Source organism: Vigna radiata, chromosome 2, assembly GCF_000741045.1.
Source record: "Vigna radiata var. radiata cultivar VC1973A chromosome 2, Vradiata_ver6, whole genome shotgun sequence".
NCBI lineage: Eukaryota > Viridiplantae > Streptophyta > Magnoliopsida > Fabales > Fabaceae > Vigna > Vigna radiata.
In genome coordinates, this window is record NC_028352.1 from 7,089,095 (window position 1) to 7,147,749 (window position 58,655).

At 31.8% G+C, this 58,655-nt stretch overlaps 4 protein-coding genes across 8 annotated transcripts in view; 2 read left to right on the forward strand and 2 right to left on the reverse strand.

Annotated features, from left to right (window-relative positions):
- Nucleotides 1-4,390: 4,390 nt before the first annotated feature.
- Nucleotides 4,391-6,181, reverse strand: LOC106755822. The gene is made up of 4 exons (XM_014638037.2): nt 5,992-6,181; nt 5,733-5,915; nt 5,199-5,438; nt 4,391-4,980 (listed from the first exon to the last, which is right to left on the reverse strand). Exons 1-4 carry the CDS (start codon nt 5,992-5,994, stop codon nt 4,732-4,734), a joined length of 675 nt encoding a protein of 224 aa, XP_014493523.1. The 5' UTR covers nt 5,995-6,181; the 3' UTR covers nt 4,391-4,731.
- Nucleotides 6,182-13,851: 7,670 nt separating this feature from the next.
- Nucleotides 13,852-19,717, forward strand: LOC106777015 (serine carboxypeptidase-like 51). The gene is made up of 13 exons (XM_014664516.2): nt 13,852-14,250; nt 14,460-14,554; nt 14,625-14,732; nt 14,830-15,070; nt 15,458-15,501; nt 15,590-15,657; nt 15,797-15,902; nt 16,012-16,220; nt 16,312-16,381; nt 16,765-16,815; nt 17,064-17,116; nt 17,235-17,370; nt 19,491-19,717. The coding sequence occupies exons 1-13, from the start codon at nt 14,124-14,126 to the stop codon at nt 19,557-19,559; spliced, it is 1,377 nt and encodes a 458-aa protein (XP_014520002.1). The 5' UTR covers nt 13,852-14,123; the 3' UTR covers nt 19,560-19,717.
- Nucleotides 19,718-22,423: 2,706 nt separating this feature from the next.
- Nucleotides 22,424-50,477, reverse strand: LOC106756091 (syndetin). Of its 5 annotated transcripts, none has more exons than XM_022778518.1 (26): nt 49,817-50,477; nt 48,998-49,165; nt 47,932-48,006; nt 45,642-45,720; nt 42,839-42,903; nt 42,673-42,762; nt 42,347-42,436; nt 41,375-41,461; nt 41,106-41,189; nt 39,946-40,065; nt 37,002-37,030; nt 36,770-36,902; nt 35,786-36,325; nt 34,562-35,103; nt 34,389-34,452; nt 34,148-34,250; nt 33,876-34,048; nt 31,562-31,687; nt 30,800-30,870; nt 30,148-30,210; nt 28,186-28,258; nt 27,882-28,001; nt 27,473-27,550; nt 27,229-27,279; nt 27,026-27,149; nt 22,424-23,570 (listed from the first exon to the last, which is right to left on the reverse strand). In XM_022778518.1, exons 1-25 carry the CDS (start codon nt 50,045-50,047, stop codon nt 27,048-27,050), a joined length of 3,357 nt encoding a protein of 1,118 aa, XP_022634239.1. In that variant the 5' UTR covers nt 50,048-50,477; the 3' UTR covers nt 22,424-23,570; nt 27,026-27,047. The 5 variants fall into 5 exon arrangements, with proteins under 5 accessions (XP_022634239.1, XP_022634240.1, XP_014493837.1 ...); XM_022778519.1 differs by lacking the exon at nt 22,424-23,570 and adding an exon at nt 24,050-24,261; XM_014638351.2 differs by lacking the exon at nt 22,424-23,570 and having other exon boundaries at nt 26,800-27,149; nt 49,817-50,476.
- A 2,936-nt stretch (nt 50,478-53,413) lies between these two features.
- Nucleotides 53,414-58,655, forward strand: part of LOC106756242 (vacuolar protein sorting-associated protein 41 homolog) — an 18,524-nt gene continuing 13,282 nt past the window's right edge. The window contains exons 1-6 of the mRNA XM_014638580.2: nt 53,414-53,900; nt 54,624-54,893; nt 54,996-55,175; nt 55,368-55,619; nt 57,265-57,397; nt 57,881-57,971. Coding sequence (XP_014494066.1) covers nt 53,643-53,900; nt 54,624-54,893; nt 54,996-55,175; nt 55,368-55,619; nt 57,265-57,397; nt 57,881-57,971 — 1,184 coding nt within the window. The 5' untranslated portion in view covers nt 53,414-53,642. The remainder of the gene's footprint in view (nt 53,901-54,623; nt 54,894-54,995; nt 55,176-55,367; nt 55,620-57,264; nt 57,398-57,880; nt 57,972-58,655) is intronic.

Genomic DNA, 58,655 nt, shown 5'->3' on the forward strand with positions numbered 1-58,655 from the left:
TATATATGTTACGTACATTAACTAAATTATATATACATGTCTATTTAAATTAATTTTGTTCATTTTAATTTATCTATTTATACTAATATTTAAACTAAAATATACATGTCTATTTACATCTTCAGTCAGCAAGCTATGACTACTGGACTAGTCATGAAATTCCACCCTTCATCCAATTTTACTTCATTATTCATGTTTACCTATACATGATAAACGTCACAGGCGACGTGGCCATGACCCATGGCCACGTTTACAGTTTTCAGAGGGCAGATCATCATTTTGTGTGTGTTGGTGTCGTCTTACATTCTCATGACTCCCGTTGAAGACAATTCTAATTCAGACATTCGTGACTCCCGGTGAAGACAATTCTAATTCAGACGTTCTCCGGTTAAAGATTCTGTCTTTTTCTTGTTTTCTTCTTTTCTGGTTCTTTTTACCTTGGGATTAATGCAAAGTATTGACATCTAACTTGGTTGATGAGGATTACATGGGGTTTGTTAATTGTACAATTCAAAATATTGTCATCTGAGCAGTTTTAGCACCCTTGTTCACAGACTTAACTGCACTGCACACCATGAGTTAATACAAAAATTGTCACATACTAGTTTAAAGGAAAAATTTTCTAGTGACCAAACAACCATAAAAGAAATTGGAGATTTAAATAGCATATCTACAGGGTGGAAGCAGTTATGAATGGTATGCAGTCATTGGTCATTAATTTTCATATAATAAATTTACGATTACAGGAATCCAGATGCAGGGAAATTAAAATGTGGAAATTCTAAGTCTCTCAAAATACATAAGTGTTCAAAGAGGCATAACAGCCCAGAAATTTCTAGAGGGTCTAGGCAACAGTATCTTCACTCTCCTCTAAGACGTTCTCTAGAGTGACCTCATTCACCTCTGCTCACATCCAAAAAGGATGATCATTGCAAAAGGAAAACATACAACATACACAAACACAAGCAAGCAAGGGTGAGCTAATTATATAAAATCATGCAACTCAATTTAGGCATGTAACATACAAGAAATAACTCACACCAAATAGTTTCAGAAATACAACCTAAGCATGTTAATTTCTAGACTTGACTCGTCCGGACATTAAAATGATAGTCGAGCTATGGCGAGTCTTGCACCCATGGTGACTTATGAAACTTGGGTTCCCCACCCTGCCACACTCATGAGGTTAGTCCGTTCCGGGTCTTGAGGCATTCTGGGAGCCCCCAAGACTAAGGACCTCCTGCTACTCCTCTCCACATGGTTCAACCTTTCTAAGTGAGTATGATTGACCATTGGAGCGTCAGAATGACTCTCAAGGCTGAGCCCCTACTTTCATTTTAAAACACTGAGGGCACCACCATGAATCCTCGCCTTGAGGATTATGGAATTACGTCCAAGAACCATGCTTGTTACACTTAACATCAATTCATAACCTTTATGATCACATACTTTCAATTTAACAACATCACCTCAGTCATAATTTACAATGCAATCATTCCACATTCTTTTCCAACCCATAACAGACCCAAAAGAACTAATAAACAACACAAACCCCACAAACTCATACTTAGACAATGAAAATGACTTGAAAACCATCACCAACAGTTTCAAAAGGGTCCAAAACCCCCCAAAACGATCTAAGGAACGTCTAGAAAAGATACCCGGAATCCCGAAAACCACTCAAAACTGTCCTGGATGATTTTTCGACGACAATAATCGATTATTACATATGATAATCGATTATATTACATATGATAATCGATTATTACATGTGATAATCGATTATTTGCGAGAACTTTGAAGAAAATATGAAGTTCTGACCAGAATAATCGATTATCAAGTGAGATAATTGATTATTCTCATCAGTTTTTTACAGCAACCTGATTTTTTTCTGGTTTTGGTACATCTTAGACATATCCAATTGTTCAATTTAAATTCTATAACACTAATATTGATATGAAACATGTTTAACCAATTTAAACTATTCCTATAGTAATTATAAGCTGACCTAGGTGTGAATTTAACTCTAACATATTCATACCTAAGACTTAGGGGCCCTGATTCAATTATGACACTGTTGATAGGTTTTGGTTCAATTTTATAGTCCAAACAAGTCTAAATTAAGTTACCTAAACTGCCTAGACAGACCGTACACACCCCACACCATAGATACCTAAATTTTTTTATCTCGCTTCCCTTTAACCAACCCAAAATCAACCCAATTCCTCTATTAATCCTCTAACTGTCCTAAGGGTTCTACTATCTCCCAACCTTCTTGTACCCCAATTGGTCACTAGAGTGGGAACAGATGTCCAACGCATCAGACTCACCTTCGGCACCAGCACATATGACTAGTCACAACTGACTGGACTAGGTGAGGGTTGCTCTATGATCAGTGATGTGTCGGCTCTGGTTTTTAGGTTCCCTCTATCCTACCAACAAAGAAGGAGGTTCTTAATCAGGTTCAACCGACTTATTAAAGTATCCTAGTTGCTCGGCGTTCTTAAACCTCAATTACCCTTAACCACTACCTCACTTCCACTCACAGACCCTAAATTCTACACAGCCCATGACCCTTCATCATATCACCAGTAAAAATCAAATTTCCAGTAAACACAACATTTTCAGCATGTCAATTTCCAACATCCCATCCATTTAAAACAAGTCAACCCATGCAATACCAAATCCACAGATTCATGCATAATATTCCATAACATATCATCTTACATTCACAAGAGCAGCATATTTTCAGATCAACCAATTCACAACAAGTTCAACATATATTTCCATCAACGAATACACAAACCAAGAAATAATATATTTATCTATATAGTTAGCTCCCCTTACCTCATAGCACCGGACTCACAAAACCTATGATCACCAAAATGGCGATAGAGTAATGTCCTCAGAGTTTGACTTAGCAGAGAATGCAAGGGGAAACATGCTAATAGCATGTGACCTGTAGAGTTGCATGCCCTATACATCAAAACAGTGAAGAGGAAAGGGAAAAGTAGCTTACCTAGTCGGAACAGAGAAATATTTGGTTTGAATGGAAGCTCTCCGCACCAAGAATGATTTGGCAGTCACAACTCAGAGATTGAACAGTTAAATTTTCTGAAATTGTAGAGAGAAGGCAGAGATATGTTAGGACATGAGGTTTCTAGAGAGAGAAAGGGGAAAGGCTGAAATGATTTTTGATCTTTGACTAAGTCTCCCAAAAGTTCAAATGCCTTGGTCTTATGGGCCTGGCTGCCCTTCCTTAGACCCAATGGCCTTATAAGTTATGGTGTCCTTACATAGTTCACTCTCGTCCACACTTCAAATTTAAACTGAATCAAATTTCAGTTCAACAATAATATATCATATATTTTATATTCTATCCATGACTCCAGTCAACGCTAACAAATTATAATAAATCAAATTTCAGTTCCAATTATCCATTACTGAATTAGTCTGGCACATGTTTTTATATAATTCTATTGTATAAAATTTTAAAAACAAAGTTTAACAAACATGTTTGTCTTGGTTAAACTTTTAAAAATGATAAGGTTTTATTCTCCAATAAGTTACCAATATTTTTCCTATATTATATTAAAAAGAGAAACCATAAACCCCTGCAAAATTATTCAGATTTATGAATAATGGCCTAAATAATGGAACGTGCAGTTATTAAATAGTTATATAGTTAATATCTTACTCGACACTGATTAATTAAATACCTAACATAATATTTTTGTTTTAAAATAAGTAAATTTATTAAGAATATAAGTATTCTTTTTATGTTACGATTCAAACATTGAGATAGATAAAGTTCTTTATTTTTGTGATAATTATTTTATAAATAATATTAAAAAATGTTTGTAAATAATTAAATAATAGTAATCCAAAAAAGGAAAACATCACAAACTTATTTTAATCTCAATCATCTTTAACCGATTTAATAATCCTTCTAATAATTTTAAAGTAACCTTGAGTTATTAGAAGCAATAATTTGGCTACGAACAAACATAAAGTAGGGACAGTAAAAAAAAGAAAAAACACTATAATTTCCTTAAGTCCATAAAAAAAAAAAGAAAATAAGCATCTCATAAAAAGTAAGAAAAATTATCCTTTGACACATGACTTTTTTTACATTTATTTGATACTATCATTATTTATTTTTTATTCTCTTTTTTCTTAAAAAAAAAGTTTTAAAATTATTTTATCTTTATAATTTGTGTCAAATAAATGTAAGAGTATGTTATGGAATTATTTCTTTCTTAGTTCTCTTAAAATCCATAAAATTGTACAGTTACAATTCCATTTTCTTGTATGTCTTACACTAATTATTAATGAAGTGAATTTATCTTGGAAGAACAGAAGAGAAGAAAAAAGAAAGCAATGGTTTTGTTGAAAGAAACCATTCATGTGTAGAAAGGAACATTTACAACTAGGATGTTTCATTCATGATATTAAAATGAATGCAAAGCATAGCATTATTGCAGCCAAAGCCAGCCTATCTTGAAAAGTAACATCAACATTGCTCTCTCTTTAGGTACTTAAAAAATTAATGCTCTCCATTAAGACAGCTTTGGTTTAAGGACACTCCAACCCACATGGGTTTGTGAGGAATGAGCTGGATAAAGAGCACAAATCCAGCTTGAAATTAGTTAATCATGAAACCATAAGAATAAAAATAAATGTCAAAACTAAAACTTGTTATTATTATTCTTAATTGTACTATAACTTCAATTATGGACCTAAAGGTGCCCTATGAGGTATCCCTTTTCTTCTCCTTGAATTTGAACAACCATGTTGTAGGGATGGCCTTAGATGTGAATTAGAAGACGTGCTTTGGTACACTTGTTTGTGGATTCCTTCACGCAATTCTTCCTTTGATGGCAACCTTCTTCTCATTCCTTCATGCATTCTCCCTATTTCTTCGTCTTTCTTTGCGCTTAAGACAAACCTCGCATTCCCATTCTTCTTTGTTCCTTCCACCTATTATTATTTATATACATACTCTTATTATATAAGTTTCTTAAGATATATAATTCTATCTAATCTTTATATATATTGTTATTCTTCTTCTGGGTATCATCACAAACATACAAAATGACACAGTTCGATATGTTTTAATAAACTAAACAATTGAAAAGGAACACAAATTAAGATATTGTGAAGAATAAGGAAAAAAGTTATAATGAGAGATAACCAACCTTGCATCCCAAAGAACAGAAACGAAAAGGATCCAAGAGATTCCTTCTGCAAATTTCACACAAATGAGAATTGCTTTTTCCACCACCAACCATGTTATTGGTTTTTGATTGATTCTGAGGCCTCTCATTCAGGAAAATAACTTTAGCACTGTTGATCACATAAGTCTGAACTCCACTGATATCCAAAACTTTCTGAATCTCTGCTACCCTCACAACATCATGATAAGACGATCTCCTTATCTGCATTACACTTACAGATAAAAATATTCAATTTTTCTCATTCTGTTAATTCCATCACCATTAAAACTCTCTTATAATATCTAATCAAACTTCATGCATGAATGTATATGCAAAAGATTGAAACTTGAGAAAAACTTTTTTTGCTGTACATGGTATTCCGATAAAACTGTTGCAGACAAAACATGGTTCATCACATTGTGAGCACTAATCCCTTCTGCTAGACTCAACCATTTGTGAAACTGTACTGAGATGTGTATATATAATGAAGAACAGAAAGTAAAGTACAATACCCACTTGAATTACTTGATGATCTTTGTGCCAAGATTGTTTGCAATAAAAACAAAATGAATGATCCTTGCAATCGAGGCAATACATGTTACATTCGTTTCTGGGTGTGTTGATGTGAGTTTCGCATATGGTGAAGAATGTGGTGGACAAGAGTTGTTCCAGCCATGGTGGAGGCACCAACATCAATTCCTGAGAAAGACAAACACAAACACTGTCATATGTAGTGGACAAAGAAAAAACATGTGTGTATATGTTTGAGCATTACCATTGTGGAGGATGATTGCTATGATGTGCAAGTAACTTAGGGTTGGAGATTATTTTAGCAGATAGTGAGGAAGACACAGAGAAGAGAAAGAGGGAGATTGAAAGGGTAACATAGGATTTGTCAACAAAACAATGAATGAAGTAAAGGACAAAGCAAGTGTGTCTTATTATATAAGGTGACACCAACGGTTCAAATGAAAGGATGGTAGGTCAAGTAGGTTTTGGAGCGTTGGATGATGAGAGATTATGCTCTTTCCAAGAGTTGGTCACGTTACAGCTACCACCATTTGATTTATTTTTCCAATTTAACTTTTTCTTAAATATGGGTATATTTTGAAATTTGAAAATATTTAATATTTATATATATTATATTTACAGTAAATGTTAGGGACACAAAATTAAAAGGAAAGTTTTCATAAACAAAATTGTATTTTTTTATCATTTTTTTAATATGCTTTAGGATAATTTCTAATGAAGAATTTCTTCTAGAACACTCTATTGTTTTTTCAATAAAAAATTATATAGAGACAATTTTATTTTGTGATACTCCATTCATTATGTTGTATATGTTTCCAGAAAAAAAAATGTTCTTTTTATCTTTCTTTTTAAAACTTCAAATTTATTATGTTTTTCCTATTTTACTTTATTTATTTTTAAATTTTTAAATAATTTAGATAAATGTTTAGTGTGAGGAGGAAACATGAGTATGAAATAAAATAAAGTACACAACTATTTTATCAAAATAAAGGAAAATCTTGAAAAATAAAAATTTCAATAAGAGGGTTTTGAGTGCATAATTCAGTTCAGTGCATTTAATATAGATTATATATTTATTGTAATTTTAATTTACTTCATCTGCACCTTATTAGAGTAAATACTTTTATATGTTAGTGTCAGATTACAACTACATTATTTTTTTTACCATATATTTTGCCTTTTTCTCTCAAATATGTAAATAAATAAAGTAACTCACACTAATTAAAAATTATAATTAATATTATTTAATCATACCATTTTAGTTTAAGCAATAATTTTTTTTCTTATAACATTAAAAAAATATCAATCAAATGAAAAATATTTTATATGGAAATTTTTTTAAGATCAAACACAGTAATTATTTTAATATTGGTTTAATAGTCAAGTTTGTCCTCAGTTTCGTTGATAAATCTCAATTTAGTCCCTTGTTTTAAAAGTGATTAAAATGAGTCCTTACTTTCAAAATTTTGAGTCAAATTAATCCCTTCGGTCAAACAGAAACAAACAACGTTAAGACTTGATATCTATAAAATAATACTTCTTCTGCTAAATCATTAAACCCTCAAGACCATTTGTCTATTTAACAAAAAAGACTAATTTGACTCAAAATTTTGAAAGTGAAGACCTATTTCATACACTTTTAAAAGGAGGAATTAAATTGAGATTTATTAAAGAAACTGAGACCAAAATTGACTATTAAACCTTTAATATTCCACATTAAAGAGATTTTTTTTATAGTTTATATAGTATTATTTTAATATATTTGGATTTCTTTTCACAGTTGTTCATTTCATTTCTCTAAGACAAAAATAACTGTGGCTATCATTTTAAAAATGATTTGAACTACCAAGGAATAACAATTGATTGATGATGATAATTTATAAGTTTTTTTTAAAACATCATTTAAAGTTATTGCATCATGGTGTGGTGCAAAAATAGCAAAAAGTAAAACAGTGTGGATATTAGTCTTTCTTGAAATTATGAGAGTTCGTGTGTTTTGGAGGGATGACGACAAATAAGATTGTTCATATAGGAAAATTTAAATAGTGTATACGACACAATCATATGATCTGACGGCAGTTTTTATGGCTACCTTTTGTGACAAAGTTGATAACTTTTGTAGACATTGCCTGTAGTACATATAATTATAAAATAGTTTTCCAATTGTGTTCTATTTCTTGTTTCATTAAATTATACACTTTTCTTCTTTAGTGGTTGAATATTTTGTGTTTGTCATAATGTCATATCAATGGTTCCTTACTACTGTTTCAGAATTCACTCTTTGCAAAGATCAGATTGAGACTTTTTTTACTCATATTATATATAATGCTACATCAAAGTTTGCTTTGAAAATGTCACCTACAAATGTGGCTTAGTAAAAATAAAATTGTGTTTTGTTTATTAAATATGTACATATAAACAGCACAAACATTATAGGATACACTATTAATTGATTAGTAGAAACTAATAAAGAAAACACAAAAATTACGTCTGAATAGAAAAGAATCACATATAAAGAAAGAACAACCAGATTAATAAAGAGACAAAAAAAAAATTATTATATTAAAAAAAACAGATCAACTCATCTTGATGAATTCATCACAAGAAAAAATCTTATTATCTCCGATCTTAAAAAAAATAAACAAATTATAAAAAATCTTAAAAATAAAGAAAATAAAGTTTTAAGAAAAAATTCTATAAAAAAATATACATTATTAAATAATAAAATTCCTTTATAAAAATTGTATATATATTTAAATTTTTATTTATAACATAATTCAGTCTCACAATTCTAAAAACATTTAAATTCTAAAACATTCTTTTAAAAATGTATTTATTAGAATAAAGTAAAAATTAAAAATAAATGAAAATAAAATATAATATAAAGATATATTCACCAAGTTATAATGACATTTTATATATAGTTGTAGTCTTTTTAAATTAAAGTAATTATTAGAATATTTAAAAGAATTAGTTTTACTAAAATTTTCTTAAGTATGGAATGAATAGATTTGAAGGCATGTATAGTTTTATAAAATGTGGAATACTAAAGATAATTACATTTAAATTTCAATTATTATCTAAATTTATTTTTGTTTTAATTATATATATATATATATATATATATATATATGTGTGTGTGTGTGTGTGTGATTATATTTATTTAATATTATTTAAATAATTCTTACTTTTAAAATATTATTTTAGTAAATCATAATATACTTTTATCCTTTAACTTTGATTAGTTATCCAATTTATCCTCCAAATAGATATTTTGTTCTGAATGAACTTATGTACGTTATTAATATATTGATTCATTATTACCTTCCTCAATCACAACATAATTTCTTGTATTGAAAAAAAAAAATTACAATTCCAAAAGATTATTTTTAAGTTTGTTCTTTTGTAGAATTCACCCAAAATCCCAAGCAAAACCATTATTACATAGTAGTTTGTAGGAGTCTTTAGTCCAATCTGTTGCACAAAACAGAAGAAAAATAGACCAAACACATAAAAAATTAGGTAAATTCATAATTTGATTAAAATGGGATTGGCCCAACAGTGGTCACAACAAGATCGCGGATCCAAAAGCCCAACAACACAAAAACTCAACATGTGAAGAGAATTTGTGTGAGATCTATTATTTGTTGTTAATATTTACAGTAGGAAAAATATAAAAAATATATTTTGACATACAAATTTTTTTTACATTTATTTGATAGTATTTTTTTTTTTACTTTCTATTCACTTTTTTTTAAAGTATAAAAATTTATTTTTTTATAACTATTTTATTTTTATATCATATGTCAAATTCATGTAAAAATATTTTTTCTAACTATTAAAATTAATAGTAAAAGTTGAGTGTGAATTAGGTGCAGAAGCATGAGGTTTGAAAAAAAGTTATTCATGGCAGACATAAGTAGGTCCTAAAGCTCCCAACTTACATAGCTTTTGGAAAAAAAGGGTTTATTTATGGCAGCCATTCATGGCAAACATAATAAGCTTGTGCTTCTATCACCATTTTATAATTTTATATATATGTGTGTATACATAACGTTATGCCCAACTAGGTTTTCTTTTTCCAAAAACATCTTTTATGTTTTTTCTTGTTACGTAAATCTTTATATTTAGTTCATGGCTTTTTAGGAGAGATTACATATGTTTTATATTAAATGCAATATTTTTTTTAATGTAATTATCTCTAATAAATATCTATTTTTGAGACATTACATGGTAAAACCAAAATGACAGCTATGTCATTAATTGACGACATGGTTAACTCAGAGCAATTAATAATTGACGAACAAACCAAAGTGACTCTCCCTTTCGATAGAACAAATTCTGTTTATGTCTTCCTTTTCAAACTTCAATTTCTTGGTTGTTATGATTACAAAAAATAAATTATTGGAGTCAATCTTTTCATGGATGCTCTTCTGCATACATAGGTTAGGCTCGCCATCCAACTTATTTGCAATCATTAGCATTATTTTTTTTTCTTATTTATATATTTTTATTGTATACATTTTTCCTTTTCATTTGAGAGATAAATTTGAGGTGAAAAATATATGAAAATAAAATTGTCTGAGAATTTTGAAAGTTTATTAAAGTTGTAAATGATGGAAAGGGTTTAATAGATTAAAAATAAATATTTTAGTTGATGATTGAAAATTTTACATAAACTAAAAGTAAAATTAAAATAAATATTTTAACTCGAAATTTTATATAAATTATAAAACTAATTTAAAATATATAAATAAGTATAAATTTATTTTATAATAGAATTTAGTTAATTTTGTAATTGTTTTTAAAAGATAATTTATTCTTAATTATAAAGATATTTTAAAACAAAAAGTTATTATTACTATTATTAGTATTTGTGTATTAAATTGGGGTAGATAGTTGATGTGACATTTTAAAATATTTGTGAGTATTAAATACTTACATATGTTTTTTAAATAAATATATAACAGAAACATAAATATTTGTGAGTATTAAATACTTAACATGTTTTTTAAATGAATTTTTTTACCGATAGGTGGACAGTTGTCATATCCTATATGTACACTCATTTACCTAAAAGTGTGTTTCTTACTTTCTTTGTTAGTATATAGAAAATCAAGGAAACAAAAGAGAGGCTAAAGATTCCTAAAAGGGATTGCTTGATAGTGTTTTATACTATTCAATATTTGAACCCATTTATTTCCTATTACCTTCTTACATTCTTTTAAAAAAATTCTTTCTTTCCTTTCACAATATTCTTTTTCTATGACTCATTTGAAAAAATTAATAATAATAATAATATTAATAACACCTTTCAGTACCTGAAAATTTAGCTATTTCAATAATTATTGATTTACACAAAGCTCAAATTTGAATACAAATTTTTTTTTTTATTAGTCTATACATGTTACTATGATTTTTAGACTAACAAAATTTCACTTTATCTATTAAACTACACATACAAGCATGTAAACTATGGATGCAAAATGTTATTCTTACAAACCATTTAAGGTTGTATTTACTTGGAAGAATAAATTTGAGAGAAAGTAAAATTTGGAAATAAAGTGTGTTGGTTTTTTAGAAAATTTGAAAATAATTAAAAGTAAATTTAAAAGTTGTGAGAATTTGAATGATATAATAGATTAAAAAAGAATTTTAATAAATAAAAAATAAAAATTGTTCAATTACTTTCAATGGTCATAGTAATATAAAATGATATTTACGAATAACATATTTTAAAAAAATTATTTTAAATAATAGAATTAAAAAAATTAATAAATAATTATACAATATAGTATTTTAGGATATTGAATTTCTTGTTTAAATAATATTTTTTCGCATATAATTTAGTCACATATAGTATTATTTTTTGTTTTTATACTAAAATTAAATGCTTTCTTTTTATTACTTTATGTTTTTGTCAAAATATGTTTTTCCAAAATAATTTAGTCACATATAGTATTATTAAATATGTATCATCACATAAAATTGTCTATACATTTCAAAATTTATATGAAAAAAATATGTTAAAGTATTTAATTTCTATTACTTAGTTAATTATAATCTATAATAAAATCTAATAAATTTTTATTTTAACTATATTTTTAATTTCAATTGTAATATTTTTTCAAACTGAAAAATACATCTTAAAGTATCTTTTAACAAATTTAAAATAAATAAAAGTTGTATTTGTTAGGCTTTTGTTTGATAAAAGGGATAGAAATAGAAAAAGAAAAGAAAAGAAACATGTGAAAAATAAATAAAAATAAAGATTGTTTAGTTGAAGAAATCAAAAATTGAAAAAAAGAATATAACTTCATTTATCATTAATTTAGTGGAATTGATTACAGCATATGATACAAAGCTTGATGGAATTAATTCTAAGTTTTTGGAATTAGTTAAGATTTTGGTGGAAGTGGTTACACATTTTTCATTAAATAAATATCTTCTGTTTTCTAGTAGTTTTGTAACGGTAGTTTTAAATCTTGAAAAGAAGGGACTATTAATTCATGAATATTGAGAGAAAGAAAAAAAATATTATTTTAAAGAAATAATAATTTTATGAAATGAAATTTGAATACCTATTTTTTATTTAAAATTTTTTATTTTAAGAATACAATGTGATTTGCGTTAATTATAATTTGATGCATGTAATTTTTGTTAGATAAATTGTATTTTCAGTTCTTTTTATGAAATTCATGTGTGTAAGTCCTATCACTAAATGTTATTAGTTTTAAGGCTACAAAGTAAGGTACTATAAAACTATTACAAAATTGTTCATAACAGAAAAATTAGAAAATAGTCTGAAAAAATTGAAAAAAGTATTTGACATTCAATTTTTTTTCAGAAAAAATTGGAAAAAATATTTTTAAAAAATAGTCTAAAAATATAAATAATATTTTTATTGTTTATTCAAAATCACATAATTGATATTCAAATTCTAGACCCCGAACTAAATTATGAAAATATTATGGAACAATTTATTTGTCATTATTTTGTGAGCTAACGAATCACGCACATAAATTTTTCTCTAAATAGAATCCATACTTTTTAATTTAAAAAAAAGTAGTTTTTGTTTTTTTATAAAGTGAAAAAGAACTTAATTTGGAAGATTCTTCTAGTTAGGAAATCTGATGTGCTTATCAAGATAATATTTCTGGATAATTTTCTTGATAATTCCATATCCTGATCATCAATCAACTCAAAATTATTCTTATAATTTTAGAAAAATGCTAATGGAGTTCAGTATTTTAATGCCATTTTTAGTTGAAAATAAGTAATTTTCTATATAACAAAAAACCTTATTATAATTATCCATAACTGATAATAGAGTTCAATGTTTTAATCTGATTTTTTTATTTGAAATAACTCTCTTTCTTCACTAAGAATAACAAGACTTTCTTAAAATTGTAACAAAATAAAGAATAAATCATCCATGCAACCATGCTCATTTTTATAATATCATCATGTTAAGCTTTTCCGTCTCTTCATAGTAAGTATAGCTTAACTTTTTTCCCAAAAAGACTAAGAAACTTTACTAATTAATAAATAAAAGAGGATATAAGTTTTACAAATTAACTATATTGCTTTAAAAAAATTGAAATGACACCTGTTAAAAGTATCAATAAAATCTAATTAACAACTTGGTGTGGGAAGGAAGAAATATAATTTTTATTTAATAGAAAGTATAATAACTAAATATAAAATATTAACAACTTTTTTATAATATATATAATATTATATATATATATATATATATATATATATATATATATATATTTATTTATGATAGATAACGTTTCAAATCAACATTACATGTTATTAAAAAAATTTCTTAACATATCATATTTTAATTAAATAAATCAAAATGGATATATTTAATTTCTCTTGTTCTAACTCATCTTCCTGTATTTAATTTCTCATCGCATTTATTACTTTCAACATGTTCATTCCATAATCACCCAAAAGGGGTTTTTTTTCTGATCCTTTATTTTTCCAACTGAATCTCTTAAATACCCTTTTAATGGTCCCACAATGAGTTGCAGTTAGAGTCTGGGAAACTTATTTCAGAATAACACAATATAACCTTGCTTTTAAGGATAGCATAGTTTTACCTGGAAAAGAGTGAAGAGGCTTATGATGTTCTTGTTTTTGTTGCTGTAACATTTGAGATTTAACCCACTTTAAATCGTGATGCATACGTAGGACTCTTATACCTTCTGTTTTCTGTTGGAGATAGACACTGACATGACAAAACACGCTTCTTTCTTCCAAATCAACCCTCTTTGACTAACCACTTAGGTAGTATAAATAAATTGCCGTATCCTTTGCTTCACTTCACTCTTTCTTTCTCTTGCTTCCTTTTCTTTTCTCCAAATGGAAAAGCTCCCTCATTTACTATCCATTTTCCTGTTCATTGCTTTGCACTTTCATGGAGGAAAGGTTGTAGCTTTCAAAACCCAAGACGGATCAGAGGAATGGGGATACGTTCAAGTCAGACCCAGTAAGCCACTGCTTCACAATTTACCAATCTGAATTCATGGGGACATACCACATGATAACATACTGCAATTTTGTTTTGTTTTTTGTGTTTTCATGTACTTTTGGGTTGTTGCTGTTGTTATTTAGAGTGTGTGGAAAAGGAGTTTATAGTGATATTATATTAACAGTTGCAAATTGTTTTGCCTTGTTGTGTTGTTATTGTCATCACAGAAGCACACATGTTTTGGTGGCTTTACAGAAGTCCCTATAGAGTGGAAGATCCCTCTAAGCCATGGCCAATTGTTCTCTGGTTGCAAGGAGGACCTGTAAGTGTTGTTGAATTTGATATTGTGGTATGAGAAAAAGCATGATTTGAGGTTTTCAAACATTGAGCAGGGTGCTTCAGGGGTTGGAATTGGAAATTTTGAGGAGGTTGGGCCTTTGAACACATACTTGAAGCCACGGAATTCCACATGGTTGAAAAAAGCAGATCTACTGTTTGTGGTAATAATCGTGAAAAGAGTTTCTATGAACCTTTTTACTCTGTGGCTCTCAATTATGTTAACTCGATTTAATGCTTCTGATGCTGTGAACCGTATAGGACAATCCAGTTGGAACCGGGTACAGTTTTGTGGAGGACAAAAAACTGTTTGTGAAAACAGATGTTGAAGCAGCCACCGACTTGACTACATTGTTGATTGAATTGTTCAACAGGGATGAGAAACTGCAAAAGAGCCCTCTGTTCATCGTGGCAGAGTCATATGGTGGCAAATTTGCTGTCACTCTTGGTTTATCTGCTCTGGAAGCTATAGAAGCTGGGAAATTGAAGCTTAGACTTGGAGGTAATCTTCTCTTGAATCATGTGCATCTGTCTGATTCTAGATTGGTGTTTTTGGACAAACCAAAAAGACCAATCTCTCAAAACACTACAAATTTATTCAAGGAACTAGTTCCTTTCAATATATGCCATTTCATATACACGAGTTTGAGAATGAAATCTCCGATCATTTATATAAGGAGAAAGGTAATTTACCAACTTGACAGCTCATTATGTTGGTAGCTTCGTCTTCAGTTTATGATGATTGAAAACAGTTTTTACTTGTTACTTGGTTTAAGAGTGAATTTCTCTTTTGTTAGTTAGGAAATGAATCAAATGTTTATAAATAACTTTAGAACAGAAGAAGTCCAAGAAATTGATGATTTGGGGTAACTATTTTCCTTTTGTTTAGGTGTGGCATTAGGAGACAGTTGGATCTCCCCTGAAGATTTTGTGGTACTCACAATAAATAAAATTTATCTGTCCACCAGTTTTTGTTGAACATTCAAAGTTCTCAACATTGAATTGAATATTGCAATTGCAGTTCTCATGGGGTCCTCTCCTTAAAGACCTCTCACGACTCGACGATAGTGGCCTGCAACAATCAAACAGGTAAAATCTGTTTTCCATCTTCTCAAGTAGAAAGAAATATGCACATTATTTGATAAGAAAGAAAAAAATTAAAACGACAGTAACATTCTATGGAATGGTGATTTTCTGTGTTATCTAACAAACCCGTTTTAGAGATCAGTATTGCTGAGAGGATCAAGCAGCAACTTGAGGATGGTAAATTTGTTGAAGCCACCGACTCGTGGACTGAACTTGAGTCTGTGATTTCCATCAAAAGCAACCATGTGGTACCATGATGTCTTCATTCAACATTTTATTTATCCTTGTTCCCTGTCTAACCCACATTGTGCTTTATTCTCTACTTACCATTACTCCTAAACTTTTTGTTCACTTCAGGACTTCTACAATTTTTTGGAGGATGAAGGAAGTGATGATGTTGCAACATTGGAGTTAGCCTTAAATAAAAAAATATCAATGAAGAGGTACTCCAGGTATCTCACTTCCTTGAGGTCAAGGTCAAGAACTCCTGGTGGAGATGGTGATCTTGATACATTACTAAACGGTGTCATAAAGAAAAAGTTAAAGATCATCCCAGAGAATGTCACGTAAGTCTTCAGTTCTTTGACAACAAAAGGGCTCTCCAAATTTCACTGCAAACCAATAAAATGATCACTCACTTGGATTCTGTGCTGACAGATGGGGAGGGCAATCCGGTCATGTTTTCGATTACCTTGCAGGTGATTTTATGAAACCAAGAATCAATGAGGTAAGAAGAAAACATAAACATTAAAACAAGCAGATAACTGTGGTTTTAACCTTCAATACAATTAGATGTTATCATGTTCACAATCGTACCATAAATCCATTTGTGCATAAAATCAACCTTTCTGGTAAGCTTAATTTCGTGAGTTCTTCCCTCTTATGATTTTTTTCAAGTGGGTTTTGAGATCCCACATCTACCAGTAAAGAGATCAATTAGTCCAATTTACACTATATAAATGAGTTTGAAGATCATATTATAATTTGATTTTCTGGTGCTGAATTAAGGTTATTTTCAAGTGGTGACAGTACTGACTAGAAATGGGTAGTTTTTTTTTTTTTTCATTTTCTTTTCTAAATATTTAATGTTCTTGGATTAAAAATCTCCAGGTTGACGAACTGCTGGCAAAAGGGGTCAACGTCACAGTGTACAATGGGCAAGTAAGGTTCCTTTCCACAACTTTCATTGATAGTTTCTATGATAATTAATAAGAATTGATGATATTCATGATTGGATTATATATAAAACAGTTCACCCTAATTATTTAATTTAGCACTTGTTCCAAATTAATCAGATTATTGTGTATGAATGTTTTAGCAACTTTGTTTTATCCTTGAAGTTTATCCAAATCATGTGCTAGTTTTTGTATTTTAATATAGTTAAACATCATATTGTGTCGTTATTGCAGATTGATCTGATTTGTTCAACCAAAGGGACTGATGCTTGGGTTCATAAACTGAAGTATATAATGCATCTCTTTCTCTCCTAATTTATCTATCCTTCAAGATTGTCAAGATTCATACAAAACATGGAAGTTTTTTAATGTTTTTTCTTTCTTTGATCATTGTTTTTGTTATAGGTGGGAAGGGCTTAAAAATTTCTTGGCAAAAGATAGAACACCCCTCTACTGTGGAAGTGACAAATCAACAACCAAAGGCTTTCTTCAATCATATAAAAATCTATTCTTCTATTGGATCCTCAAAGCTGGCCATTTTGTAAGTCAACCATAATTATCTTTTCCTCATACTTTTTCATAAATGTTTCTGAAAAAAGTAAAAAATTAAAAGCAAGTTTTGCAGAAAATTATGATTAATTACACGTTAATTTAAAATTATTTTATTTATTTTCCTCTAATTAATTATACATATTCTTCTTTGTGGGTGATCTAAAGATATAATTTGGATTTTTTTTGTACTTTCTTCATGTATTAGTTTTCTTGAATTTTTATTCATCTTGGACTTCATTATTATTATGAGATAATTAATTCTTAAAGAACCAAAATTCGAGTGAAATTATATGGATAAAAACTAATGTAAAAAGAAAAAACTAACTTTAAAGTCTAAAATCCAATTCCTAGTAGTATTAGAGGTTCACTTTGATATTCACTACCAAAAATAGTTACAATATGTCATGTTTAAAAATTATTTACTGAGTAATGAAGTGATACATTGACTAATAAAAGTTATAATTTTAATCTTGAAAAACAAGTAATATGGCATTTTATGTAAGAAAATCAAAGTAGGATTTATTGGAATTAACAATTTATTCTAACCATAGATATATATACATATATAATCATCGCAAAAACTTAGAACAATCAGTGTCATGTTTTGTACATAAAATTGGAATTGTGAAACCCTAATTTACTTGAAATGTGTGTTTTTTCTAAAAACAAATAGCTTCTTTGCTTTCAATGAGAATGATCTTAGGATCATAATTTCTTTTTTAAGAATGAATTCATCTGTAGCTGTCAACGCAATAAATTTGCTCTCCAAGATTCCTTATTCTTTTTTCTTTCTTTCTTTATCTTTTAAAAAATTCAATTAGTTTTCACGTGTGTGATGTCAGAAAATCGAGGTATCATCTTCCTTTTGCTTTTGCTTTACTCATTAAAATAACAATCAAATTTGCCAAAATTAGTGTTTTTGTTACTTCATCTGTCTTTATCATATAAAAAGAAACATTAACATTTTTAGTTTTTATTCTTTTCTTTGCTTTAAAAGTTACCTTCCATTCCTTTTTGTTTGATGTTTTGGTTAAAGAAAATTGTCACATTAATTGTTAGTTTCCACAATCAATGAAGCATTAAATTTTCCTTTTCCTGATACTATTATAGACCTTAAGCATTTATTATTGAGAGAAAATAGAAAAGAAAATTCCCTCGCATGTACTTGATAATATTAATCACTTGTATTAATTTGGTTTTGCTGAATTTTTAATCAAAAAATATCTTTAATAGAATATTTGTAGTTTTTTATTTTCCTTTTCTTTTTTACATCCTAAGAAATATATATTGAAGAGAACTAATATTCTCTTTCATTTATATCTTCTCGAAAAAAAGTATCCAAGTGATTCTTTGATGGGAAATTTTGAATATAAAATAGTAATGTTTCTTATAATATATTTTTATACTTTCTGTTTCAAGATAGTATAATTTTTTCCTAGTTATATTTTTCTTTTTTATTACGTTTTGCAAATTGTTTGGATATTAAATAAAAAATTAAAAATTTATAATCTATCACTTATTTAAAATTACATACAAATAAAAAATAGTAAATACTTCCCTATGTTTTCTAAAAGAACTTTAACAACTACTATGTAGAAACAAAAACAAAGAAGTAGTAGTTCATTCCTTGATTTTCATAATATTTATTAGCATAATGATATTTAGGTATTTTTTTTTATAATATTTGAACATTATCTATGTGTCATTATGTGATTGGTCTAAAATTACTCCATAATCAATAATAATAATCATAAATACTATTATGGATCAATAACAAAATGACACATAAATAATGTTTAATTGTAAAAAAAATATTGTGTAAGTATTATCTATTTATTAAGGACAACCAAGAAAAAAAAGAAGGAGAAGATGAAAACGAAAGAGAAATTGAAATTGTAGCAGAGACATTTATGATAGTTCAGGATGAGATTAAATGGGATAGTGAGTATTTTATTACAACTTTTTGTGGGAAGCATTAGTGTCAGATTGTTGAGTAATGAGATCCAATGACATTGTCTGGTCTGAAAAAACCAGATATGTGTCTATGTTTAAGTTATTTTGTCTGAAAAAGAGTACACTGGTTTTTAATTTGTCTGCCTATTGCTTCAGGTACCTACTGATCAACCTTGTGTGGCACTAGAAATGGTGGGTGCAATTACACAGTCACCAGCTACTTGACATTTCCATGGAAAATAAATAATAAGATTACAGTTTGGAAGATGGAGCAGGGCACAAAAAAGACCAAACAAACTAGAATAGGATCAAGCATTGGATTGCAATAAAGAAATCAACTCATTACACTGATGTTATTCATTGTTAATTTGCTTTACCATATATCTCTTTGTCTAATGTCTTTTATTTTTTGTCTAATCATATTTATAAGATCTAATTGCGTAATTAATTTAATTGATACTGATAACATTTTAAAACTTATCCTTGTTCTTATTATATTTTTCAAAATGTCATCCTTTACTATTTTAAATATTAATAAATACTTTTTACAATAAATAAAAATCATAACAAAAAATATAATATTATCAAATATTTAAAAGTTATATAAATATATATTCAATGTCAAATATTAATAAAAAGTTATAATTATATAAATACCAAACAAAAATAAATAATACTTGGATAAATGTTAAACAATTATAAAAAATAATATAAATGAATAAGTTACCAAAATAAAGATGAAAGAAAAACTAATATAAGTTTTTTAGTTATTAAAGATGTTTTAATAATTTAAAAGAAATTTATTTTTTATCTATTATCAAGCTATTATGGAATTATTAATTAATATTTAATTCTTTTGATTGAGATCTATATGTCTTGAGATAAGATGTAATAGAAGTTTCACATCTATTAAAAGTTTAAATGATGATAATCTACTTTAAAACTTTCTGCATCTACCAATTTGATTTATAATGTAAGATTTATATTGATTTATGTATATTGTTAAATATAAATAGATTATGTGAGACTCTCACTAAATCTTCTTTATTGCAAATAGTCCTATAAGGGATGAAATAACATATCTACATATAACAAATTTTGTTATAATAAACTTTAACACATGAATTTAATATAATATTAAAAAATAAATTTTGAATTTAACTTAATTTTGCAAAGCTGGGGCTTTACTTTGAACATCCCTGAAAGGAACTAGACAGATATATGGTATCTAATATCTCACGAATTCCAAAAACAAGAACAAAGGTTTTTCTGTGAAGGGACATCGTCAGGACCACTCTTATTGATTGAGGCCAATTTACACTACCTGTCTTTTATTTTCTTATCTATTTCTTATAAGAAGTATCTCACCATTTACCTCTACCAACTTATCCAAAAACAATTATTTACTCTAAAAGTTGTTATAAGGTATAGATAATATACTCTGACTTTTTGGAGCATAATGCAATGTCTTAGATTATCCAATTCACCGTTTTTCTATTTGGGATCAATCACATTTTATAAATACGCATCATCCTTTCAAGTCGAGATAGGTCACACTTAGTAAAATGCCCAACTCTATAGAAGGTTGTTTAAATGTTTTATATAGAGAATGATCTTGAGTCCATGACTAGCTATACCACGAATCTCGTGACATAATGAATCATACTCTTTCAATTCCTTTCTATTGGTGTTATAATAACTCGTTTTTTATTTCATAACACCAATGAGTAGTTAAATAATGTTTTAAAAAAAAAGGGACATAAATGCAATTAATTAACTTTTTTTATAAAACTATACCACTTAGGATATTTCATTATTGTGAATCATTTCATGATATTGATATGGCTAGAAAACAAAGTATACAAGTAAAGAGACAATATTTACTTCAGAATTTCATTTTGTAAACTTAAGTAAACGTAAACCGGTTTTAGAATTTATCTTCACAACTATGATTATGTCACTCGCTTCTGCATCGAATATAGACTTTTATGCAACTTCCTTGTTCTTTATCTATTATCGGGTTATACATGATGATATCCTTTCAGAACGGTATTGTGTAAGTTTAACTCCTTGGCGCAACCAAGGAAGTTAGCAGTATAAGAAAGTTCAAGTAGCTCTTCTTTTGTCCCTTTCGTTCTCTGGCCTATGGACCACTAGCTGTCTGCTTATCTTTTTTTCCCTCTCACTCTGTGGCAAAATTTCTTGAAGAAGAATAAAGCACCCATCTATTGTGAAAATGACAAGATCACCATGGAATTTGAGACTGTCTCCTCTGTGTAAGTGGGGTGCTATATCTTCTTTATTTTATGTCGAAACTGGAGTCAACAAACAAGTTAGAACAGGATGACACAGAGAAACAACAACTCCTGGAAAGAGATAACAGCGTTTCTTACTTAAAAAATAAGACTACTTAATATTTTTATATTAATTACTTTTTTGAAAAACCAATTTAGTTACTTCATGTTACTTTTTAAAGACTGTAACATTACGTTAGAAAATAAACCAATTTAATGTATTCAAATTGGTATCTTTCTTTTTTGTTAACGTTTCGTCCTTCGTTTGCCGTTTATCATACGTACATTTGTCTTTCGGTTTTCTTCCTAAATAAGAAACACAATTACTTGTGATCGGATTTGTCTAGAAATAAGAGTGTATTCTTTCAAAATGTAAAATGTTCCGTTAACGTCTTTCACAAAACATAATATTTTCTATGATGGACAGGCGTCAAGGGGTTGTTTAACACAAACCTTCACTTTGTGACCATGTATGAAACAAAAATTAATACAATACTTCTGAAAAGTGTAATAGAAAAATTATTTTAAAAAAATAGAAATAAACTATTTGTGTATAGCACTAGATTTGCGATTCAATATGTAATCTATCCTACCTGATGAAAAAAGTTATCGTCATTGATTTACTTCTTTTATTATGTAGAATGTATTTGAATCGACCTACTAGAAGATAATTACTTCTTTCCAGTCTTCTACTATTTAGTTGAAAATAATTTAAATTTCCTGAAATATACGTACATCCAAGAACAAAAAATTGATTTGTTTTTGTAAAACGACACAACTGCCCTAAGAATATTGATTTTATGTTTCAGTTTTGTTGATTTGAATATATTGAGATTTAGAGATATCCTAATAAATAGTAAAGTTATTTTGACTTTAAGGCTTAATTATTAGTCTGTATCTCTATTGGCACCTTTTTTTACGTTCTTTTGTATATCTTAAGGATGAACTGTTTTAGTTCTTACACGTGCACTCTCAGTCATTTTAATCCTAGAAGTCAAGTGTATTATGCCATCGCATTTTTTCAACAATTGTTATGTTTTCACAAATTATAACAAAAACGAGCAGGGAGAAGAGCGAGAGCAAGAGAAGAGAAGTTGGCTGTAGGTGGCTAACAATATTATAACAGGTTCAGTTTTGTGAGATTCACCAGTAACAAAAGGAAGTTAAAGAAGGAACTAGACACTATCATGTTTGGCAATGAAAAGATGAATAACAACATCCCAAGGTTTAGAAACAAAGATAAAAAAAGGGAGCCTACAACACAAAATGGTGGCTAGATCTTGGCAAATAACATCTCTAAGCTGTTTGGGAAAGGAAAGGCCAAGGGCAAGTTTAACAAAAGAAAAACGAAGCAAAAGCCACAAGGAGAAGGTCCAGACTTGCACGACGAGGAGTAGTGTTAAGGAGGAAAGGTGGAAGGGAGGGGCAGATACGAGTGTTCAAGTGAAACCCAATGTTGATCTCATCAATGGATGGGTCAAAAGGTTGTAATCATACCTGTCTCTTTTAGGATATGTAGAATATATTTCTTTCAAAAGATTACAACACCTTTTGACCGAGCTACTTCAATACCTAATAAGTACGAGAGGCTTCCAATATCCTTTGTTTGGAAATGCTTACACAAGTGCTCCTTTAACTGAGATATTTGGTTAGCATCATTTCCTATAATGGCTATATCTTCAACGGACACTATTAAGTAGACACATTTTCCAAAAGGTGTGATACTAAAAGACTAAATGATTTGTTTCACAAGATTTCAGTCCAAAGGTTTGAACAATGTAACTAAATTTTCCAAACCAAACACATGTAGATTGCTTGAGATCATAGCGAGAGCACTGCAACTTACAAACCAAACTAAACTCCCTTTGAGCAACAAACTCAAGAAATTGCTCCAAGTAAACATCCTCCTCCAAATCTCCATGGAAAAAAGCGTTTTTAATACCTAATTGATGAAGTGGTCAAAGACGCATAACAGCCAGGACAAAGAAAAGATGAATAATAGTCATACAGCCACTGGAGAAAATCATCATATAATCAAAGTCATAAATCTGAATGTATCCTTTGACAACTAAGTGTGCTTTGAGACCGTAAACTTCACCATTGGGGCAAAATTTAATGATATAAACTCATTCACATTTGTTAAGAAATGAATTTTAAGTCTAACTTAATGTACAAAATCGACTTGTAAGATAAGATTTGCACTAATTTATATACTATGAAATTACCTTATCTCTAGCCAGTGTTGAACTTCCAACACACCCTCCTCATGTCAAGATATATATATATATATATATATATATATATATATATATATATATATATATATATCAAACATGAGACTAGACATTAATGGATAGTCCAACAGTGATCCGATAATAGATGAAACAATAGACCCAACAAATAACAAATCTTCCTATGATAAACTTTAACCCATGACTTCGATATCATATTAAGAGGTGAAATTTTAGTCTAATTCAATCCCACAAAACTGGTTTGTAAGGTGAGATTTGAATCCACTTATATAATACGAAATCACATTATCTCTAGCTAGTGTGAAACTATCAACAACATCCAACTGTTTTCTTCCCAAGTGGAAGGTGAACAAACTCCCATGTGTTATTCTAGTCAAGAGCCTGCAATTATGAATTGTTGCCATCCAAGATAATTAAGTGCTTATTTAACATTTTTGGGAATAGTAATAGAAGACACAAATGATATAAAAGAACAATAGGAAGGAAACAAACCTATGATATCCAAGAAAATTATAAATTGGATGTGGACTACAAATAAAACGAGTACTTTTTCGAAAGGCAATGGGCCAAGATGAATCATCGGAGCTAGGACTCATTGTATTGAGTGACGACATTGAAGAACTTAATGAAGAGGATTCACATTAGAGCAATGGATTAGTCATTTGGGTCTACGTTAGTAGCAAATAAGAGTGGGTGATGATGGTTCAAGAGGACTTTGAACATGATTGGAATTTTAAGGAGTGTGAGGCACAACAGATTCAACTAACAAAATAGGGAGGGCCTGCTGGACAGAGGAAGCATTTTGAACTGACGAAGAGAAGAAAGGACTTTGTTCAAAGAAGGTGACATTAACAAACATGAAATACTTCTTGGTAATAACAACGGTTAAGAAGTGGACTTTAAACCTCATTTAACCCCACAAAACCGACTTGTAAGGTGAGGTTTGCACTCACTTATATATTTTAAATTGGCCTTATCTCTAGTCGATGTGGGACTTCCAATACCCCTCTTACACCGAGATATATATATCTCGAACATCAGACTAGACATTAATGGATGGTCCGATAACGACCCAATAGCAGATGGAACAATATGCCCAACAAATAAGAAATATCGTTAGGATAGGCTCTAACCATAGCTATGATACCATATTAAGATGTGGACTTTAAGCCTAACTCAACCCCACAAAACCGGTTTGTAAGGTGAGGGTTGCACTCACTTATATATTCTAAATTGGTTTTATCCCTAGTCAATGTAGGAATTCCAACAACAATATCTTTTCTGAAGCCAATAATAGCCCAAGAAGACAAACTTGATAGCATAGGCAGAGAGTTTGTTGAAACTTGGAGACAAAACATACACAACCAAACATGTGAGGAGAAACATGAAAGAGAGAATCATTTGGAAAAAAATGGAATAAAGAACACTTCATCGTTGAGAGAAGAGGGAAACATTTTGATAATAAGAAAACAAGTAGTTAAGATAGCATTGTCCAGAGAGTGGATCAGTATATTGGCACCAAGCAATAAGGTATGAGCAGTCTCAACCAAGTGCCTATTTTTTTTTTTCTTTGCAATACCATTTTGCTAAGGTGTGTGAGGAAAGGTAAACAAATGCCATGTGAACTTAAAACTGCAGAGTAATTAGAGAAGTACTCTTTTGGCATTGTCACCCAGTAAAATGTTAAGAAAAATAAGACTATATTTGAGAGAATTTGAGAGTGCTTAATCAATCTACTCATTTTTATACTATTTATATTGATAGAATTCTGATACAAAGAATATAGGGAAGAGTGGATCAGTATATTGGCACCAAGCAATAAGGTATGGACAGTCTCAATCAAGTGTCTATTTTTTTTTTTCTGCAATACCATTGTGCTGAAGTGTGTGAAGAAAGGTAAACAAATGTCGTGTGAACTTAAAACTGCAAAGAAATTAGAGAAGTACTCTTTTGGCTGTCACTCGGTAAAATGTTAAGACAAATAAAAGACTATATTTGAGAGAACTTGAGAGAGCTTAATCAATCTACTCATTTTTATACTATTTATATTGATAGAATTCTGACACAGAATATAGGGAAGAGTAAAGATCAAACTAGAGTCCTAGGTACAGAGATCGGTACAACTCATGGGTACAATACATTGCAGCTTTCCAATACAACTACTTGCTACTTATATTTAACACCTATTGTAACAGTGTGGTTAGTTGGTGGGTTGCTTTTTCAGTTTGGTATGTGGTTGTATATTGTTTGTGGTATGCCTTTTACCACATCGCCTTTCTAATATAATATATCTTGATTTTATGATCAAAATAAATAGCCACAAATTTGTTATCAAAGAGACCACTTACGGTAGTAGTTTTGTAACAATTTTACTTAGTAGAATCAAAACAGAAATAAAAATGCAAATAACATGGTAAAAAAAAAACGAGCTGTTGTCTTCCCTAACTTTCTCTCTATCTAGCCAGTCTCCTTATGTTCTCTAGCGTCTTGTCCTGTCTTTGGCCATTCTTGCAAATCTAACATTCACATCCTAACTTGAAATAGTTTATCACAGGTATAGACCGGATATAATATGGGAGAAACCAACAATTAAATGGATATTACTTCATTTTCTGGTAACTAAAGTTTATACTACTGACCCAAAAAATATAATGAGGCCCAAAATATAAAAAGACCAAGAATGGATACTTTCGAGTTGTGTTTCAACATTAGTACATCACTCTTCAATCTTCATAGGCATAAATCATGCTAAAATTTATTAATAGTTAGAAAGAAAATGATAGATACAAAATTTTTGTATGATAATTCCACTCACATCACGTTCCACTAAAATAGGAATATGTGCAAATTGTGCACCTTTGATAGAAGAGGATGCGAATAATCTAGAAGGTGGTGATCAGTTACCCCAATTACCAGAAAGAAAAAAAATATTTATATATATATATATATATATTAAAGTAAAATTATGGTACAATTACATCTTATTTTCAGAGGACTATCTACAAGACAGCAAAGTACAGATTTGGAAAATACTCCATAATTAATAGGGGATCAAATGCCAAGTAATATGCAATACCTTTATACGGAGCTCTGCCAAAAATGAAAGACAAATGGGAAAGGGAGCAGAAGATTCTATATGCCTTACTTGCACAATAGAAGACAGCTACTCATTCAATCTTTTCCAGTATATCCAACCTGGTTTTCCTCTTCCAACCTTTCATAGTGGCAACAAGGTTGATCAGTCCAATAATCTGGCTTTTAGTGTATTCCTGCAAGAGTTGGAATGCTTAGTTAAAACCTCAAGGCAATCAGATGTGTAACGATGCTGCGGAAAGGGGATATCCTTACTGGGTGTGCTCGAGCCCAGTGCACATATTCTGTCTCGGGAAGGTAGTAAGCCTGGTTTAAAAGTCCAAGACGTGTATTAGTAATAAATGCATATCGATATATGAAAGTTTCAAACATGTGAGATCCCAACTTATTTGTGTAACAGGTAGGCAACAAAACCCAACCAATTCCGCAATGTGGAAAAATTCATCTGTATATATGCAACAAAATAGTGGGAATGTGTTTCCTATTACTTCGTTGTTACCTTGATGAAAGTTTCAACCATTTGAAGCTTGGGCTTCACATTCACTGACACAAAATGCTGTAATCCATTAATCAAAACCTGAAATGTCAAAAGACACAAATTCAAACCCAGCATATAAAAACTAAAACAGAATAAATGCAGGGTAAGAAGGTCGATCAATTTATAGATCATTGTCTGCAACTCTACGTTACAAAAGAATTATGTCCCAAACAAATTTGACACATTAAGATTCAATTGCTAGTAAGGTCTAAAAATAATTTAATCAGTGGCAAAATATGTCTCATAACTTATTAGTTTATTAAGATTAAATTATTTTGCATAACTATTCAACATAATAATCAACTACATTAAATAAAAATCCAAACAAACATTAAAGGACTTGAAAATGATCATATATTTAAGGAATAACCTGTAGATCTAATGACATAAGAGCTCGTCCTTCATCACTGCATCTCTTCACCCTTGAAAGTCCTTCAACAAGAGTTTCTGCCACAATTTCAAGCCCATAATCCAATAATAGGCCTTGAATCTACACATACAGATGCAAATTTTGTGGATAAAAACTAATGTTTAAACACAAGGGATTACTTTTCTGTTTTATTCTTTTCAACGATATAAAAGTGGACATTTCAAATACAAGTCTTTATTCATTTAGTAAGCTGATTTGTTTGCACTTGATAACTGTCTCCCAAGATAATGAATAACAACAATACCTCTATACGAATTCCTCCATGAGCAAGTCTTGTTTTATAGTGCTTAAACTCCCCCAGCAACAAATCAACATATCTATCAATACAATCTACAAGTCAGAAGTGCAGAAATGATGCACCATAGTTCCAAGAATAAAATTCAGGCAAAATAGAAACGTTTACCTCTATAGCCTATAACTATATTTGCAGCTAAATAACACTTGCAACAACAACCTAGCATTTTCCTAATAAGTGGGAGGGACCATTTGAATAGATAAGATGGTTCGAGATTTTGCATCAACTAGAAATATATCTAAATTAAGGTACACAAGAGTAGGACAATCCCATCTCATAAACTGGTTTTGTGCAGTTAAGGTATACCCTAACCCAAATTCTAAAAGAAGTGATTACATAATGTTCCATTTTAATCATGTCTATAAACTATTCATTGACCTCTTAATCTTAATGGTTTTACCTTTTTAATCTCTTTCTATTTTCAATGATAGGTCTACGTCTACCCTCCATTTGCTTTATTTCTCCACAAAAAAGCACAAACAATGCCAACATCCTACTATTATTTTACAAATTCGGTGCTACCTCAACTTTTCTCAAATGCACTCATTGCTATTCATAGCATGTCTAGCACACAATCTCATTCAACATAGGATTCTCTCCATCACATTGACATTATTTTCTTTTTGACATTTTTTCTCCCAACACTCAGTTTGATATAACATTGCAAGTTGAATAGCTATACAGTAAATTTTTTCCTTAAGCTTGAACATTACCTTTTTGTCATTGATGGAAATAGGGATGGGAAAGAAGAGAAAAAAAATTATTGAATAGAGTGAAAAGAACATGGAATAAGAGAAAAATCTCACCTTCAAGGGTTTCTCATTCACAACGAGCTAACACACAACATAAAAATGACAAGACATCTGAATCTATGCTTATATCTTTCTTCCCCTATTTATATCTGTTAGTTCCTCTAATTAACTAACTATTGTTCTAAACTCCCATTCTCCTTATATCTTAATAGTAAAACTCAAGGCACTCATCCTTTTACCCACTCCACTTAAGTCCTTTGATTTTCCACATCACTCTCAATTACTCCATCTTGTCACTGATGAACCTAAGAAAGATGCATAAGCTTCCAAAGCTTGTATCCATACCTGTAACCTGTCATTTATTTATTCTCAATACTCTACAACTAGAAACTATATCAACTGCAAAAAATGCATTGTGGAACTACCACATAGTTTGATGCAAACCTATAATTATAGGGGATCTGCTGTGACCCTGGCTCAGGTTCTCAGGCCTTTCATGTCATACACTCTTGCTCTTTCACCCTCCGGAAAACATCTCCTAGCACTCGAATATGGTTACATTTCAATAACACCAACAGAATCAATTGCAGAAGTTAAACTATTTTTCCTAAGGACTCAAATATCAAAGACTTTTATGAGATAAAAACACCTTTCCACACCGCCAGTACCATTTGTAGTTGTAAATTGTTGTAAATTTAAGATATCTTGACAAGGAACAAAACCATGCACTTTCAATCAGCAATTTAAGTTTTTGGAATGATTTGTTCATGACATGGTACCAAAGCCTCTAGGACCAAGTAAACTGAATTTTGATCCCCGTTGCCCTCATTTTACTTATGTGGTATGTGGTTTGCGCATTCACCCAAATGGCTCTTACGGGGTGTTAGACATTAAACCATTTTGTTTCCATCTATCTTTACGTTTCTAGATTGGATGTTTGTGGAAGTTTTTCTCCCAAAATTCATTAACATACAAAAAAAAATGTTGATAATGAAAAACTGCATTAAAAAAATATCCCAATTGTGCAAATAAATCTTTACACGTACATTAACTCCTGTGTGCAATAGTAGCTTACCTTTGATATAAAATAGCAACTACAAACCAAGAGGAAAAAAAAGACATGGAATTCAAGTATAAAGATGATTCGAAAAATACAAACCCATTATGCTCCATGCCAAGCTCTTTTAATTCCCATTTACAATTGGCAACACGATCAACATATCTGTAAAAGAATGTATAAAAATTAAAAGAACAATAAGGTTTAAACTAGCTACAATGACCTCGCAATATGAAAACATTAAAAGTTAGCCTGAATTTTTTCTTCCACTACTTATAATAAAATACTTGGGGGCCTGCAATTAAACAGAAGCATAAAAGTAACATATTTTAGGATAAATTCCAAAGCACAACTGTCACCAGATACAATCCTTTCATTGAGCAACAGCTTTGAGATCTTTAAACAACATGAAAAAATAATTGTTACAGCAAACATTTTTAAATAAAATTTTTCCTTTAATATAAAGGAATCCTAAAATTGAATGATTTATACATGTAACCAAAAAAAAAAAAAAAAACTAGACATTTGGATTTTTCATTTTCTGCACAGAAATTGTTGGTCAAAATATGCAGTAGAAAATATTAATTAAATTGAATTTAATTTGGTATAATAATATAGCTTCCCCTCCCAATGGTTTGTTAAAAACCAAAAGCCTCACATTGAGGATGTCAATTTGATAGTACAAAAGTCATATATAATAGCAAGACTTCCGAAGCAACCTTGCGGACTTCAATTGACAATACATTTGTCTTACCCATTAATGTGCAACAATAGTCTCACTGTAGTCCGATGAATATGTTCTGTAAGATCTGGTACAGCATCCACCTAAAGAAATCCTTACGTATTAGATTGCCGTTATCCATACTTAATCCTTTTCATATAAAAATACGTAAGAACAACTGAATCAAGTAGAAGTAAACTATCAGATGAAAATGATACATCCTAAACATAAAATCCAAACATAACCATCCACTAGAAGTCAACAACCTGATGTTATATATAAAGGTATGATTACAAAACAAAAAGCTTTAACAAAAGGTGGATTTCTACAATGTCAAAGGGTCAGAACTCCAAGAAAGTGCATAGAGGGGCAACCACAATACCCTTAGTTAGAATTAATCTAATATGCTTTGGATATGGGAAGAGTTCACCACTTCCTAACTCTTTCTGATGTCATGACAAATAGTTTCTTAAACTAGAAAGCCACCAATGCATGCATTTTCAAAATGAAAGCATTGTTATTCTTCGTGTAAGTATAAGAAGGCCTTCGAATTTGTTATACAGTGAAACTCTATTCTTGCATCATGCTTTTAGCAACATAACATTGGTCTATTTCCATTAAATTCCTTCCAAATCCTCCCAGAAACGGAACATAACAGGTTTTCAACTTAATCTAATCCACGACATAAATTTTACAATAATTTTGATGAATAGTCAAAAAAGCATTGGAAAGTCAGTCAATATCAATTTCCATAATGGTGTAATCCACTAAGTTAAATATTAAGATTCCCCGTACCAGATGAACGTAGAAATCCTCAAGTATAGTTGAATTACTTTGCAAGAGCATTGATTGGAGATGAGCTTTAGATCTATTCAGTATTCGAGCAACAAGTGATATAGTGTCAACAGCCACACATCTTTCCTGAAACAATTAAAAATATTTTATAGAGACAAACATATCTTACACAACTTCCTCATTGATTTAAAATCAAAACTACATAAATGAAGAAAATTATCTTAATAAGCCACCACAGAATGCAATACCATAAAATCATGAGAGGGTAAAATCTTTGATGAAAAAACAAAGTTTCGTTGATAATATGCTAGTGTGCACTTGGAGTGAAACCAAGACCACAAACCCCACACCAGATTCACATACCAATGTGGAACTTGTTAATCTAACATGTAAATAAAAGAGGTAGGATGGTTGGAGACACAAAACGCACAAACTTATCATTCAAATAATAAAAACAGGCTATTTATAGCCATTTACACTCAAGCAAAATGGTTTGGATCACACTCTAACGTGTGATCCCTAATTTATTGGAACAACCTTACATAATAGGAGAAAGATTTGCAACAACCAGAAACATAACAAATAAACAGAGAAAAAACCCTTTAAAAAACCTGACAGAACTCATGACAAGGGTTTTAAACATAAAATAACCCTAAATGATTGCTCATATGTTGAGGGTTGACCCTATTAAGAAGTGAACTTTAAACCTAACTCAATCCTATAAAATTGACTTGTAAAATGATATTTGCACCCACTTATATAATACCAATTTGTCTTATCTTAGTCGATGAGGGATCTCCAACACACAGAGACATATACATCTTGAATGTGGAACTAGACATTAATGAGTGGTTAAATAGTGACCCGACATTGAGTGGCACGATAGACCTAATAAATAACAAATCTTGTTATTTAATGAGTGAGACTAGACATTAAATTGGTGGTCCGATAGCGGCCCGATAGCAGGTGGAACAATATGTCCAACAAACAACAATTATTGTTAGGATAAACTCTTTTAACAATGGCTCTGATACTGTTGGGGGGAGGTTCAACACACACATAGATCTCCACACTTGGTAAGATATTATCCGCTTTGGGTCAAGTCCTTACGGGTTTGCTTTTGGTACCACTCCAAAAGGCTTTTTACCAATGGAGGTATGTATTGTGTATATAAACCCATGTTCGACCCTTCATTTACTCGATGTGGGACTTTGTTTGTATCCCAACATCCTCCCTCAAACAAAGGACTACGGTCTCCTTCCTCCCCTTCTTCTATAGAAGTCTTTTTTTCTCCTCGAGTACACCATGGGCACACCATGGTCAACACTGAATATCTCTTGCCTTGATGTTCGAAGTGGACTTTAAACCTAATTCAATCCTACAAAACCAGCTTGTAGGGTGAGGTTTGCACCCACTTATATACACTGAATTGACTTTATCTTTAGTCGATGTGAGACTTCAAACACTATTATTTTAAACACAAACCGATCCATTAACTGATAAGACTTTTAAGGTGTATGTTAGGAGAATGGTTCAAAACTAGAAGTTACAAAATAGTTAACAGTAGTTGGACAGTTTATGGGTGGTTAGAGGAAGTTATTTACTCTAGTAGGGGTTATCTTTTAAGGAGAAAACGGTTCCTCTTGGAGGTGTGTACTTTTTTTTTTTTCAGAAGAGGGCTTGTCCTGTGTAGAAGGGAATTTCTTCCCTTGGAAGCTGTTGGATGTTTTCTGTATTATGTTTTTCCTAATTAAAGTGTGATCATACATTGTGCAGTTAGATTTATGTGAAATTGTTAGCACTGCTCATATGATAGCTAAATGTACTAACGTGGTGGACAAGATACTTGAAGTCTGGGTTTAGTTCCACTAAAATGAGGGGATGTGCTTTATAAGATAAAGTGCATTTACAATATGGTATTGGATTGCAATTAAATAAAAGAATATGTATAACAAACTCATTAAACTTGTCAAAATCTTAACTATTGATTTTTAACTATAAAACTATTAGTACATTTTGTCCTCTGGAGAGTATTCTCTTCAATTTTGAGAATCCAAATCAACATATCTGCTCAATCAAACTTGAGTATAATATTAGTTTTAAGCCAAATTTCAGAAAACAATAATTCCCACCTCATATCCTTATGGAATCATCTAAACAATCATAGCAGAAAATTTTCAATCAATAATGCCATGTAGTTAATAAACATTGAAAGAAATTCATAGTAGAAGGCATCACAATTCTAGCCATGTGAAAAAGAAATACAAAGCTCATGAGAATTGGTTTTCCCTAAAATAAAACTTCAAACAATTACCGTGAGACCAAACGAGGTGCCTGAGGAAAGACCAAGATTTGCATTGGGCGGGTTTGTAGGTGTCAATTCTGCATGTGCAAATGAAGAGGTCAAAGATGTTGGTGAAGACGATTGGGGCTTAATCCACTCTTCACAATCTTGGTTTATTCTAGACAAAGCTGTTGTCAAGCGATCTGCATGTCACAATTGAACTCAATCACTAATAGTTAATCAACTAAAAAATTGGAGTTAGCTACCGATGCTTTTAGTATTTAATTCACTATGTCACTTACAATTAAGAGAGTTAGTTGAGCTTTTTCCACTTGAGCTCGTGTTTTGCTGACCAAATGTTTCATATATATTATAGAAAAATATTTCAAACAATTGGCATATTCCCTGCATCAATATACTGAATCAGGAAAAAAGAATTTAGAGGAAAAAAAACACCCCCAAGCATGTTTCTGTAATGTGTAAGGAAAAGAGGGAGAGGGTGGGCAATCTACAGCAAGCTCATTTAAGAAAGAAATGACTAACCTTAAAGAACTCAACATTTACCACTTCCAATTTCTGCATAAGCCTTGCATATTTATCCATAGACCTTACATTTTAACACATTCATTAAATCCATTGACAGTGAAAATAAAACTAATAAAGCTGAATGGTGGAAGGTAACCAATTCCTCTAATGCAAAATGTAAAGCGACTCACTTTAAAAGACAGAGAGAAGATCCAGTTTGTGTTGTATTCTCGTCATCATTACCATGTGAAGAAAGGGTTCTTGAATGAAAGGGTTTAGAACTTCGACTTGGTAGTTGGCTGTCTTCATCAATAAAGTCAGCAAGAAGATCCTCATCTTCATCTTCTGAAACAGAATTGGCACCATTTATGTGATTGGAATCGTTGTTTCTGGGTGTTCTATCATCATAAAAGTATTTGGTTGAACTTCCATCAGATTCACCATGAACTAATCCATTAGGTTGGGAGTAACCATGACCTTCGTTGGAGTTAGGTAATTTTTGCAAGAAAGGGTTTCCAGTTTTGATCCAGTGGGAAAACCCATTTTTCCTTGCACCAGTATGAACCATATTCACTGATTTATGGGAATGGAATGCACCGGCATTAATTGATTTGCCACTGGATAAAGAAATCAAGGGTGCACCATCACCAATAAGTCCTGCAAAACTGATCATTTGTACTGTTTCTAGAGGTAATTTTAGCCAAGTCTCTTTCTCCATAACCATTTTTAGTGCCTAAAATGAGAAAAACAATCATTTAATCCTTTATCCGAGACTATATAGAATTAAGACATTGGTCAGATGCAAAGCCTGGCATATCAACAAGCCCAAAAAACGATTTAGCAATTAGATAGGTAATTATTCTGCACCATAAATTTGGAAGGCCAAAAGAAAAAAAAAAAAATACAATGATTTACTTAATTTATTCCCCGGTCATGAATTATTTAGCTTCTGCATTTTGCAATAGTTTCAGCAAACTAAAGCATTCTTATTTTTCCAAACAACAATAGCAAATCAATTTCAACTTTCAAGGAGAGCAGAAAATCAACAGAACCAAAAATGACACAGCTGACATGGTTACATGTCAAAACAAAATAATATAGTGGATGTTTCTGGGTTTAGACATATACAAAACACTTCTATGATTCAGATTATATTCTGTTACAAGTAAGATGAATTAGACAAACACACGATGGACGTGCACCTAGACGTCAATAAATTTAAGATTTATGGAAAAAAAAATATTAAATGTTAATCTTAATGATAGCAGGAACACCATCACCATGCACATAGGACACAAGAAATGACAATGCATTTTACGTTTCATACAAGACTCAAAGGAACTACGTAACAAAACACAATCAACATTATATGACTCTAGCAGCACGAAGTACGGGAAGCCTTAAAGGGCACTTACATGCACATTTTGTCGATGAAAAGCTGTGAAATAGTTTTCACACACAGCCTTTAGCTTCTGCCTAAATTCAACTGCTTCGATTCCACAAAAGGCTTCCCCAGTCAAAATAAACACACTGAGTTCTTCATAATTTTTCAAGAATTGATGAATACTGGCGGTACAAACTGCAGCAGAAGAAAGCAAAACAGACACTCGACTTGCAGTGAGATGCCACAAATTCCTTCGCCCTCTTTGAAGGGTCTGTGACACAAAGGTTATAGCTTCTTTACGAAGATGGTACCAAGGGGATTCAATGTTTAACGTTGCACTGTCCTCCTTCCCAGTCTCCTTAATTGGATCATGATAATCACTGTATGGTGAACCACTAGTTTCAGTCAGAGAGCTCATTGTTGCAGATTCCTCCCTAGAAGATGAACCATGTAATATATCTCCTGAACTGGACAAAGAATTGTTGGAGACTCTTACATCTGAATCAACTTCCTGAGCGCCTGGACTACAGGAAATCTCTTCATTGCACTTATTTGAATTTTGTACTGTGTCCTGAAATTTAAATCAATCATTTGTATGAGATTGAGGACCACGTATAAATTTTTCCCCAGCCTCTAGATTGAATTCGTATTGAAATACTAAATGTTTGTGAGAAGAGTACTCTCTATCACAAACTGGTGATTTACTCAATCCATCCAGCAAAATCAAATAAAGTATCTCTCCAACTTACACGTTAACTTGTTGAATGAGATCTTTCATGATAGTAAGAAATTAAAAACTAGGGACTAAGCAATTGAGTGGAAAACAAAGAATGACTTCTCCAATGCAAAGAAAATAATAAAAATTTGAAAGTCATGATTGACCTGATAGTAGTCCGTGTGACTTTTCATTAGATGAACAAGTCCACGTGAATACTTCAATGCACAAAGCACAGGGGAAGGCACAATAAATGGAAAAAGATATGCGTTTAAGAGCTTAAGAGGAACCAGAAATTACCTTTCTTTCCAGCTCGAAATCCATAATTTCATGGTATGAACACATAAGGTCAAATAGAACAGCCAGCGTTCTTAATAAGCATTGCCTGAACTTTGAATCAGGTATTCTGAGGCATAGATCGCTGTAAGTGAGCCTGGAATTAAAATGACAACTATGAAGCCAATCCAACATAAAAATACTTATACTAATGATCATCAAAGGATGATAAACATGCTTGTAAAAGAAGAAGTACCTACTATTTTGCAAAATTTCCTCCTCGTCCTACGAAAAAAAAAAAAAAAGTCAACAGACTAATTAAATGAGCTCTTCAAATTTTTGGCTAGAAGAAAGAAATAGCAGTCCTTCAAATCAACCAAACTAGTATTTAACATGAATCAATTGCTATGATCAACATTTTGTTGTAAATAGAAGATTATTATGATAAAAATATCCTCAATATCTCCATATTGATTAGAAGAAAATATATTCAGAATCTTCCCATTTATTTCAGCATATGTTAATTTCCTTATTTTAAATAGTTTGATTTCGAGGTGATGAAAATGTATTAGTGTCATTTTTGTCAATATAATGTTGTACTTCCCTACATAGTTCAAGTTAGTATTAGAGCCCTCAATCTTGGAGCTCTGTTTTTGTTGTCACATAAACAGTTGTCTCTGCTGCTATCCACTGCCATTGGGGTCAGTGGTGGGTCAAAAAGGTGCACCCCACGGCAGTGATCATAGTTGGCAGTTGGTTCGCCAATAGAATTGCCATACTCCATCATACACCACCACCAATATTGGCTTTGTAGCCCACACACATAGCTCCGGTGAAGTTCACTAACCACCATAGACATGGTCGTTGGAACCTCTTGAGCCAATTCCAAAAGGTGGTGACATCCCATTTGGATTCAATTCCACTAAGATTTGACTTCTCTTATTCTTTTGCCAAATGGGTTCTCTCTTTTTTTGTATTTTTTTTCAATGGTGGGTCCCTACTACTTTGATGGTAGGAATTAAATGCACCTGAGCCAATACATTTGGAGAATTCTCAAGTGAAGATCAAGATTTGACCATATCAATGGTGAAGGACCCGAGTCAAACTATTGGGACAATGAAGATTCATTGGTCATGACCTAGTTGTTGCATTCCATGGTTCTTGACAATGCTGTACAATTGTACGATTCTATGAGCTTGTACAAAGTCTCTTATTCAAATCCAACATGTGATTGTGGCACAACGAAATCACGTGGATCATTGAGCAAAATCAAGGAATAGTGCAGGCCATTCGCCTTCTTGTTTTGTGTTTTCCACCATGCTGATTCACCTTCTTGTTTCATGTCTTTTCCACTGTACCAGTTCACCTTCTTGGGTCAATGGGTTTTCAGTTAAAATAAAACCCAAACCCAATTAAAAACTAAGGCATAATGTAAGTTTTTTATTGAAATACAAAATTAAGAAATTTAGAAGCCTGCATTGCTTCATATAACTTAAGTCGTCTCTTTTTCCTCCTTCTTACGAAAAATATCTGCTAGGAAGTTAAAAGTACATCAGGGGAGGAAATTAAAGGCGGGAAAGGAAGATAGTTTGTTAGTAAAGAGAGAGTATAAATAAGAAAGAGAATAGAGAGAGAAGGGGATCAGATATTTGTTTTGGGTTTAGACTGGACCTTTTGGTCAGTTGAGGAAGGGAGGCTTCCTTGGGAAACATTTACTTGTATTTTCTTCATTATATACATTACAGATTCAATAATATACATACACATACTTTCATCTTTGGCTGTTTCGAGTATTATTGTGAGAAGAGTGTGTTCTGTTTGGTCTCCTGAACAAAGGAACCTAACAATATCAAAGGAAAAAACTCACTTTGTGTATATCTCTTCTCTTCCTCCTGTTGGAGATCTAATATCGACTAGAGATAAGGAAGTAAATCTGACCTTACAAGCTAGTTTGATGGGTTAAATTAGGCTTAAGGTTCACCTCTTAACAAGGTATCAATCTATCTTAACGACATTTGTTGTTTGTTGGACACAGTCCACTTCTTAGCACCTTCTTACAAAAAAATCAGAGGAGGAGAAAACTCATATTGGAATCGGAGTAAGAAGAGTTGCCTACGATGGAAGTGAGAATCCCTAGAGATAATTTGAGGAGGTAAGTGTTATTGAGCACTTGCTAGCTATTGCATTGAGAAAACCATTGTGTTAAATATTTTATTTGAGTATGGTTGCATTGACAATCTCTCTAATAAACATCGAAGGTATTATTATCATTCATCTCCCAGAAATTCTCACATCGGTCCAGGAAGTCATGAAAAATTAACATTGGACTCAAGCCATAAGAGAGCATATGAATGCATTAGAAAGAAACACAACATGGAAGATTGTTGACAAACCAAAAGAAAAAAGGGTTGAGAGTGGAAATGGATAGTTGCAGTGGAATATAAGACATATGGGACTATAGACACATATAAAGTCAGATTTGGTTCCAAAGGGATATATTGAAGCTTATGGAATTGACACAGAGAAGACATTTACTCTAGTGGCAAAGATAAATACAATTTGAGTGATTCTTACTTTGACAACTCATTTTGGTTAGGACATACATAAGTGGGATGTGAATAATGTCTTTCTTCACAGAACTGTAGAAGAAGTGCACATTGAGACCACTCTGAGAATTAACACTCAGTGTATAAAACAAGGTATGCCTCTTAAAGAAGGCTTTATATAGTTGTAAGCAATCTCCAAGAACATGGTTTGGGAGATTTACAAAATTTCCTAGGCAGGAAGAGAGAAATAATAGTCATTCAAGTCAACTGAACTAATATTTATGGTGAATCAAGTGCTATGATCGGTATTATTGTCTTGTGCCCTCAAATATCAATAAATATGGGCACCTGTCCTACTCTTAACCCGGTTCCAGGAATTACTGTTAATCCTCCCTTGGACCAATATAAGTAAACAAAGAATAACACGACCAAGCTTAAGTAGCCAATACATATGCATATGCTTATATAAAATTGAAAGTGGTAGTACCACAATGTCAATTACAGACATCGATTGCATAGAATAACGAACAGAAGTTCCAAACTTTTATTTGCATGTCAAATGGGGAAAATATACTATCAACTCACTCAACTCCTAAACAATTTCTAATCCAGATAGTACTGAACATGAGTTAGGCAAGAAAACGTATTGCATACCTCATGCATGACACCCTTTAATACAGAGTGTGTTTCTGATATAACTTCTTGCATGAAGAAACTCTGTATCTTTTCAGCAAGACCAGCAGTATCCCCTATTAATGCATATGCATCAATTACCTGCATCACGTCGTTAGATTAGCATCATTTATAATATATTTCCAATACCAAATGTCTGCATGATCACAGACAATAAAGTGGGGACAGCAGGTCATATCAAATATTGGTGATACTTTTTTATAAAATTGGAAAAGAAGAACAACAAATTGAAAATACCACCAAAGGCTTTAAGCATCTCCGGTACCAAAACCTCAAAAATTAACTCGTAAAAGAACTTCGGGAGAACCACGTGGCAAACCCAATCTTCACCAACAACATCAAACAAATCATTACAAAGATGGGAAATTGCTGAGAGTTGCAAACATAATACGGCAAGCAATTTTAAAGCATGATCTTCAGAAATGAATTTCCGAATATTGGTAGCAATTAAAAGCATTAAATAAAAACTTGAAAACTAGCTAAGCTGAGCCTTCAAATATCAATAAATCACAGATGGAAACTATGACCATATATCTTTGAGCAAATGCTAACATACTCAAGTACAACAACATTCATTTAATGAAAAGTAAACAGCCATATATAGAAGATTAAATGTGAAACTCAATATCTGGAAAACCAGGCACCCCAGGGAAATTTTAAAGTTCTGTCTGAAAAAAAAAAAAAAACAGCAAAAGTCTAAAAACTAGAAAATTAGGAAAAACACCTTAGGTCAAATCAGTGTTTAAGTCAAAAGTGGATCGATAAAAATCACAAACATAATTGGTTTTATTTATTTAATTTTTTCCGGATAAAGCTTACATCATCTCTCTTCCCTTCATTCTATTTATTTGAATTCACACACACAAAAAAAAAAAGATTAAACATCACCAGCATTCACCAAACAAACTATAAAAATTAAACTAGCTCCTTTACTGGGTTTAATTTAAACTAGTTCAACTTGACAGAGGTTCGTGAAATTAGTTTTTCATAAGTAGTTTTTAATTGCCATGTACCCCCTCGAAACAGAAACAAAACAAACAAGTGTGTATGCTCAACCCATTGTAGACACTGAATCACTTGCAACATATGAATAGAAAGCAAAGAAACTAATACAAACTTACTGTTATATAGCCATCTTCCTTGAATTCTTGACATACTCCCAATAAAAGAGCATCCAGCTTCTGCAACGTTCTTCCCAGCCAAACCTGGCATTAATAATGCAATAAAGAAACCTTAAACAGTTAAATACACAAGTATCTGCATTGTCATCAGGAATATATAGGGTAACATGGGAAATAATGAATTTAATAAAATTAGACAAATTCTTAACATGCAAGAAAAATTCCAGAATAAATTATCTTAATCCTTCATAGAAGTTATTCAAATTCACCTCCACACCACGGCTCATTTCTTGTATTGCTGAAAGCTCTGACAAACTATCTAAGAGTTGCAAATACTCAGATAGAACTTGAAAGGCCTGCATAATGATAAAAAAAATGAGCTTCTTAGAAGATACCTTGGGTCTAAGAACAAAAGAACAAAAATTACAAACATCAGTAAGTTGTGATTAATGGACCACATTATATATGTTAATATATTATTGGAGATGTACTTAGCTATACTGTATAAGAAATGTACTAGTAGTCAGATCAGAGCTGTTAACTATTGCCAACAGCTACCGCATGTAACCTTTTCAGTAAAGGCAATTAGCTATCTCTTTTGTTCTAAGTAGTTAGCTATAAGTACTTCAGTACATTTCCGTTTCAAATAGGTTGATAAAATGAATAGCATTCAGTTTGTTAAACAGCTCTCTCTTTTTCAGTTCATTTTACATGTGACTCTTCTCTCTTTGTGACATCAATCTCAAGTTGTTTATTTTCTGGTATTTGTTGGTGATATCATAACCATTGGGAGCTCTAGTGCTCTAACTCAACAGCTTACTTCTAATCTCCATGCAGCTTTTTCTCTCAAACAACTTGGTTCTCTTTAGTATTTTCTCTCAAACCTCTCTCATCAGCTCGTTTTGCTTTTCTTAGATGCAAGCTCAATGTAAAGATTTTTTTTTCCAGAAAAATCTTCTCATTGAGTTTGAGGGGGGATTATTAGAGTATGAAATTAGCTATATTGTGTGTGTAAAAATTGTACTACGTGGTCAGAGTTGTTAGCAATAACAACTTCATCATGTAACCATTTCAGTGAAGGCTGTTTGGCTCTCTCTTATGTTGTAAGTAGTTAGCTATAGATACTTGTGTATGATTCTCTTTTCAATAGTTTAATAAAACGAATACCAGTCAATTTGTTATACAGTTGTCTATTGTTAAGTTCATTTTACACACACATACATATAGAGAGAGAGGCTCACCTTCCAGTAATTCCCTTCCTCTACAAGGGATTCAAGTGTTGATTGCATGTTCAGAGCCCGTTGAAGTTCAATCAAGGTTGGAAGCATGTCCTATGAATGAATAAAAATAGATGAATTTACAACAGTATTAAAGCCTTAGTGCAAGCAGGTATTACATACCGCCCCTACCCCAAAAGAATTGAGTTATGTATCCAAGACTAAACTACGTTACATGCCAATTGCCAATAACAATAAATCAATTTTCAGAAGAATCAAATAGAATCATGAGAAGCATAAAGGCATTACAAGAATGTAACGCTAGTTTGTACTCAGAGAGACGGAAATACCAGAAGAGCTTGTTTCTTTTTGGAATAAGAATTCACAATCAGATCCCTTGAAACCTCATTCATAGACGAGGTCAAATGTCTCCTTCCATTCTGCACAGAATCAAAAAGAAGGTGGTAAGAGCTAGACAAACAGTAAGTATCAGCTCCTTATGAGTTATGATCTTACCATACAGATGACATTTGCAATCCTTAAGTCTTTTTCCAATTCTCTGACCAAATTCATCCCCTTCACTGGCCAAAAGTAAGTATCAGTTCCTAATTCTAAAAATCCTTTTACAAATAAATAAATATAAAAGTGATGCAGAATTTGAAGTTGGCAATAGCAGTAAAGTTGAATCAACCAAACTTTTCAGTATCTCAACGAATTGAAACCTAAATTATTTATTATTTAAACTAAAAATAACACTGCATTCTTCCGATAACACCAAAGAGAAACTTATTTTAATTAGTATTGAGAAATTAATAAATATTTTATAATAATAGTAATTACTAATTAGACCTATCAATTTGGCCCCACCCACAATGCTTGACACTAACTCATATGGACCAGGGCCAAAAAGCCCACTAGACAAAACGCCCACATGAGAAAAGGCCCATAGGGCAAAAATTGCCACAAAGCCCCATGCGCCATTTCTTAAAAGTAAAAAATATTGTTTAAAAATGAAAATGAAAAATAAAAAAATTTACCTAAAACCGAATGAAAAACATTTACTCAATCCAAACCCAATCAGTATGGACAGGGTCAAGTCAGGCTTAGGTAAAGTTAGACCAAGTTAGGACCATGTCAAGCCGGTCAAAATGGACTTAGGTCAGGTTGAGTTGGATTGGGACATGACAAGTTGGTCTAGATTGGCCTAAGTCAAGCCAAATCAAGTTGAAACTAGGTCAAGCAACACCGGATTAAGTTAGATCGAGCCCAACTAAAGCCAAGTCCAATTCGAGCCAAGCCCAATTCGAGCCAAGTTAGGTATGGCTGAGACGAGCCTGACTCAAGCCAGGCCAAGTCAAGTTAGACCATGTCTAGCCAGGTCAGGTCAAGCTTAAGTTAAGCGAAGGTGGGCCAAGCTCAAATTAGTATGGGCAAAGTCGGATTTGGCCTAGTTCAACCTAGACCAAGTCAAGTCAGGACCATTTCAAGCTACATCGTGCTAAGTCGAGTTGGGCCCAGTTTAATTAAACCATGTCAAGTTGGGTCAATCCAAAGTCAATTTGAATCTCGTCAACCTTTGGTTGAGTTAGGTTGGGCCAATCAAGTTGGACCAAGGTTAGACCAAGACGGCCTAGGCCAAGTAAAACTAAGTCAGGTTGCGACCAGTGTCAAATTAGTCAGAAAAGGTTAGGTCGAGTTGGGCCCAAGTCATGCAAGCAACTTTGGGTCGAGAACAAGTTAGGTTCGGTTGGGCCCATATTAGGTTGAGTTAGGCTAGGCCCACATCAAGTTGAACTCGGTTGGATCCAACTCAGGTCAAGATGGCATTAAATCAGGTCAAGCCCAAGTCAAATTTAGGTTGGGCCCGGTTAAGAAGTGGACTTTAAGACTAACTCAATCTCACAAAACCGGCTAGCAAAGTGAGGTTTCCACCTACTTATATACAATAAATTGGCTTTATCTCTAGTCGACGTGGGACTTCCAACACATCCCCCTCAGACCAAGGTATATACATCTTGAGCGTGGGACTAGACATTAATGAGTGGTCTGATGGCGGTTCGATAATGGGTGAAACAATATGCCCAACAACACAAATCTCGCTAGGATAGACTCTAACCTAGCTCTGATACCATGTTGAATATAGTGAGAACTATGTATGGGATTAATCTCCTTGTGTTGAATATACGCATAGGGTCCTTTATTTATAATAGAAGAAGTATGGGTTAATCCCAAAATACAAATAAGAAATAAAAAACATAACTAAAAATAAAAGATAAAGAAAAGATAAAAATAATATAACTAATCGGCCCAAACGAGCCCATGTTAGACTAGGTTAAGCTTAGCCCAGGTCAAGATGAGTCAAATTGAGTTGAGCCAAAGTCAAGCTTGGTCAAGTTGGGATAACTCAAGTTAGGTTGAGTAGAAGTCAAACTGGGTTGGCTTGAGCCAAGGTTAAGCCAAGTTGTATCAAGCTTAGGTTAAGATGAATCCAAGTTAGGAAAGATCAAGTTGAGCCTTAAGTCAAGTTGGGTCAAGTTATGCCTAAGCAAGTTGGGTTGTATCACATCGTTGCAATTAAGTTGTAAATAAGAAAAATTAATTAATGATCAATTTATAGATTCTAAGGAATTGGACAATTCTGAAAAGTATTTAGTATTTAATTGAAGTTTTATTTTAATGTTGTAGCGGGTCAAACCCACTTTGACCCAAACCCCAACTTTAGTGGGTCAATCCCCAAACCCACTCTAAAAAGGCCAAGGCTTTCTTAACCCACTCATTTATTGGGTCAATAAAAGAGGACTTATTTTAGGAGTGGGTTGGGATTAATCCATAAGTCATGAATCAAATGGACAACTCTAACTTATTTTAGGAGTGGGTTGGGATTAATCCATAAGTCATGAATCAAATGGACAACTCTAATAATAATAGAACAAATCATGCAAATACCCCTATGGTTTTTCAATATACACACAATATCCTCACCTTATTAAGTTTAGAATAGCCCCCTCGTGGATACAAAGTGTACCGTATTTCTTGGGTATCAGGGAGCATCAATGTCACATATTAAGGGGTTACTAAAAGGGGAAAAGGGGAGGTATAGTATGAATTTGAAAGAAACCACAAGGGGTGTTAGTGTAATTTTATCATAACAATAATGTTAACCTGGCAATAAAAAATAGACAACCTTGTAAAAAGCAAGGAAAAGCTGTGGACAGCAGAAAAATTTTCTAAACAAAATATCTAACATACACGACCTCGTGCACTAAAACCTGCACAGAGGAGGTATAGCCAATTCTCTCCGTTCACCTCTTCAACTTACCCATTACTTCATGATGCTCCATAACATGGCGAGATAAATGTTCAGCCACTTTATCCAGTTGTACCAATCTAAGGGCAGCCTACATAACAAATTCCAAGACCAAATATCTTATATAAGAGTATTTATAGCATGTAGCAGGATATTATAAACCTGATTCAATCAACTAACAAAATTCAAACAGTTAAGATAATAACGAGATTTGTTGGGACAACAACGAAAATTATATTATTTCAATAATTGATAATAATCAGAATCAGTTTTCGGTTTAGATAAGTTTACTGAAAGTGATTATAAGATAATTTTCTTTGGATGCAAAGTAAAAATTAGCTTTTACATAAGAAAAACAGTGTGTATAAAGTTGAAAAGAAAAAAAAAATGTTAAAAAATAATCAGAAGCTATAAACTTTCAGATTCAAAGAAAAAAATTATTTTATCCAAAATAAAAGTTTCTTTACAAATTTATGTTATTATCAGAAACATACAGATTATTCTACAAACCGCACTTTTAAAAGAAAAACAGCTAAATATAAGATTTCCGCTGTCCAAAACACGCTATAACTGGTTTGTAGTTATTGATTAAATAAGCAGTTCCTTGCTATGTAGCACAGACACTGAAACACTTGTAATCTATAAAATGTAGGACATGGCGACATACACACACACATATATTTATATTGAACATCATTGTGAATTATTTAAACTAACAATCAAGATTTATATTTTCAAAATCATCTATAAAGGAGTTAGTCAAATATAACAATCTCAACACACACATATAAATGAAAAGAGGATCTAATTCATCTAAACATTTCACCCCTTCTTGATCATTATCATTAAAAAAAACATTACAGTCAAGATTCACTAAAGACACATTAACAATTTCAAAAAATTCCAAATCATATGAAGATATGATAAAAGAATAAATGAAAACATTCCTAATAATACATATATAATCTAAATATCCCTAATTATGTAGGATTTGTTTCTTATTTTGATTAATTATAATATAAATTTACACAATAAGTTTCTAAATTTTTAACTTATAAGAAAAATCATTGTGCCTGCCCTCACTAACACTGTGCTAGAGCCATGTCAGAAACCCAAAAACACATTTTTTAAATTGAACACTTCAACAGAATGTCCAATACATGTCGGACATAGGGACATGCCACTGAAGAGGCATCTCCAAGCTAGCTGGCTACCAAATCACAGCACTTCACTGATGGAATATTGTTTTAGTCCCATTGCTCAATTGTGAAGTAACTTCAACAACGGCATTGGAGTTGCTCTTAATGCATGAGATGAAAATTTGCAATCAATGTTATGAAACACCGATACTTTAATTTATTTCATGTATTTGTATGATAATAATACTCTTGAATACTACACCATACTTATTGGAAAAATACCCAAGCCTTAAAATTATGAAAATTTATTACAACTCAATGAGACATATAAGCATGTATAATAATATAGAAAAGTGGAACCATTGATGAACAAAAATGGAAAATTGTTCCCTTTATATATAATATAAAGAAAAGAATGAGAATAATAGATTGAAATTCAGAGATAATTCAGATGAAAGCTTGAATGTGTGCATTCACTCAGCAAAAAATTATGTATATATATAAATAAAGATGTTACAGATGAAAAGATAAAAAGAAGTTAAAGTACAAAATACATACAGATAGAGTCAGCTTCTAGAAGCTAGAAATCAGATAACATTGTAATTTCTTACAGATAGTACTGTTCCTGTTAGTAAATAATAGGAAGTAATTTATGATGCAATAATTTATTAAAAAATTTCAGATTGGTACGATAAGTATGTTCTTAATTTAGATTTGCATAATTGCAACTATATTTTTCTTTGTAAAATATGTATTTATCATGCTTTATGAAATTTTGTCCACATCAATATATTCATTTATATGCTTTATATCCTATATACTTTTAAATTATTAAATAGTCCCATCAGATACTATTGTATTCAACACACATTTCATATCTGCACATCATAGAATAGGTGCAAGAGATGAGCACCAAAGATAATGACATTTTTACTTTTAACAAATAAAAAGGAATCTTAAAGATGATAAACTGCATCAGGTATAAGTATAGAAAACTTAATGAGTTTCTACTTTCTTTACGCTCATAAATAATACAATGGATACAACTATTTTTCGTTAAGTAGAACAATGGCTAAGTAGAGGACTAAGAAAATTTTAATTTTAAAGATAACAAATTAAAAAATATTTTATTTGTCAGCCAGATTGAGACACATGAACCACACCTGTTTTTCAAAATACGTTAGCTCATTCTCATCAGCTGGAACATGCTCTAAAATATGCTTAATTGGATCAAAGTCCTGCATAAAGACATTCAAAAGAGTCCATTCAACTCCACAATTCATGGTGATCAAATATGGGGTAACAGAAATAAAATTTCATTGGAGTTAGTAAGTTGAGGCATTTAAGCTCAAAAACTTGCTATAAATACATGTATACCTTTATATCAATCAACAATGACAGATTTTCTCAATTCAATTCCTTTAAGTCTTGAGTTCACTAGATTAGAGGGCACAAAAAATAGTTTTTCCTCTGTATATTTGTAGCACATCGTTAATGTTATTGAATTTTTCCTTCTTATTTTTCATACTAGTTGACATTGGGCAAGAAAAATTTAGATTATAGGAATATTTTTAATAATCAGGTGAACTTTTATAATTAGTGGTACTATTTTTCTTGCTGGATTTTATCATTGGCCTATTCCTATAATCAGTAGAAACATTAAGATATCAAAAATATAGTTGTTTTTAAATAGTAGTATACTAAAGAAGAAGCTGTATAAGAAAAAAAAAAGAGTAAGAGGAGAGAAGAGTGGATAGATTGTCTCTTCTGAGAATGAGCCAAAATACCAAAACAACAAAAAAAAAAAAACAGAAACATTGATCTCTAAGGGATATGGACTCCCATCACCCAAAGTTCAAGTTCTAAATAAATGGATACTCAAATATTAATTAAAAAAAAATCAAGGAACAAGTTCGTACGTATAAAAACTTCCTAATATGAAGAGTTATATTAGTGTTCTGTCTAAGGATACAAAACTAATCCTTAATGAGAAGTTATATGCTCTCAACTGTTAGCAACCCTCCCAAGTTCCCCTGGTACGAGCAATTATTTGGAAACTTACAAAAGATAAAATTTTCTGCCATCTCTCAATAAACATAAACAAACAAAAAGATTTCTCCTCAGATTGAGCAACAGAACCTCCATATGAAATAGTTTCTATCATTCAACACAAAGGAGGTTGCAAGAAAAATAAGTATGAAATTGAAAGAGTGATATAGAAAGTAACACCTCTTCATAGAATTCATCCTCCAGCTCCTCGACTACTTGGCCTTGAGGTCTGCTTCCATATATTGAACTCAATTCTTCTGAACTTGAAGAAAAACTATATCTCTGATGAGGAGGTAACCCTGCAAGAGCACGAGCTACAGCAGCAGCTGCTGAAGCTCGAGCTGGAACCTGTTCAACAACATTTATAAAACATGAAAATACAACTCAAACTATATGACCATAAGGATAATAACAAGGAGCATCAACTGTTAGGCTCGCTGGTAGGTGGGCCTAGGAATGAAATTACAAAAGACATTTAAAAACTTATAGACCACCAAGTGTGTTTGGTTTGCAGTTGAAAACCACAGTATTCCTGGAATGTTAAGGATCGCGGAGAAGACACAACCGCGATCCAAAACCATGGTATTCCCTACAACCATAAACATCTAAACATCTATGGCTTTTCGCAAGTCCACTTACAGAACCAATATTCTTGACAAAACTCATTTCATGATTTCATAAATTATCCAAATCAAACTCGCAATCGCTAGTTCTATCACAAAGTCTTGATCAGTGTTATTTCGCAACCAAATAGCAGGCGTAGAGCAACGGTATATCGTCAAATCCAAAACTCGCATAAAATGCATCAAAAGCAACATAGTTAACGCTTCAGACTGACTTAGCCACAAACACAGAACACGTTTTAGCAATCAATTGCACGGCATTATCTAAAACTAAAACTACGCATCTAAAGTTTCGAAATTAAAAATCAAATTCAGCATAACGAGTGTACCAGCGGTGACAATGCAATTCTACGCGACAATGATCCAGTGGATTTACCTCGGGACGATCAGGAACGGGAGGGAGCAATCCGATAGATCTCGCGGACCTAACGGAGCTCAAGAATTTTTCCCCAACCTTGGACAAATCCATTGCTCCTCCCTGGGAGAGCAAGAAGAACGGGAGCAAGAAGAAAACCCTAGAGCTCTCGATCCCTCCCTCGCTCAAATCACCATTGAAAATAAACGGATTCCCCAGCACACTTCCAAAGGGAAACAAATTCGGCTGCATCTCAACTTAAGACGCCGAGATCCACCACTCACAGCCGCGTTTCATAGCGAAACGGCTGCGTTCACTCTCGGCGAGATCTGAACGTTGTGGCATGAAAATGAGAGTTCCGAACTGGAAAATATGGCGATGGCGTAGTTATTTATTTGCGTTGAAGAGTTTCGGCTTTTGCTTTTACTTCACTGGCCACAGTACAGTGCATGAACGCGATCGTTGCTCCCTCGCTTGGTACGCTCGTTGACGAAAAGTGGATTAGAATTTGGGATCAGACACTGACTTTGCCCGCATCTGGTTTTGTTTGTCGTTGCTTTACCATAAAATTAACTCGGGTGGTATGGGATTTGGGATCAGTACTTAGAAAACATTACTTACTTCTTAAATTTACGCTAATCAAGCAACTAAATTAGATCAAACTTGCTTCTGTATATGGAATGTAAGACCCCTGGTAATCAAGTAATTAACAGTTAAATGAGTATAAGTAAGATAAAATCTTCACCTTTCTTTCCCACAAACATTAGCCTCTTAAATAAATAAGATAATTAATACCTTCATCACTCTCTCACCAAAAAAATGTGATTATTTAATTAATTTCTGAAAAACAGTGGTATAGAAAAACTACTGAAATTTATCTTTATGAAGAATCAATATATTGATAAAATTAATTGGTGCGTACTGATTGGACGACAGTACTTTTGATAATAATAAAAAAAAAAACACTTTAAAATTTTGAAAGAATTGGATTAAGGATTTTGCCAATCATTAATCGTTTTAAATAATTTGAAGTTTAAGGTATTTAGTATATTTTTTGGCAGAGAGATATTTAATACGTAATATCGTATGCTCGTAATATTTAATTTGTGGTTTTAAGTTAAATTTTAAAATATAAATATTCAAAATAAATTAAAAAAAAATGCTAGTGTTGATAGATATTCTACCAAAATTGATCAAGATATTTTTATATAAATATTGGTATAATTTGTGGTTTTTGTTTTCTCGCTTGGTGTGTTTCTTTGCATAAGTTTCACAAGCACTTGATGATGCACTATTTTTCTTGATAGTAAGATTTACCCTGTCAATATAATGATACTGTGTTGTGCATGCATATCTTATTGAGAGAAAAAACCCAAATATAAATATACATTTATATTTAAGTCGAGTCGCTTATATAAAATTGATTTTAATTTCTTTATATAGTAATTTGAGTGTAATTTTCAACATGTCATGTATTTTAATAAAGATTATTATTCTAAAAAAGGGTAAACCAAGAATTATATGATTGTGTTTTTAAATAAATTATGAAATCAATTTAATTGAGAATAAAATTGTTCGATTAAAAGTGAGAGAAAAAACAATAATAAATTTTTTTATCCCATTATTTCAAAACATAAAACACAAACAATTTTGTAAAGTCAAGAATTGTGAAGTTATATTGAGTTACAACCTCATTATACTGAGTTACAACCTCAATTATTGGGACTACCCATGTGTCCACGACCAGGTTATAGCTTTTTGCATCTCACACATACTAATTGCATCTCCACCATAGAAGAAAACCATTCGAACAGTTTTAGCTACTGCATTACGCTATCATCGCTGTCACCATCGTCACTGCTGTTACTGTTGTTCAAGAGGAAAAAGGAAGAAGAGTGAGATAAAACTACAAGAAAAAAGAACAAAGAAAATGCATAATAAAACTTATTCCAACGACTCTTTCTAGAATATATTTAATGTATTTTGAAGAATTATTTTAAAAAATATTTTTGTACTCATGGTCATCCAAAACGATAAATGATTCTCAATTGATTAAAATAAAACATTGATTAACAAGTGATTGAACTTTGATTAAGATTTCGTTAATTCAAAGATCATAACCAAACTATAAATACATGTAAAAAGTATAAATTATCGTTAATTGTGCATTTATTACCGCACTCGTATTTATTATTACTGATTTGGCATCGAAAAATCTTTAATAAGTAAATCTTCTATCGGTGGACAAAATATTAGAGAATGGAATGGTGATCGAAGAAAACTTGGAAAAAATTGTGTAAGATATAGGTAACTCGACCCTATATCGAAATAATTTTGAAATACATTATAAACATTTTAGAAAGTTTCTTTTTAAAATTTCATTAAAAAACTTATTCCAAAATATATTTAATGTATTTTGAAAATTCTGTTATGAAAATTACACTATGACAATTTCATTCTTAAAATATTGTTTTGGAAATTACAGAGAGTTTTCGAAATATATAATTTGGAGGTCACTTTTCTAAAATTATCATTTTGGAAATTTAAAGAAACACGTGAATAAACTGTTGGGGTGTAAGAAGTAAAAGATGTCCCTTTATCATTACCAAGGGGATTTCTCCTTCACCCCATGTTCAATGTTTTCTTTTTGCACTCCTATAATAATGAAATAATTAGTTATTCCTTATTAAAAAAATTTACATTCAAAATTTAGATTATAAATTATATATTCCAAAATATTATACAGTTTATACAGCGTAGATTTGCATTCTAATTTCAAATTTATATTATAAGTTATAAATCTGAAATATAAATTTATATTGGAGATTGTATAACCTAAAGTGCAATTAATTTTAAATTATTTTCAAAATTTACATTATAAATGATATAATTCAGAATATAAATCCGAATTGCTCAACACTAATATTTTTGAACTCCTAATTATATGATTCGAAACATCTACACAATCCAAAACCATATTAAAACTTAAAAAAATCTTAAACTAATGTTTTCTATTAATTTCGACGAGGATATAATTAGAATTTTAGAAAGAATAGGGATGCAGAAAAAATCCCCTTAATTACATCCCCTACGCCCTTTGCATTTTTATTTATATTATAGGTTTAGTTGATTTTTTTGTGTAAGCCTTTGGTTATGTTTTAATTTAATTCGTTTAAATTTGACTTTAGCATGAAACCTTTTTAAATTTTCAAAATTGAAAATATTTTAAATTTATTATTTAAATTTAAAATAAATTTTAGAGTAACTAATTATTTTTCTCAAATGGAATAATTGCAAAAACATATATTTTTAAGACGTGATAAAGTAAAAGAATTTTAATTATTTATCCTGAAATTGACGATGAACTAATTATAAAACATAATTAGAGTTTTTTCTATCACATTTTTTGTTTTTCTTTTACATTAAGAATTTTGTTGGAATATACTCTCCTGGATCACAAATTAGAACCATTGGATTTCTGGGTAACGATCAATTAAGGACTCGGATGTCACAAGGCGGTGGCCGAAAGCAAAACTGGACGTAGAGGATCAGAGTGCATCACTACTCTTAACTAATCAGTACCAAAAACCTCGTTGTTTTTGTCGTCTACTTCATCATTTCCTTTGTCGAGGGACCGTTTGAACCTTTCCTCTTTCTTGAGAAATTTTGTAAAACCAAATTTCACTTTTAAAAAAAAGAGGAACAAAGAAAGGAATAATAGTATTAATTAAATAAAAAAGATTTTCTTAGAGCAACCAAACAGATCTAATTTCTCGCTTTCGCTCATTTCGCATTTTCGCCAACTGAACATTCTGCCGGGACGAGGCCTCACGCGATAACTATCCGAATGGCTCCGTTTCCGTCTGAGAACGGCGTCGAAGGAGACGACGAGAGAGAAGAGGAAGATGAAGAAGAAGAAGACGAAGAAGAAGTGGAAGATGAAGAAGACGAAGAGGAACCGAGGCTCAAGTACCAGAGAATGGGAGGTAGCATACCTTCTCTGCTAGCGAGTGACGCCGCGTCATGTATTGCCGTCGCCGAGCGGATGATCGCTCTCGGCACTCACGGCGGCACCGTTCACATCCTCGATTTTCTCGGTAATCAGGTTAGTTAACATGTGATAATCTATTCGTTGCGTAATTCGACGTGGAGAATCTTCCGATTACTGTGTATCTGAGCTGTTATTACTCGAATTGGAGCTGGTTAGATCAAATTTATGGAGTGGAATATTTCGCGTGATTGAGAACTTGCGTGCGTTGACGTTCTCTTCAAATGTATGCTAGGAATTGTGGATATTATTTGGTTTATGCTAGCACTGTGCACTTTAAGATTTCGCATAGCTGCTGTTTAGTGATTGAGAATTTCGCAATTTCTGTGAATTTGAACTGTTACTCGAATTGGAGCTGGGTAGATCAAATTTACGGAACAGAACAATCTGTATTATTGAGAAGTTCGTTCCTTGATACTCTCTTCAAATGTATGGTAAGGATTATGGATGTGATTTGGTTTATGTTGAATCCGTGCGCTTTGAGCTTACACGTAGCCCTGGGGTCAGAATTTCGTAATTTATGTGAATTTGAACTGTTATTTACTCAACTTGGAGCTGCCATGACTAAATTTATGGAAAGAAGTAATTCGTCTGGCTAATAAGTTGTTTTCGTGATATTCTCTTCAAAATCAGATTATGCATGGGTTTATGGATGTATTTTGGTTTATGTTGACATTGCGCGTTGAAATCTTTTGTGTAGCGTTTGTTGGCTCATGGTCAATTGCTTGCGTGTTGTTTTATTTATAGGAATCCGTTTCTAATTGAGTTACCTTGTTACAGGTTAAGGAATTCTCCGCACATGCTTCTGTTGTCAACGACCTTAGCTTTGATACAGAAGGTGAATATATTGGAAGCTGTTCTGATGATGGATCAGTTGTGATAAACAGCCTTTTCACTGATGAGAAATTAAAGTTTGATTACCATCGGCCAATGAAGGCAGTTGCCTTGGATCCTGATTATGCAAAGAAAATGTCCAGGAGATTTGTTGCTGGAGGTTTGGCTGGTCATTTATATTTGAATTCAAAGAAATGGCTGGGCTACCGTGATCAGGTTTGTGAGAATGTTTTAATACTCGAGATATCTATTCTCTACTCTACAGTACTTTCTGTTTGTTAACGATAAAACTACCCAACCCTACCCCATCCCCCAAAGGTTTTGCACTCTGGTGAAGGTTCAATACATGCTGTGAAATGGAGAGCAAGTCTTGTTGCTTGGGCTAATGATGCAGGAGTGAAGGTTTATGATACTGCCAATGACCAGCGTGTGACATTTATTGAAAAACCACGAGGGAGCCCACGCCCCGAGCTTTTACTTCCTCACCTGGTCTGGCAGGTTAGTCGCATATTGATTTAGGCAATTTAGGCAAGCGCTTGAGTTATACCATTCTTTCATGCAGTCTCCACTGCTATAATTGAAGGCTTATTCTGTTGCATTAGAATTTGAACAGTGGCATGGCCATTATTTCCTATGTTCCTGTATATCTCTTGATAAAACTGAGGAGCTTAATGCCTTGTATCACTGTAGGATGATACCCTTTTGGTAATTGGATGGGGAACATCTGTCAAAATTGCTTCAATAAGGACAATAAGGGCAGCGAATGGGTCGTTCAGGCAGGTTCCTTTGTCTGTTGTGGCCCAGGTGGATATCGTAGCATCTTTCCAAACCAGCTATTTCATCTCAGGGCTTGCTCCCTTTGGTGATGCTTTGGTTGTTCTTGCATATATTCCCGGAGAAGATGGAGATAAGGATTTTAGTAGCTCAGCTCCTTCACGGCAGGTATTTATGCTCATTAGTAATAATGAAGTGAAATTCTTTAATTTTCATGCTGAACTTCTGTCCTATTGTAAATTCCTCCCTTTATTTATATACTACAACTTGTTTTCTTTGTTCATTCTTCTGTCTTTTACTCATGTAACAGGAAATTCCTCCAAATATCATAACTTGAAGTAGTAATTTCCTGATCTATAATAGATAGGCATGCTGAAAAGTTAATTTATTATTACATTTTTGTGAAAGATCAAACAATGAATTTGATCATTTGGATTTTTTAGATTACTTCGGTGTTATATAAGCAATGATACCATATCAGCACCATGCTTCTTCCCACTAGTTAGACATTTTCATATATATTACAGACAGGCATGTGACATGCGCATTACTTACTACTTAGTGCATGTTGGTTCTGTTTATCTTTGGATAAACAATATTCTTATACCAGCTCCCAGAGAGAGCTTTTGGAAAAGAGAAAAAATAATTATTTACCTGAAAAATGATTTACCAAGCATGATGATAGGATATAGGGTGGTATGGTACAATCGGTATGGGGTCTAGGATAGAAGTTAAGAACTAAGAGCTGGAAAGGTTGTGAAAGTTTGTTAGGGGAAGAGAGAGTATAAATAAACTCTCTGTAATTCCGTAGAAGGGNGGAATCATTTCTTACTATTTTGTAAACAGGTCTTGGACCTTGTTGAGGGGGATTAGGCCTCCGCTAAGGCTAAGAGGGGGATTAGGCCTCCATTAGCGCTACCTGTGTACCTTCTTTCAGTATCAATACAGAAACCATTGTTTTACAGTGTTATTTCTTGTTCGTTAATTCAAGAGTGTTGGTTCTAGTTAGGTTTCCCATCCAGGAACGTAACACATGACCTAATGTGTTATGGCTTATTCAGACTATATATCATTGTTATTTTTTGAGGGCATTATTTCTTATTGGGGATGTAGAAAATAATGAACTCAAGCTGCATAACAAAGTCAGTATGGAAGCAATCAAATTATATTGTATTTGCCAAAAATAAAGTGTATTTTGTGTATTATAATAGGAAGCGCCAATACTTCAATTTGCTTTACATACCTGATGTCGATACTCCTAGATACTTCTCCAATAAGTGTAAAGGATGTACCAAGACATGTGAAACACCAATACTTTTATTTGGTTCTCTTATCTTATTCTGATATTGTTGAAGGTTCTACGGCTTTAAAACGTATATACCTAATAAAACTACATGAAACATACAAGTATGTGTAATATATGAACATGTCTCTTTGTGAAGCTGATTAAAAAAATTGTCTCTCTATGAATTATTTAAGGAAAAAGAACGAAATAGATATTGTTATCCCTATATGTAATTTGTAAATAATTGGAAGTAATTTGTGATGACAATGATTTGTAATTTTCTATTTATTTTGGCAATGCCTAAAAATTGCGTGCTTGATTTGTATCTGTAGAATTGCAATTATATATTTATTTATGAATTTTTATACATTTTTAAATATGTATCTTGTGCATACCATATCCTGTTATCTTTAAAATAACTGTATTGATGTATTGACTACATATCTGTTACAAAGTGATTTATTCAATACATGTATACATTCAAAAATTTGACTTTGTTATGAGCTTGAGTAAAATAATTTTGAACAGGGCAATGCACAAAGACCAGAAGTAAGAATAGTAACATGGAACAATGATGAGCTTTCAACTGATGCTCTGCCAGTACATGGGTTCGAGCATTACAGAGCGAAAGACTACTCTCTTGCTCATGCTCCCTTCTCAGGTTAACATTGGCTTATTTTGTTTGTGATGCTTTGAAGCATATTCAGCTATTTTGAATATGCTGTATTTCATTCCACTGATACAGACATTAGTATGATATCACTGCCTGCATAATGAGTATTTACAGTCGGAGACCAAATAGGTGATAGAAAATAGGTGACACGTAGTATTCAAAGGATTGTGCACACCCCTACTCTTCATTTTTTTCATCTCCCATCCGTCTTCTCATCTCTTTTCTTTTAATAGCCACACATATTAACTTTTCCTCCCACAATTCCCCTTGGTTGCCTCAGTGGTAATCTGGTCGCATTTACCATTTTCTTCATGGGATCTTAATTCCCTTTATTGTGTTTCCCGAAATCTTTTCTTCGTTCATTCCCTCCCTGAGAGACCTGAATCCTCTGAGCTCCTCCTTTCTAATATAAACCTTAGTAACATATTGTTTCCTGAAATCTGCATAATAATGTTTTTCATTCAAATGTAGGTAGCAGTTATGCTGGTGGTCAGTGGGCTGCAGGTGATGAACCACTTTACTATATTGTATCTCTGAAGGATGTAGTTATTGCCAAGCCAAGGTTGATTTCAATTTCTTTATCTATTTTACTGTTTTAATTTTTGGATGCATTTGTGTATGACTTGTTGCCATAAAAGTATTGAGGGGGATGTTGACAAAATGTTTTTGACCAATACATAATATGTGATGTTTCCTTTGTTTATTATGCATTGAAAGATGACAATATTTGTAGTTTAAACTGTTCATCATGTCCACCCTTTGGGGAAGGGGGAGGGATTTAGTAAGAAAAGAAATCATCTTATGATAAAAAGTTGTCTTAAACCTCATCATATCCACTTAGGATGATATATGTTGTCTTGTATTTGTTTGTATTTTATAACACAAGACATGGTTGTTGTCAGTTGATTGCTTTCACGGACGAATGTTCTAATTCTAATTAGAGTAGCTTGATTTGGTTATTATCATTGTCCCGTTATTTGATAGTTGTGTTATGTTTGTTAGGATATTTATCCTATTTATCATGATTATATTGTGTCTAGAGTTACTCTAATTATCATGATTATATTGTGTCTAGGTTACTCTAATTATCATGATTATAATGTGTCTAGGTTACTCTAATTATCATGATTATATTGTGTCTAGGTTACTCTAATTATCATGATTATATTGTGTCTAGGTTACTCTAATTATCATGTACTCTTGTATCAATTTATTATTATAAATAGAAGATTATGAGAGGGATCAA

Excerpts from the sequence above, each read along its gene's own strand:
- LOC106755822 (XM_014638037.2), bottom strand. Across the intron at positions 5,439-5,732 it reads AAGATCATCAAGTAATTCAA|ATAAGGAGATCGTCTTATCA; the intron begins GTGGGTATTGTA and ends AGTGTAATGCAG. Across the intron at positions 4,981-5,198 it reads TCTGTTCTTTGGGATGCAAG|GTGGAAGGAACAAAGAAGAA; the intron begins GTTGGTTATCTC and ends AAATAATAATAG.
- LOC106777015 (XM_014664516.2), top strand. The coding sequence starts at position 14,124 with ATGGAAAAGCTCCCTCATTTACTATCCATTTTCCTGTTCATTGCTTTG. Across the intron at positions 17,117-17,234 it reads GCTTGGGTTCATAAACTGAA|GTGGGAAGGGCTTAAAAATT; the intron begins GTATATAATGCA and ends TTTTTGTTATAG. Across the intron at positions 17,371-19,490 it reads TCCTCAAAGCTGGCCATTTT|GTACCTACTGATCAACCTTG; the intron begins GTAAGTCAACCA and ends CTATTGCTTCAG.
- LOC106756091 (XM_022778518.1), bottom strand. The coding sequence starts at position 50,047 with ATGCAGCCGAATTTGTTTCCCTTTGGAAGTGTGCTGGGGAATCCGTTT. Across the intron at positions 49,166-49,816 it reads CCGTTCCTGATCGTCCCGAG|GTTCCAGCTCGAGCTTCAGC; the intron begins GTAAATCCACTG and ends GTTGTTGAACAG. Across the intron at positions 35,104-35,785 it reads TTCATCGACAAAATGTGCAT|GCACTAAAAATGGTTATGGA; the intron begins GTAAGTGCCCTT and ends TTCTCATTTTAG.